Source organism: Zosterops lateralis (assembly GCF_965231275.1).
Source record: "Zosterops lateralis genome assembly, chromosome: Z".
NCBI lineage: Eukaryota > Metazoa > Chordata > Aves > Passeriformes > Zosteropidae > Zosterops > Zosterops lateralis.
The window spans coordinates 12,703,041-12,774,538 of NC_139800.1; the positions used below are offsets into that span (position 1 = coordinate 12,703,041).

At 40.4% G+C, this 71,498-nt stretch overlaps 1 protein-coding gene across 1 annotated transcript; it reads left to right on the forward strand.

The window, feature by feature from the left end:
- Positions 1-14,916: 14,916 nt before the first annotated feature.
- On the forward strand, positions 14,917-60,318 carry ANKRD55 (ankyrin repeat domain 55; the record flags this gene model as incomplete). The annotated part of the gene is given in 13 exon segments (XM_083884141.1): positions 14,917-14,956; positions 21,879-22,001; positions 23,797-23,927; positions 26,048-26,157; positions 29,445-29,505; positions 33,128-33,256; positions 37,944-37,967; positions 37,969-37,995; positions 45,529-45,713; positions 47,320-47,487; positions 49,345-50,006; positions 55,833-55,934; positions 60,065-60,318. Coding segments are annotated over 13 exon segments (2,016 nt in total).
- Positions 60,319-71,498: the final 11,180 nt, after the last annotated feature.

Sequence of the window (71,498 nt, forward strand, 5' to 3'; positions counted from 1 at the left end):
ACTGCCTGCAGAGAGCAGGCTCCTTTTCAGACTGCTTTAGGTCCAGAGATCAAGGATGTATTTCACTCGCAAATTCTTGTGTGACAAACACAGGGTGCCTAGGGTTAGCCCAACTTTTCTTTTTGGGTAAAATAGTGTCAGTGATATTATGCTGGCTTTTGGCATCTGAGGATGTGCCCTGCTCTGCTGCCACTGTTTGATCAGGAGGAATGATAAATGTATATCCCCTTGAAATAAAATCAATCTGGTGATTAACCAGCTCTATCAGCAGGACCAGAATGACATTTTGCCATTTATTAATTCCAGACATGGATCTATATTTTCCGTATGGGAGCTAGTATTGTGAGAGCATAATTCAATAGAACATTTTAATTATAATACAAGTCCAGTCCACTAAGTTGATCTTCCCTTCTGTGACTGCCTCAGAAAGAAGCTGATGTATGACTGCAGTCTCCCTCTGTGAGACACAGTCTCACATCAGGCATGTCCTCAGCAGCTATTAGAAAATAGTCACTCATCCAGGAAGAACGTTCAAGTAGGTTTCATATGTTTTAAGAGAGGGCTGTACAAATAAGGTCTTTTTATTAATGTAACTAAGGGGTTGTTTCATAATGCAGTGTTGGCACTCTTTCAGGAATGGTGGCTTGCAATGTCTTCAATATCTGCAGTCATGGAGGGAGAAGGGAAAACCTCCATGAAAAGTCTTTCAGTTTGGGAAGAGCCACAGTAGGCAGATAATGTATTTTGTTGAGATGTCAGTGTTCAGACTCTCCTTGATAAGCACACAAGAGAGATGACTCAGCTCAGGGGACAGAGTTAGTACTGCCCATGGCTGACTGTGCTGAAAGTGGTGTGTGAGTGAAGCACCAAGCCAATACTACCTCCTTGTACCACCTTGTACTGAACAGTTGTCCTCCCTCCTCCCTTCTCTCCCTCCCTCATTCCTCTGCTTCCCTCTCCATGCAAGTTCCACTGAGAAAACTGCAGAAAGGCTCGTATAAAAGCTGTGGCAGAGATAACAAGAAGTGAAGGAATCATAGCAGGTGTTGAGCATTAGAGTACCATCTGGAGCTGTCTAATACCAGCTAAAAGAGTCTCCTCCACAACTGCTCAGAAGGGTGGGATGCCACAGTTACTCGAGGTCAAGCAAGCAGAAAGAAAGGAAAGCAGAAACTCTGGCTCAAGCCTGAAGATATTTACAGGAGCCAGAAGATTGACTTATGCTATTAATTACTAGGCAGTATTAATACATGTGCCAGCTCACATTCTTTCTCTAATTACTTTCACTGATGTATTGTGACATCTTGAAATTGCCCTTGACTGACTGAGCCAGATTCCAGAAATGTAGTGCAAACCACATTAGCAAAAAGAGGAAAAGTATAGAACCTCCCTATCAAGATTAAAGTAAGCTGAAATATTTCTCACCCTCCTCAGACAAAAGCTGAAAAGACCTGAGGCCACCAGCACATACTGAAATTCAAGCACCTCTCAAAGCCTGGCACATGCAGTTAACCTCAGAGGGTTATCATCAACATTTGAAAGGTGAAGCAGTGTAATTCAGTCCAGGCTTCACATCTGCTATTTTTTTTGTCAAATATCTCCCAGTTTACTTTACTTACTTATCTGTACTCTATCAGCTGCAACTCCTGGGAAAACTTAGGGATTCTCCACTCCAAAACATGGCCACTGCTAAATGCTTCTGCAGTAATGATCAACTGAAATGCACACACTTTATGTCTGGCTATGCTATGACAGATCAACTAGGAAAACACCTGTAAATTTCTTTAACATAAGAATGCATTTAATTCTGGATCTACTCAAAGTTGGAAACGTCCTCTAAGATTACTGAGTCCAGCTGTTAATCCAGCACCACCATGTCCCCAGGTGTCACATCCACACACCTTTTCAACACTTCCAGGGTTGCTGAGTCCTCCACTTCCCTTGGCAGTCTGATGCATTACAAGAAGCATTGGCAAGGACTTGGGTGAACTTTGGGCTTACCCAGCTGCCTGAACATGGGCTGAATATTTTGTAAGACTCCACCTTATCATTGTGTCATCTTGTTCTACTGTAAATACATGGACTTTTTAATTTCTTTTACCTGCCGAGGTTATATTTAATCATCATTTCTTCTTGGTCATTCATTCTTCAAATAAATTTAACAGAATCAATTCGTTTCAGGTAAGACAAATATTCTTTTCTTTAATTACATTCTCCTCATACATGCTGATTTTTATTTTAAAAAGGATCAATTTAAAGCATTTAAGGAAATTGATGCAGTTACATGCAATACGTGTTTGATATTGCCATGTTTGTAATGCTGAGAGGGAAATTAACATTATGAGCACAAAAGCTACAAGAGTGTTATGTATGTTCATATATGTTGCATATTCAAAGTTAGCAGCTACCAGCAGGATCACAACCATCATGCAGTAGTCAGAGGCTGTATCATTCACTGTAAGCTCTTGGTTGACTCTTATGATGCTAAGACAAAAAGTGGATGTGCTATCTTGTAATGTGGAAGGCTTGTATTTTTTTTTCCTATATATTCCAAAACCACACTGAGCTTTGTGAAATTTACATGTAGGTTTGTTCAGAGGTTTTGGATTCAGTTACTGGTATCATAAAGCCAATATCCCATTATTTCTAACCATTATGACTTTTCTTACTGTAATACGTAGGAGTCAACTGCAGATGGAGCACTGCAAGAAAATCTTCTACACAGATGCGCCCTCCCAGGCAGCCCCTGCTTTTTTTAGCAGCCTGTTGATTCAACACAGTAACATCCCAGCTCGTTTTGCATTATGTCTTAGAGTTTTGAAAAGGTTGCTTTTGACATATAGTTCTTTAAACTAGATCCAAATGTCAGTGCTAGGCTCAAAACCATTTGCCTCTCTTCAGAAAAGTATGCTTTATCACAGATTATAGGCAGTAGAAAATAAATTACAGAAAAGACCTATGATATCATCTTGTCTCTCCCTCTGAGCTCAGGGCTGTTCTCTACAATATATGTCAGGCAGCTTTGTTGTTTCTAGTTTAAATGACTCTCAGGCTTTCATCAAACTCTTTTACAGTCTAATTTATCTTACTATCATGACATCTATCCAGATATTCAGGATACATTTTACTATACTGTGTTTCATCCCATAGTTTTGAATTCTTGTCCTTCATTCTAAGTAAAGAATCAGGATTTCTTTGAGTTATGTCTTCTTAGGAAGTGCAAAGAATTTTGGACTTAGGTAGACAGAAAATGTAAGTGGGTCTCAAGTGCATAAAACTGAAACTCTCTCAAACAATAAAGGTGCTCACCTAATCAAACATCTCCACCTCAGAACTATTCAGAGGAAGAAATAAGTTAGCCTTTTTCTAATAGTTTTTTTTCAAAATAAGCTTTCTCATAGCAATTTTCTGGTTTGGTTTTAACTTCAGTCTGCACACATCTTCCATTCAAATACAACAGGTACATTTGAACAACAGTTGAATAGACACAATTATATCTATCTAATTATATCTATCTATCTAATTATATCTAAGTGCATCTATTGTGGAGTTTTCCTAACAACATCTTTTTAATTGACTGTTTTAAAAGCACGTCTGTGTTAACACTCATGTTTGCACTGTCAAATGCTCTGCAGCATCCTACTTCTAATCTTGGTCTCACACAGTCACTTGTCCTCCAGAGCATTCCACTTCATGCACCCACATGTCCTTCAGAAAATATCTGGTAGGCACCCACCCTAATTAACAAGAAGTGTTATCTAACTAATCTCCTTAGAGGGCATAATCCTGATTAAAATGTCCAGGTGACCAGTATTTAATGGGATGAGTAAAAATGTGGATCTAAAGAAAATCTGTGTTTTTAATTGGTCTCAATAAAATACTGGGTTCTAATTCTGAAGGCTGATTACAAATAGCATTAACTAAAAAGAAGCAGGAAACTTCACAATAGTTTTCAGTCAACTGCACCATCAGTACGTTTTCAAATAAGCATATTAAGTATCACAGGAGACATCAATGGTACATATATATTAGGGTGGCCTCTGTATATGTGTGTGTAAATGTGTATGGGGATGATGTGGGGACTGGCTGTTGTGCTGTTGTGTTTATGGGACGCTTAGCACCCAAAAGAGAGAAGTGTAGACAGGAACAACAAATTGCAACTTTGGTACAAAGAGAAGAGCCAACACTTGAGGAGTGCTGTGCCTCATGAAACCATAGTTATCCCTATATACCTATCCCTACCTACACCTATTACTCCTCTTGTCACTCTGTCTTTACTTGGTTTGGCATTGTGCACATACACTTTCTACTACACTGTGTGTGGCCCAGTCACTCCTGAAATGGTATTTGCTCAAACTGTGATGACAACTCTTTGAAATACTGTCCTCCCTCCCTCAAAGTAAAAGGTTGCAGCAGATTGCAATAGAAATGGCCTTACTCTAAGCTAGAGTTCGCCAGTGTTTGCTAAGCTATTTTAAGTATGCTAAGCTTTCTAGCCTCTTTACAGTCTAAGTAAGAACTCTATTGTCTCTCCTCTCTTGAGCACCCTTCTACGAGAAGAAAAGCAAACCTAAGGTACTTCATAGCCTTTCTGGCATAATGAAAAATACTACTGGGAGGTATTTAGTACTATAACCTCTGCCTGCTATATTTAATTTGCTTTAGTAATTATGAGTCTAAATTAGTCACTGCCAAAAATACATTGATTCAGCAGAAGACCCCCCCTATGGCAACCTTTCCCCCAATTTTAAGTGGCTTCTGTACATACTCTGGCTCAGCTATAGATTGACAATGAAGTCCCAGAAAATACTTATAGAAATAACCTCCATCCCATTCACTCTGGGATGAGTGAGCTACACAGATATTTATTCCAGGAAAGTTTTCCATTATTTTATTCAGTTTATTTCATTTCACAGTGCTCAGTTGCAAAGATCTGACAGAGAAAATGTATCTGTTTCTACTGAAAAAAATCACCACTTTTCTTTCTTCACTGTGCCAGACATCCACCAAATTCAAAACATCTGCACTAGCTACTGGCTTCAGTAACATCTACATAAAAGGAACCAGAGACAGAACCTCAGAGGAAGTAAGTCCCTGAGCACCACTGAGAGAGTTCCTACACTTGAAAGCACCTGGTGCTCATAGTTGCTGGAGAAGATGCTATGGCAGACTCCTATTTGTCCCACAAATATTGGAGAACCTGTAGCATCTTTGAAGATAAATGTCCCCAGTGCCTCTGTCATCATGTAGCCTTGTAGAGTTTTGATGAAGTGATTTCATGTGGCCCCACCTGAGCTGAGTTATAAATTTGCCATGAATTATGCAGGGATCAGTACAGCCATGAAGTGTACTGGGGAGGCTGCACGGCTGCTCTCCTTGCATGTGACATGAAACATGTGCCACTTAGGAGAGGTAGGGACAGTCTCCTGCCCCCCTCCCCACCATCCACCAGCAAATCCTCTCCAGCATTAAGCAAGTTCAGTAAAAGGTTGTCTGTTATCTGGTTTTATTTCATGCAGATTTCCTTTTTTTTTTTTTTTTTTTTTTTTTTTTTCTGTGTCTGAGCCCTCTGCAATGCCTTTTTGATGAACTTTTATAATCTGTCTTGGCTTCTCCTTAAAGACTGCTAAAGGCCCTAGAGTGTGTTTGTGTGAAAATACAATGTGTTTGTCTGTGTCTGTGTCTGGGTGTGTGTGGGTTTGCAGATCTCAGTAGGCAAGTGACTGTAAACAATTTATTGTTTCTCTTGTTTGAAGGATCATCTACAGGCATTATGTATAATAAAATTTACATACTAAAATGCTTTCTGGAGATTGTAAAGCTCCAGCCTGGCTTGCATAAATCTATATCCCTGCACAGTCAGAATTGTCTGAAAAGATTTATGCATACTTACCTCTTCTAGATGGAAAAGAAAGCAGAAAAAAATCCTCAAAAATGAGACAATAATGGATATAATTTTATAACAACATAATAATAAAGACCAGCTAAAATGTATCCCTCATCCCTAGGGACTCATGGCATTTTCATGGTTTGCAGGCACAACTCCATAATCATGCAGCTGCCAAGACAGTTGTGGATTATAACCAACCCCACAACTCACAGTAAACCAGTTGTGAAATAGAAAAAATTATTTGCAAAGGATTTCTTTACTATTGACCCAACTTGAATGTTAGCATAAACAAATCAAGCATGCTTTTTCACATACTTAAAAATATCTTGGCCTATGCCATAACACTTGCTTTTTCTAAAAATCAAAGTTCTTATTATACTTACTTCTATGCAGCCCTATCCACCCCTAGTAATGTTGCAATGAATAGCTTAGGACTTAAAGACTGCCAAAGTAATTCTTTCCAGTTATTTTGGAAAAGAAACAAGCTATATAACAGGTAAAAGTGCTATAACTTAAAATCTAGAACAGAAACATGCTCAAGGAACTTCAAAATGCTTCTGTCTTCAATCCATTGCAGAGCAAATCACAAAACCAATTTTAGAATGTTGCTTGGTTTTTTCACGGTTGTTCAAATTGCTTTGCAAAGTGCCAGGAAGGGATGAAGGGATGGGTCTTCAGGTTGTTAATTTTAAGGGCCAGTGTTAGTGAAAAGTCAGCAATCACCACTCTTGAGAACTTCCCACTACACTTGCCTTCCTGCTGCAGAGAGGCTGGCTGGGTGAGCCCCGGCTGCCCCTGGCAGCTGCTCCCAGCAGTGAGGGCAGAGCAGTGCAGAGACCCTGGACAGGATGGGGACATCCTCTCATCCCTGTATCCCACACACCAGCCAGCAGCAAGCACAGCCAGCAGTCAGAGGAGTGAGCCAGAGCCCAAATCAAAAAGCATATAATCTGATAGGAAAAACAGAGTTAATAATGGCATGGGCAACACTTGCTTCCCTGTATATTCTCTATTGCTGTCCTGAGCTTGCTGTAGACACCTTGTCTAGGTAAAGAGCTTGGGCAGCTCAGGTGAGCCTGCCATACAAACACAGGTGATTCCATAGCTCCTTTTTACACTCAGGATGAAAGTAGGCCCAGAGGCATGGAAATTTGCTGCAAGCTGGTGGGGAGCTTGCTGGGAGCCCTGGCCAGCTGAGGAGCCCTGCTGGCCTCAGGGTGCTGTTCAGAAATGCAGCTGCTGCAGGCACAGACCCTCCCTGACACCAGACAGCTGCTGGCCTGCCTGCAGCCACCAATGTACCCCAGCCAGGCTGGACATGTGATGTCCTTGCCACTGCTGACAGCTTCTGCCATGAAAGCTCTTTTCAACCAGCTGAGACAAAGCAACATCATTTTCCCACAAGCTATGTCTCCAAAGAAGCTGTGCATGTTTCTTTAGCCTGCCCTAACCAGACTGAAAAACATCTCCCTCTTTCTGAAAAACGTCTGAACTGGAGCAATTTTGCCAGGACGGCCTGTGCTTGTGTAACCTATCGTGCCACAGAAAACCCAGAATGCATCACAGCACCATGCTGCACCCCAGGCCATGTGCCACAATGTCTTGTGTGGGTGCTGCATCTCTTTTAGCTGCAGCACCTCCTCTCATCCACTCTCATGCTCCTGTTCCTGCATCACATCTATATGTGTACTCCGTTAATTATTTCTGACCAATGCATATGGAGGTTTGTGTTACATTTGTAGCAGAAAAGTTCCTCTATGCAATTATTTTTCCCATGCACATATGTTGTATATAGTGGACACACCAAGCTGAGAAATGTAAGACTGCATGAGTATGATGCTAGGCTTGAGCTAAAAAAATCAGGCTTATCTTTGTGTCAGAGAACAAATCAAGAGAGTTTGTGCCTGTCCATCATATGCAGAATAAACACACGCAAAGTATTCAAGTGGTCCCAAAGAGCTTTTAGTTTCTTTTGCCAGTTAAAGTACCCACATATTTTAAGGCCATGCTTTGACCCACTTAGATGGTTGTGTAATCTCTGGAAAGGTCCCCTATAGTTCAAAAATTATTTTATATAAAAGCCACTTGTCAGCACCAAAATATGTTTTCTAAATTTCTGTTGCATGCTCATTCTAGATACCACAGAGAGAAATGAACAAACTTTACAACACTTTTCCCTCAAACATGCACTCAAGTATTTAAAACTACAACAGTTCTGCATACAAACCTTTTTCTATTAATAACCAATGAATATTATTAAAGTATTATTATTTCCAGTAAACTGGAACAGCAGAGCATAAGCAGACTGCAGCAAAACAGAGCAATCTCCCAATTTAGTATTTAACTACTAAGGCCACCTTGCTCCCACAGCCAGGATATCAAGTGACTGAGCACTCACCCATCGTGGCCATTTGGAAGCCCTTTGCAGTCCCAGAACTGTTAGCCAGGTGTGTGACCCTGCTGTGGCCTTCCAAGTGACCTCTATATTGTACTTGACCTTGGCCACTTTTCATAACCTTTGTATGTTCTTCTCTAGGTAGACTGGAAAATCTTGGGACCTCAAGAGTTTCAGGCTGGGTTTCAGTCCTCCATGACACCATGGGAGCACAATGCCTGCTTGGCCCTAGTTCCACCATAATTTCACCATAACCATAGAAATAATTGTGCAGGTGAAGGGGTGTCCATAAAGAGGTCTTGTAAATCTGAGACTTATCATGGCTACATCAAAGCAATAATAAATGCTGCTGCAATCTAGAGTCCTGATGGGTTGCAAATCTGATGCCCTCTGGACTGTGGTCATAGTGTGAGTCTTCTAAAGGATCAGGTTGTTTAGCCCAGTGTGCTTGGCTTTCTCCTAAACCTGCCCTTGCCTATTGAGCTGCTTAATTTCAACTTCTGACAGTGAGTGCACTACATATAGTGAGATACCAGTTAAATGTTTGCGTTTTTGTTTGAGTTTCATCAGCACAAGTTTAAATTGCCACTTCTGTGTAAGTACAATGCCAAACCACAGACTTGCATGCTCCATTACTGCTAATGCACTTGTCACCTTGCAAACCTGAAGCAAAGCTCATAATCTTGGGTAAGATATCAACAGGAGTCCCAGGTATGCAGGGAATGCAGGACTAAATCCTTGGTGTCATAATTTACAGTTTGCATGTTACAGACACCTTTTTTCTGTTTGCTTCTCATATCTGGGGCTCCAGTACACTTTGGCAGTGAAATGGAAAATATTGCAAATCAAAGACTTTAATGGACATGTACCTTTAATTAACCCAAACACAAGGAAGTAAAAACACGTTAAGCTTTTCCTGTATTTTACCAGTGCAAATCTACTATCACAAAGGTTTTAAGCAAGGCTCTCAAAGCTTACCATTCATAGATGATTAGTCATGCTCTATACTGTTATTTGATATCTGGGATGGGACTTCATTAATTTGCAGGCATTCTTAATGCACTGCGTCAGGTCAGAGATTACTGGTTTCCCACAAATGAACTTTTCTTCCTCCATTTAAAAGGATTTAATGGAAAGTAATATAAATGTTTCTACTTAAGAGCTGTTCCTGCTGGTTCGTGGAGCCAAGTGCTGATCCCAGACCACCACCTTCTGGAACTCTGCAGAATCACAGCACCGTCTTGGAGGTCTGCAGAAGAGGAAAAGGACTGGGAGACCAGGGGAGTGGTCAGAGGAAATGTCCTTCACTGCACACTTGTCCTGCAGGTTGCCAGACAACTGCTGGTGAGTGCCATTCAAACACTGGTTACCTGCCTAGGAGAACTTTTGATCTGAGCTGGAACAGACACTTTTTTTTTTTCCTTACATTATCTTGTAGAATAAACAATAACAGAATTCCTTAAAAATAAATATAAAAGTGAGGATTTGCACAGAAATTTCTCTTTACCAGTGTAACACCACAAAAGTGTCATAACCCATCTCCAGCTCCCTGGTGTCACAGACAGGGTGTGTACCCAGGATGGACACACCAGCACCGTGTCTCCCCTGACTCAGCAGGTCTCCATACCCACTCCATCTACTCCTCCACAGGCACGTCTGCCTCAAGCACTCTGACAGGCTCGTCAGACCAGCCTTACTATATGCCAGAGGCACTGAATAAAGCTTTACACCTGGAATATCGTGAGGAAGCTTTTAGAGGGTAACGAGAAAGCTAGAGAGCATGGTTAGGGTGAAAAGCTCAGTCCCTACTCCTTCTGAAGGAGTAGGGACTTAAAAAAAAGATTTAATTTGGTTTAGTTAATTGTAATAAGATTATTCTTTGGGAAAACAATATTCATAAGCCGAGTAACTGTTTAACAGTCCAGAGGTAATACTTTCAAGTGTATTGACTTATTAGTAAATTTGTTTCACTGGGTGCAACTGATATCCCAATAAGTCACACTATAAGAGAGGCCCTGGTCCCACTGAAGTCAAGGGCAAAAAGTCATATTGACTGAGCAGAGGATGTATTTGGCCTTAAAAAAAATAGGGAGCGAAGTACAGTAGGTCCTCACTTTGTCTTACATTCCATGTGGGTACCTCTAAGACACAGCTGTGACTTTATTCTCCTTTTTCTAGTCGCTGTTTATCTGCTGACATTTCAAGGGAGGTTTTGTTCCCTTACAGCAACCTAAATCAGTTCCCACCAGTGAGCAGAGCTGACTCCTTCTGCCTGGTTAATGGTCTGATTTCTCCACACCTCTGAGCTTGGTGCTAGCCTTCCAGACAGAAACAGATGGAGCTCAAAATCGTATGTGGAGTTAGTATTGTACTTTAAATAGTACACAGCATTGTATTTTAAAAGCTTAACAACCAAATTATTGCTAGTGGATTTCAAATAGAAGCTGGAAATTAAGGTTGATGGTATCCCTCTGTTAATTTTGGCTTCCGTTCTCTGGATTGCATACTTACCAAGCAATACTGAGGGCGTGAATATTAAGGCTAGTGACACACCCGTGAAGAAAGCAGGGAAGAACAATTTACTGCTGGAGCCGCTGCCTCTGCACTGCTGGCTGCTGGCAGAGCTCCGTACAGACGGGGGCACTGCTGCTCCAGGCGCTTTGCAAGGGAGGAAGCTCAAGCTTCCTCCAAAGCATTGGCTGTGTCATTGCGTCAAATGGATGCAAAACCTTTGCTCACTCGCCAGTCTCCTCCGCAGGGGCAAGAGAGGAGAGGATCTGCAAGCTGAGCCTCTGCTCGTGATGGCAACGTGGCACAGAGCAGCAGCTGTCAGCTGTAAGCACCCGTGAGCTCTCAGCCTCTGCACCGTCAGTTTTCAGCCCTGCTCTGCACCCCAGCAAATAACATTTACATAGCACTTGAATATGTGTTTCACCCACTCTCTGTGGTGTCACCACAGCGTTTGCATTCACCTAATTAACTACCGTTAGAAGGAGAGTTAACGACCCTACATACAGTAAAACACTGATGCAAATGTGGGCAAACAAACATGCAAAAAGAATGCCCGTGTTTCTGATACTCTTCATCATTTTTCTGGACCACTAAAAAACTTTCCAAAAAACCTAACTACTTCTGACAGAACAGAAAGTCAGGAATGCTTTTCCTAAATTAAAGAATAATGTAAATTAACAATACAAAAGTTACAATCTTTATCTGCTGCCTATACTAGCCTCTAGCTCTTTCGTGGCTTTGTTGTCCTTAGCCAGAGCTGCTTTCATAGGCACTACACAGGACGCCACAAGGAATTTTGAGACATTTATTTCTTCCAAAGAAGCAATACAGCAAGTCAGTTAACTCAAGCCCACCTCTCAAATCTCAGCATTTTTGGCAGCATCTGTAATATATCTATCATAGTTGAGGCACAGAACCATGTTCACCTGGTGGTCAGATCTACATAGGGAAAGGTGTTTTACTAAAGCATTGGTCTTACTTCTGATGGATGCAGAGAGGAGAAGATGCCAGCTCCCAAACACACAAGACACCATGGTTTTCAATGCACGAAACCACGGCAGCTGTGGACACCAGTCTCAGAGGAGGTGCCTGGCTTTCATGTAGCTGAAGGCCAGCTAAGCCCCAGGCAAATGTACAAAGTGCTAGAGGCAATATTGTGGCACACATGGGACACAGAAAGAATCAGCTGCCATGTGTTTCTCCCCCATATTCCCTGGCTGCACCTGCAGTGCACCTCATTCCCAGGCTAATGTACTGCAAGAGTGAGACTGAACCAATAAGCCACTGCCTTCATCTCAGGAGCAGAATGAAAGGACAGGGACCCAGTAACAGCAAATGGCCAAGTAAAACTGTGAGTATTTAACTGACTGAATTAGGTAGAGGAGGGTGGGGGATCCAGCAGCAGTGCTCAGGGCCAGAAATCATATATACACAGAGGACAAAGGGCCTCTTGTCACATGAGGAAAGCAAAGGTCACTTTTGTGGTCTTTCAAAGATCACTAGGGGTGACAGTTTGCAGGTCAAAACTCCTGACCAGAGACATGTCTCCAGTGCCTCCTCCACGAAGTCATCAGCCATGGCAGCTGTTTGAACAGAGTCAGTGCATTAGGCTAGACTAGACTGGACTTCACCTGCTGGTGCCACACCTGGAGCCACCCTCCCACCAAGGAGATCCCAGTTAGGAGCTGACCATCTGCATGAGTAATACTCTGCTCCCAGACTGCACAGACAGCACTTGGCACACAGTGGGTCCCTCCTCAGTACCACAAGGTCGGCCTGAGACAAGGCAAACCACAAAACAATCAGCAGTAGAGAAAAGAGAAACAGCCCATCTCTGGATCCTCTGTCCTATCACATGCCTTTTCACAGTTAGTCAGATCAGCAGATCATACAGCCACATTCTGGACAGTTTCAGCTCCAGTGCTTCATTTCAGGCTGTTGAGTCTGTGTTGCTTCCTGGACAATCCTTTCCCAAACACATAGTTTGAATTTCTGTTCAGAAGCAGGTGCTTGGGATGTGAAATGAGCTCCAGATACAACTTATGTTGACTATCCACATGCAGGATATGTCTCTAGGATGTGCTACAGTCATACAAATTGGTCAAAAAACAGAGCAGAATAAATACAGTAAAAAGTGTAGAGGCTTCTTAGGCTGAACAGAGGCATAGCTTTAGGGTAGGTGCTGCCTGCATTTTTGGACCCAAAATATCGTGACTTTCTTAAGTTTCATATATTACTTTGTCTTACTTAGCAAAAATGATGTGTCTCTTTCAGTGCATCAGTGCTGAGTAAACTTATTACACCCCTCCCATTCACCAGTCACTGCTGGTAATCTAGTTTTCAAAAGGTAAATTCCAAGTCACTACATTTATTATTCTTTCTTTCACAGAAATAACATAGCAAAAAGGAAAGCTCACCAGGGTCTTGTCCCCTTAAATTACAAGGTCTGAGTTCTCAACTTAAGAAGGCAGAGGCCTGATCAAAATCAAAGTGTGAAGGCAGTTTGGCAGATACGGGGTTTGAAGTTATGGACCCTGGGTCTGACATTCCCTGTTGCCATGGTTTAATCTAGGCCAGCAGCTCAGCCCCATGCAGCCCATATAGTGGGATGAGGGAGAGAATTGGAGGAGTAAAAGTGATTTAACTTACGGGATGAGTTAGAGACAGTTTAATAAGGAAAGCAAAAGCTGCGTGCACAAGCAAAGCAAAAGAAGGGATTTATTCACCGCTTTCCATGGGCAGTCAGGTGTTCAGCCGTCCCCAGGACAGCAGGGATCCAACACACCCAACTGTGACATGGGAAGACAAACCCATCACTCTGAACATGCCCTCCTTCCTCCTCCAGCTCTGTATGCTGAGCACACCACCATATGGAATGGGACACCCCCACAGTCATCTGTGGGCAGCTGCCCTGGCTGTGTCCCCTCCCAGCTCCTTGTGACCCCTCCAGCCTCCTCACTGCTGGGCTGGGGGGAGGAAAGGGCCTTGACACTGTGTGAGCACTGCTCAGAGTAACTAAAACATCCCTGTGTTACCAACACTGCTTCCAGCAAATCCACACCACAGCCACACACCGTTGCTTTGAAGAAAACAAATTCCACCCCAGCCAAAACCAGCACAGATGTGCCCCGTGTATCTCGCTAACACTGCCCGCTTCGGCCGCAGCAGTTCGCTGCCAGTTACTGTCCCTTCATTGTCCCTTAAGTGACTGTCTCTGGGTAGTAGGTAACTGAGGTAGGTAACTGAGGACCAAACTGAGGTAGGAAGGCCCTGTGAGTTCTGTTCCCTGCGCTGGTGCCTCACTCAGGTGGTGCCTGAGCGTACCATTTCCCTGGCTGTGCCCGGGCCGAGGCTGAGGGGCAGCGCGGCCTTGGGACTGTGGCGGGGCCGTGGAGGGACCGAGACTGAGGGGCCGAGACTGAGGGGCTGTGGAGGGGCCGTGGCGGGGCCGAGACTGAGGGGCCGTGGAGGGGCCGTGGCGGGGCCGAGACTGAGGGGCTGTGGAGGCGCCCTGGCGGACGGACCGTAGCGGGGCTGTGGCCGTGGCGGAGGGGCCGTGACCGGGCCGAGGCTGAGGGGCTGAGGCTGAGGGGCAGCGCGGCCGTGGCGGAGGGGCTGTGGAGCGGCTGTGGCCGTGGCGGAGGGGCCGTGGCGGGGAGTCGAGGATGAGGGGTCGAGGCGGAGGGGCCGAGGCTGAGGGGCCGTGGCGGGGCCGTGGCGAGGGGGCCGTGCCCGGGCCGTGGCGGAGGGGCCGCGGCGGGCCCGGTGACCCGCGGGCGGCGGGGCCCGCACATGCTCCGTGTGCCGGCCCGCGCTGCCCTCTGCGCTGCCACCGCTGCGGCGCCCGGAGCCGCTGGCGGGTTCTTCACGGGCTGGGGAGATGGCATTTTTCAGACCCTCAGATGAGCTGCCAGGGGCATCCTTTTAAGAGAGTCCGTAACAGAATATAATGTTTCCATCAGGCTCTTGCCTTGGCAACAACCTGCAGCCGTAAAGCGGGTTTAATTCCCTGAGAGGAAGACCGGTGACGGCTATCACCGTGTAATATGTGAGATTCTGCCCTGAAAACCCTGGAGGTGGCATTTGTCTGGTCCGGTTGTAAAAAATGAGATAGACCATGATGGATTTCAGTTCCTCGTCTGTGTTTGACCAGCACAAAGGTAAGTCATGTGCTACTAATTTCAAAATCCTCTGGTCCTCCAATGTGTCCCATGTAAATGTACTGAGGTTACTTGACAGAATCAATAACGTGAATTTTTGGGAAAGATTAGGTTTATTTTGGTTTCATGTAAAGGAATTTCTTTTATCAGTTTTAAACTGGATGGATATTTCAGTCTATTGCTAGTGATTTCTAAAAATTAATTTTCAGCAGAATAGCAACACCATTTGGCTACTCTTGTGGTTAGCACTGAGAGATGTGTATATATATTTATTTTTATATTGTATATTGGTCTTGTGGTTAGAGATATTAAAAACAGTTGCAGTACTAGCAAACAGAGCAGTTTAAAATGGAGTAAAAATTTAAGAACAGCTGATTTTCATAAGTCTACACTAAAAAACTAGAAGCTGACAAGTTAAATACTTTGCTTTAGGAAATTTATCTGTATAGGTGAGTATTGCCATAATTGCAAATTTAAGATATCACTAAAATCCCCAACATGAAGATTTTCTACATTGTAAGGTTGCTATGGAAATACAAATATCTATTTCTTGTCTATTTTGAAGTTAAATGTTAAATTGCATGTCGTTATTTGCCAATATAAGCTTTTATGTCTTATGGCTCAATCCACTTCAAGTGTAGTGGCATTCCTTTTATGTTCCCAAAGCAGGATGCTGTCTTTGCTTGATTATGCCTGTTGCAACAAATTTCTCTTTTAAGTTGGCTCACCAAACAATATGTGTGCAGTGGCCACCGTTTCCAGTGCAGACCTGCAAAACACCTGAGCTGACATGGCCACGCAGGCCCCACAGCAAAGGGACTGACTGCAGGACAAAAATGAAAGCAGGAAGAAAACAAGGCACAGCCCTTTGGGCAGCTGGGTGCTACAGGTTGTACTTTTATGCTTGCCTACACTTCTTTGGTGAACCCAAAGTGAATACAGCCCGTATAAAGTGGTGGGTTTAGGGCCGCTTTTCATCTACAGTAAAAGCCTGGGCAAGTCTTGGGAGTACTGGTCTACATCAACCCAGCTAGAACCCCCATGTAGTGGGGGAAAACTGAGTGACAAGAGAGAAGAATACCACTAACGAGTATAAAGGAGAAAGGGAGGTGCAGTGGTAGAAGGGAGATCTGTACTGCAGAGAAAGAGACAGGTATTCCTAAATCATATGTGAATGACGTAAGGAGTCTTTTTCCCAACAGGACAGAGGTGTGGGGCTGACTGAGCTTCTGCAGCTCCAAACAGCCTTTCCAACCTCTGCTGCTGCAGCACTATGAGTGGGGAGGTGGAGGTAAAACCCTGGATGCTCAGTGCCATCATGGGGATGGCTGCCAGGGAGCCAGTGGTAGTGGTACCAGCAATGAGGCTGCAATATCAGTAGGGCTGGGGAAGGCAAAGCCAAATCTCCAGATGATTTTGGGGGCAGAAAGCAATGCAGGAGACCACAAACTCAAACCAGTTTATCCAGATAGAAGGGATAGAATTGGGAGGCAACATCTGCCTATAACTCCCTGTGCTCCTAATTTGCATCTCCTCCTGCTGCCAAGCCACTCTCCTCACTGACCCATCCTAATTTCTGTCCAGCATCACCTGCAGCCTGTGTCACTCCACCTACATCAACTCCCCTGCCAGAAGGTTCCTTCACTATACATTCATCATCTCTGCTTCACAGGCGCTGCAGGAATGCTTGCTCATTAGGTGATTTGTGATTTACTGTGTGCCTTCCCTGCTAACTGCGTGGGAAGTCCATGGGGAGCAGGAGCACAAAACACACAATACTGGGATACTGAGCTCATTGGTTACATGCAAAGAACACTATTCAAAACTTATATGTATAGTGGATTTTGTCTAAATACTATCTTCATGTGTTGGCACATTATTGATTTAAGCAGGTATAATTTTTTTAGCAAGGGGAAGGGGAATGTCTTTAATTGCAGCAATTTATAACAGTGGTAGAATAAAAACTATCCTTCAAACATACTAAATTTCTCTCTGTCTGAAAAAATAATTCAGCTCTCCCCACAAACCCTTTTTTCTCCATCCCACACATCAGAAGACTCTCTCAACTATAAATAAAAATAAATCCCTGGCATTCTAAGCTTGAAAATCATACTGTCTCTTTGCAACACATCTTATGGTATTTCTCAATAATATCTTATAATACTTAAAGTAGTAACAGGAACGTGAGACTTAGAGAAGGCAATCAGCACCAGAAACACCTTCCCTCCTAAATATTGCTCGGTACCATTTAAATAAATGTGTGCTGTTCCTGATTTCAAATGTTTACTAAATAAACAGTGAAGCCAGACAAAGACCTGCACCAGGCACACACAGGGATTATTACTTTGTTAAGTGTTCTATAAAAATGCAGTAGTAGAGAGTAAGTTACAGTTTTCCAAAACTGCATTCATCCACCTCCCACTGACCCTTTACACTGACATGCTGAAAACAAATAAACTACCCAGTATTGTGTCCCGACAACAAGCTGTAGAAAATCACATATAGCCTTTGGCTAGTCATGGAGATGAGAGGGATTATGAGAGAGAGGGTAGTAAATGACATGCTTAAATATTTCTTCTTCACAATGAACATGAATTATCCTATTATTCTGTCTTCAGATTTTAATATCTTGTGATTTAGCAAGTCCAAAAACAACCATTGTCAAGACCATGTACACCAAGCTCCAGCAAATTTATTCAGAAATTAAAAATCCAATGTGCTAGAAAGCATGCACGTATGTACACCTAATGTGCACTTTGTGAAACAACACATCAGCCAACATCAAAAATCATGTATAACATGCGTTCTTCATGGTAGAGTCAGAGGAGAGTTAATGTAATGAGAATCACAATTTTGTTGCTCTGGATTCTGTGATCATTCTGTATCTCTTTTTATATGCTCCCTTTTCTGACCAAAAGAAAACTACTTTGCCTTGAAGAAATAATACATTCTCAAAACACTGCAGCTTATTTCAGATAGATTGGTGTTTAACTTTGATTGTTTCTGAGGATTTTAGCACCACCCTGTATATCATTTAGTCTTTTATTCTAGATCTTTCTACACCACTGCTGCCAGCCTACAGTTTCTCCCCTGCCTTTCTCTGTACCCAAGCACTTAAATGGATCTTCTGCCTTTCTGAATCTGACTGACACCTTCCTTTCACCACTATCACAGCAATTCTCTAAAATGTAAAATGTATTTGAAATGGGACCAGTACTTACTGGCATTTATAGAATTGCAAGATAGTAATGGGAGTAACTCTAAAACATTAGAAGATGAAGAGTCAGCATTTGGTTGTTCACAATCCCTTTCTGCCACATGGTGCTTGTGCCCCAGCCACAGCCAACCCCTCGCAGGGTAAACTCACAGAGTGGGGGATACACAAGCACTCAGTAGTACTTCACTGTTGCCTTCTGCAACATGCCCACTCTCTGAACCATTCCACTTTTGCCCAAGGAGGTATCTTGGAAAATAAATGTCCTACCAGCTTTGTGCCCATATTTCTCCATTCCTTGACAGGGTAAGCTGGAGGAAGATGAAGTGGTCATGTTGTTCACCTGGAGCCAAGTGCATCCAGCACAAATGACATCCAAGCTCTCCCAGCATTTTCTGCTTTCTTTCATGTGAAGCATCAGTAGACCATTTATCTGTCTTCCTTCTCACTCCCCATCCGCAATCATACAGGTCAAGACACCCCATTTGAAGCTGCATCACCCTACAGAAATGGAATTCGTGTCTGTCAATTTTATTCAGATCCCAACAGGAGTGTTCCAAGCTCCCAGGCAGGGGGACACCCTGGTCCACCTGCCTCTTGCTCTGGCAGCTAGGACTCGTGGATAGGGAAGTGTGAATCTTTGTGGCTTCCTGCCACATCCTTTAACAGGAATGGAGCCTGTGTTCTGCAAGAAGAGGCAAGGGCAAAACTTCATTCATTTTTCCATCCATCCATCCATCCATCCATCCATCCATCCATCCATCCATCCATCCATCCATCCATCCATCCTTTTACTCCCCCTCCTCATACAAAGGGATAATTGCTCTGGGCAGACTGAGCCCAACAGAAGCAAAGGGGAAGTATCTCGGTTTTATCTAGAGGAAAAAGGGCAGAGTTACTCAGAGACCCACCCACATGAAAGAGTGCCTGTGTGCCCTTGTCCTCATCATCCTGCCATAGCAGGTTTGCAACTGCTCTGCTCAGGAGATGGAGATTCTGTGGCTAGACTTCTCTCCTTCTGACTCACAACAGGAATACTTAATAGTACCTAGAGGCAAAACAATAGTACAAAATTCACATGTGTAATGCATCAAAGGAGGTGAGGGCACCTTTTACTCACTGTCTGCCTCAGTACATCCAGCAGTTTCTTTCCCAGTGCCAGCAGCATCTTCTCTGTACCATACCCACACAGAACTTGCACAGCTGTGCATGACAGCAGCCATGGGAGGAGCCACGTCAGTGCTGAGGGCTGGTGCCCCTGTGTACCTCCAGACATAAGAGGAGCAACACAAGCTATCAACCCCTCAGACCTGAGCTTGGTCATTAACACGTTTTTGCTGAGTGTACCAATTGTGAGAGGTATCTTCAGGTCTGATAGAATAAAGAAATATTCCTAACTGGACCAGTGGTAAAGTCACTTCTTTTCCTTCAGGTTCTAGTCACTGATGATGACTGTCTGGCAGCAATGACTCCTCATCTCTCTGGATCCCCCAGTTTCACAAGGACAAACCTTCTGAGCAAAATGAACAGTTGCCTCAGCAACAGACCCCTCCACAGAATAAAAATCAAGTCAAAAATTTTATTCACAAACTTTACAAAGTGTGTAATTTAAAATACCAGTTAAAAGAAAGAAAATAAATTAGATTCCCTTTAATTGAGGAGAAATGGAGACAGAATCTCTGGAAAAGGCAGATTAACATCAACTTTTTAATTTTCCCAAACCCACTAAGAGTTCCAGCTTTGACAGACTAACCTATTCCAGGGTAAGAGCAGATTGTGTTTCCATGGCAGCCAAATTTTGAAGTCCAGAGTGTTGATTGCACCCAGTGAGAGAAGGTCACGTGGAGAATTAGGCTAGGCTGTGAAGCCCAGCATAGGGCTCATGCAGGTTCATCTGAGACAACATCTGATAACAACGAGTAGTGTGGCTAATATTTAAAGATCTTTTACCACTCAAAAAATATAGTGAGTGTTTAAAATACCATTTCTATCAATGTGTTACGAATAATGTAATATTTGATTATGGTAACAGCTTCATAGTAACTTTTCAAAGCGGTTTAAACTGTCCCCCTTTATTCTGCACAGCTTACATAGTCATGCTATCTCCAGAAGTTTGACAGTACGGATAAGTCACCAGTCACTTAATCTGTCTTTCCTTTGATCAACTTTCTAGTGTGATTTAGGCATTTTCTCAGGCTAACAAGGTAGTGCAGTGGCTGGACAAATGATATGTTCTATAGCTCTGACCCTGTCCTGGTTTAGCCTGGAATAAGAGTTAATTTTCTTCTTAGCCAATACAGTGCTGTATTTTCCATTAAGTATGAGGCTAATGTTGAAAACACAGTGCTGTTTTAGTTGTTCCTAGTTAGTGCTCACTCTAAACCCAGGACATTTCAGTGTCCAGTGCTCTGCAGTGATCAGTGCCCAAAGGCTGGGGGAGCACTGCCAGGAGAGCTGATCCCACCTGGCCAAAGGGATATTCCAAACACAGACTGATATGGGCAGGGTGTGAACTGGGGGGAGCTGCAGCGTGACAGGCTGGCCATCAGTCAGCAGGTGGCGAGCAACTCCATTGTGCATCACTTGCCTTTCTTGGGTTTTATTAATCTCTTTCTCTCCTTCTATTACAATCATTAATCATGTTGTTGTTCTGGTGGTGGTGGTGATGACGATGATATGTTGTTTCAATTATGAAACTGCTCTTCTCTTAACTCACCAATTTTACCATTTTCTAATTCTCCTTCCTACCCCACAGGGGTCAGGGCAGTGACAGAACATTGGGGTTAAACCGCAACAGACCCTCAGCCATTCTGAACAGTACAGCTCACAGCAGCTGTACTTCCTTTTGAGTTAATAGGGGTCAGAAACGTGAGACTGTTTCTGACCAACAATACACATCTAGAGCATTGTACCATTACATCAGATTTGACCCTGCACCAAAAAATCTACTCTTTTGACTCCTAGAGTTGAGTTTAATAGTCCATGTAGAGCCAAAGGAGGTGTATGCATGTCGAGCATGGGATGACCAGTCTGAAAGGAAGTGAAAAGCAAAGAACCAAAGAGAATCATTGCTACTATTTTTTTAGAAAGAAAAGTCTGAGGAATGTTCCAGAACAGGTCCTGCAAGGCATCTGCTTTAAATAATAACTCACACTGTAGCTGCCAAACAAAATAAACCTCTCCTGGGTTCCAAGCAATAGTCCACTTTTCCTTTTTGCAGGAATTATCAACACAAACTATTGCTGCCAGAAGCTTACTCTCCCAAGACAAGAATTCCCTTGGACATTGCAGGGAAGTGAAAAGCCTCAGTCTTCTGACTGGTGCAAGGATAACACTGAAATTGAAAACACCCAAGTCCTGATTTCATCCTATCTCATAAAAGTGCAGCCAGAAATATTATGAGCTAGTTCAGTTATTACATTTTTTTTTCTCAAGTCATGTTACGTTAGTATGATTTCTTACAAGAACTGGAAACTTTCCAGAATTTTTCTTAAGTCCTTTCAGTGTCTGTTTGAAAGTTTTGGAAGAAGTTATGATGAAAAAGTAAGTTTCAGATGACTAACAAAAACCACAGTGCTGTTTAGATACACTTTGTTCCACCAAAAGTTACACAGTCATTTAAACTCAGTGAGACAAGTGTCATTAGTTTCACTGTTTGTCATTTGTACTTGCCTTCTGTTTACTCGTGGATGTGCTCCTTCTCTGCAGTTGATGCAGCAGAAGAGATCGACTTGGCTGTGGTTTACCAAGCAGCAGCTAATGGAGATGTGAACACCCTGACTGCAGTGATCCGAGAGGATCCTTCCATCCTGGAGTCTTGTGACAGAGAGGGTAAATGAAGGCCAAGCTTGTTCTCAGGAGATCTGTTGCTTCAGCTTGCAAATTGAACTTTCCAAATTTTTTATTCTGATTTTTGTGTTCAGCGAATTATATTTAGTACCAGAATATGGGAAATTTGAGTTATTCTTTGGAACAGCCACTGGAAATGCAGTTTGGATAATTCCTTCCCCCTGTAATTCTAAGATATTTTTATATGATTACAAATAAGCTGTTTTGCTATAATTAGACAGTACTTTACCATTTATTTGGTTTATCTTAGTTAGTGAGATGCTGAGAAACTGCTGACATTTCAGGGGAGGAAAAAGAATATTTTTACCAATGCCAAATGACATACATTCTGCACATCTCTAAAGCAGAGGTTGTAGTATGTGTACAGTCACAGTTTGAATGGTTTTGTCAAGTAATTTTTTGCCAAAGGATTGGTTATACAGTGTGCAATTATCTAAATGATCTGTTTTATCTGTCAGGCTGTGCTCATTTTGTGTTCAAGTCACTATTTAATGTTATTGCAATTTGTTGTACGTTGTCTGGGTTTTATATCCATGTATTTCCTAAGTGAGTAAGAACCACAGACTTCTGGAAGCTGTTCTCAAGAACAACTTTTTTTGCAAGTATTTTTGAATTGCAGTTTCTGAACACTGTCTTTCCTAATCTTAAACAGCTTTTAGCAAGCTACCCATTTTTCTTATACTTTAAACCAGGCATTCTAAGTGATATGTTTAAAACATTTACTGGTTAGTAGGGAAAATTTACTCAAGACAAAATGGTCCCTGTCTGCTCATTAAAGGGAGAAAGACTAGGTATGAATGGTGGGTGGAGATGGCTGGCAAGGAGTACTTCAGCTACGGGGCTCACTTGCCTCCCAGGCTGTCCATGCAAATGTAACTAAAGGCCAGTTTTCCAGCACAAAACTGGAAACAGCTCATATCCTGCACATTTGTCAGGCTCAGCATGACCTCAGGTTGAGTAGCACATTTCCTCAGCAATCTCATTGAGTCCAGTAAGAATAATTATTCTTCAACTATATATGAAGTTTCTAATAGTCTTATAGTTTCTAATACTCACGTTTATTCCCAGACTAGTAATTTTAAATTACTTTCTCAGATTCTGCAGGAAAATCTCTTGCTGTTTTTCAGCAGTTAACAGAATGAAAGGAAGAGGAAGTAATTAAATGATACAATACTTCACGAAGAAATTTGAGTATTAGGTTTAAATGTAAATTTCAGGGGTTTTACAAACCAGAAAATTTTTGCAGGATATTAAAAAAGTTCTTAGAAAAACAGGAAATAAAATAGCCTAGAGCAAATCCAGGCTTCAAATTAAGTTGTTCTCTGCATAAAGGACCAACTCACACTTTTATACCTTTGCAAGGGACACAGCTTGATTTTGTAAGCCTTTTGAATACACAGACAGAATGAAGCTGGGGTTTGAGAAAATTAGACAATCATCATCTGGCTACTAGTCATTCTGAAGAATGTCAGCATCCAAAATGGTGTACAAAGCCAAAAGTTCATTTTGGGATCTTACCAACAGAAAAGCATTTTTCCCTCCAGAAGGAGAGTTGATGAGGCAAAACATTTGCTAATAGTCATGCTCTTTTTAAAATCAGTGGTCAGTGACTGTCATAGAAATTACTTCCTGACTAAAAAAAGCTGGGTCCAACTATTGGACAGTTGTCAGAGAAAGGATTTGTAAACTTGCCAATGTTAACATTAGAAAATAAGAAGCTGTGTCTTATAGATATGACACAATGAAATTGTAAAATAAATTTGGCTTTCTTCCCCAGGTTGCACACCTTTGATGCATGCTGTGTCAGGACGGCAGGTTGACACAGTGAAGCTTCTGTTGAAGATGGGAGCCAATATTAATACTCAAGATGCTTGTGGACGTACCAGTTTATCTCTGGCAACTTATTTGGTACTAAGACTTGGGGGATAAGGATGGAGTGAAGGGAGTAAATGTGCAGACCAAATAGATTTCTGTTTATACTACAGGGAAAAAAAAAAAAAAAAAGAAAAAAAAAGCCGCCACAAAACATTTGGTTCTAGACAACAGTGGAAAGTTTCAATTGGCTTTGAAACTTTACCATGATGCAAAGCTGGAGCAATGATTATTACAAGAGAATCAGGACTCCTGTCAGAGATTCCTGTCAGAGTGTCCTTTCTTTTTAGGCTTACAAAATCAGTGTATGATAGTAGGATCTCACAAGAAAATCAGTTTTTTCTTTGTACACTGAAAGTCCCCTCTTGATCTTAATATGCAGATTGACTTCTCCCACTTGCATACCCAGCATTAGATATTTATGCTCAAGTTAGGGCTTTCCTATCTCAAATTCTGGTGATTGCAGGCATGTGTTCCTGCACACCACATGAACCAGGGCATTGCTGCTTTTTTCTGTACTGCTGGACTTTGGATGGCCACGTAGAGAACTGAAGTTCAGGATGCTGCAGGTGCTGGTGCTTTGGCTCAGATCATAAATAATCCAGTCCCTTGATCAACATACCTGCAAGTGACAGGAGGGACAGACATCCCATTGAGACATTTGGGAAAGGAATCATACTTCACAACAAGGATAGTCCTCTTCTCCTTAGTCTTCTGCTCCTTGCAGGAGGTAATTCAGATTTCAGAGAGAAAGTGGGGACTAAGTTAGCCAAGCAGAATGGGCTTCCATTATTAATTGGACAGAAAGAAAGGAGTGTGCAGCCATGGCTGCACAGTATGAGTTAAGCTGGATGACTGCCAGCTCATTTAAACAGACACTGTGGCAGCCTAATTAAATGACATCCCTTGCACCTAGTTTCTTCCTGAAAATTCAGGATGAAAACAATGTTCCTGCTTAGCTATGCAATATTCAGCCAGAAAATAAGTGTAGAAAATAACAGAACAGGCATCCAGTGCAAGGAGTATGCCCCACCTACTTAAGAACATTTCCTCTGCAAGATATTTTTTTTTTTAAATCCCATAGTAAGTGTCACGCTTCTTTTTTCCTTCCTCTTTTCCCGGAGGGGAAAAAATATTCTTTGGAAAAAAAGAAATTACTGGAAAAGATTTAAACCACCCAGGCTTCTAAGTTTCCATTTCTGTTTCTGTGAGGGATATAACGAGAGGTCCAGAGAGAATTTGGCAGTAATCTCTGTCCAGACAAATGAATTCAGGAGAGTTGCACAGTCAAGACTGCAAGTGGAATTTGGTGGTCTTGTACTTCCACCAAGAGCTCCAGAACAGGGGTGTTCTGATTCCACCATTCCACACATTTCCCCAGAAATGCTTGTAATGCCAATCCAAAATAGCCCATATGGGAGGGAATGGCCTTTATCAATTGCCTGCTGAGGTTTTAACAAAATCATGCTTGATTTTCTTCAGACATAAGTATATGCTGAAAGATTTATGCAGTCACAACCAGACTGTTTACTTGCTTTTATGTTGAGGTAATCAATAGAAGGTTTTAATCCAAGAACTGATTCATCCCATCTGTTTTGATGCTATTTTCAGTCTAACACTACCACTGATACAAACTTCTGCAAGAACGTTTTTAAGACCACACTCTAAGGCTTTTTACCATTGATTTGCCATCCTTGCTAAAAATCTAACAAAAAAAATCAGATTGAATGCTCATCTTCTTGTTTTAGTCTGGCATGATTGAATTCACATGCAATAATACGTGTGGCATTTGCTAGTGATACAGGAATTAGCAGGTTTTTAATCACTGTTAGTACTCGCCACAGCAGGAAAACAAACAAACAAACAACTCAAACAGACAAACAAAACCAAACAAACACAAAAACAACAACAAAACAAAACCAAAATACAGTGTAAATTAAACACCTTTTCAGAGAAATGAACAACTGAGATAGTTGGAGACCCAGACTCCAAAGGGGAACTATTGTCAGTGCTTTTTCCTCTTCTGAGGAAAAAAGGTCCAGTTCCTCTGCTGACAGAAATGGTTACAGTCACATGTGAACGCCAGCACCAACAAGGAAAGATCTGGCCTCATACTTTCTGCTTTCCTCTTTGATATGCTCCAATTTCTTTCTTAGGGCTGGCTGGAAGGCTGTGTCAGCCTGCTCAGGAACGGTGCTAAGCAGAACATACCTGACAAAAACGGGAGGTTGCCACTCCATGCTGCCACTGCAGAGCCTGATGTGAGGTATGTGCCCCACTCCCACAGCTTTTGCTGGTTTAATCTCTCAGGTAGCCAGCAACCCAAGGAGAGCCCAGAGCAGGAATAGTAGTTGTGACAGCAAGTGGGACCTGTGTCTTTGTTTAGTGGTTACTGTGAAGGGACTAGAGAGGAGGAAAAACATTTTGCAGGACCCGTGTACTAGAGCTCGATGGCCAGGTGAAGTGAGGAGCTTGTTTTAATATCACAATAACTGGAAGAGGGAAAATAATTATAAGAGAAGTTGAAACCCTGCATTTCCCCTGCCCAACTACCTTTCTGTCCTACCTACGTGAAATATTATAAGACTCCTTCTCTGGTCTTCTCTGAGTAGAATGGCAAATGTGAGAAAAGTTTTCCACAAGACAACCTCTCTGAAAATCCCCTACCATAAGGGGGAAGTTAAGGATTGGTGGTCTGGCTCATTTTTAACTACTTTTACTGAAAGCAGAGTAGCAGCTACAGAGTATCTTCGCAAGAACTCTTAAGGAAGATTCTCTTTTTCTGATTCCAGCCTGTGACAATAGGAAGGTTTAATAAATTTCAATTTGTACATTTGAATAAATTAACTCAAAAAACTCCCCTAAGTAAATCATGCCTGAAGGTATAGAAAGTGCATGAAGACATTAGAAACAGGTAAAACATTCAGTACATGCAATATGTTCATGTGGCTTAATTACTGAGTCTACAGTTTCATTGCTGTAACCATATCAGACCAGCACAGACACCTGGCCATTTCTGCTGATCTTGTTCTCCAGCCTTTTCTAATAGCTTTATTCATTTTCCACATTATCTTTGCTTTTCATGCATCACTTGGAGAGAATAATTTGATATTTCTGCTAAAAAGGTCACTATCATTAAACAAAACCAACACAAGAAAGAAGACAATGTTTGTACATCACCACACATGTTGCTAGTTGAAAGGGAATATTAATTTTCTTTAGCAGGAGCACACTAAGTCCCCTGAATGTTTTTCACATTCTCCAAGGATACAGACAGACCTTTCTTTGCTCTGCACAGTTTTCATTTTGCTCTGTCTTCCCACTTGGTTTGCCCCATGCCCAGCCACAGGCCTGGAGCACTGACAGGGAGGTTTTTACATCATGGTCATTGTCAGTCCCTTGAATCCTATGTCATTGCCAAAAGAGAGTATGCAGTGGCCAGTTGTGAAATGCTTTTCCAGCTCAATTTGAAAGCTGGCAGTCCACTGCTACAACCTCACGTGCTGGAGGCAGCATGGAAAGACAGAGACAGTTGATGTATTGATTTGATAACTGATGTCTGTGCTCCAGTGCATTCCACAGAGCCTAACAGGCAAGGTGGAAAGAGAATCCATTCCTATCTATGCCTTTAAGAGTATATGGCAGAGAAACCTCAGCTGCTTGGTTGGGTATTTACATATTAAAATAGTAGCACTTCTGTTGCCATAATGGTGTAACTGAGTCAAAGCTCAGTTGATGATGATATCATTTATTGTCATGTTGATGATAAAGATTCTAGTCAAATAATGAGATTTCTTTCACAGTGGTGTCATTGATCATATCTGGAGTTGAACCACAGAGCCCTGTATCAGATTATAAAACTATGTGATATATGGGTTTTACAAGCATACTATGGTTATCTCACTTCCTTTTTCCTCGCTAGTCAATATTTACCAAGACCTATTTTCAGACATTGAATTTCTGAGATTCTGAGTAATTTTCTAAATGACAACAGAATCTTTCTTCACTTCTACAAACTTCTACCAAACCAATCACAACAGTCCTAGTGCCATCCTTTTCAGAGTTCCTGCAGCATGACCCCATTTAGAAAAGGAGGTGTGAACATCTCTTTTCTACAAGATTTTGTATCCATATGCAAGTGGATTTGAAGTCAAAGCAAAATCCCTATAGGGATCTGCCCAATCATCACCCTTTAGGGACTCTACTTAAAAAAACCCTAAATTTGGACTTCAGCAACTGAGGAAGATGTTACCTATAGGTAAGATTTTTCACCTGCAGAATTGTCAAAATCATCCCTAAGCAACTGTATATGTCTTCTTCAGAATAATTTACATAGCTAGTTCTTTATTACTGGTAGGGAAGAACAAAATTGACACGAAACATTCTCAGCTTAATCTAATGCACACACCTGAGCACAGTTCAATCCAGAAAACACAACTAGAAGTGGTTGAAGATAAAAAGCAACAAAACATTTTCGTTCTGTCTCCTCTGCATGGGAATAAGTGCAGAATTTCACACATTTGTTTCTGTGCTATCTTTACATTTATCAGATTTCCTTCCTTTATACTTCATTGCCTTTTATTTCCCTTGCTAAACAGCATGTCGTCTTCATGTCCATGTTCCAGAGGTTTCTAGCAAATTCACACCTTCAGATGAGCCACAGGTTTGCACAATTATCCACTGAGGATACATCTTTCCTTTTGCTGGAATCCTAAAAATGGTACATCCATATTATGAGTGGCTATGTTACAGCATGTGACTGGGTAGTGTTTTTCATTTCCATGGTCCAGCCATGTACGTGATCCAAACACTTAGCATCCTGCTATAAAACACAGCCATCTTTGCCAAACCTATAGTGATTTCAGAACATCTTCACAAGATAGCAAAAGGAAAAGGAAGTGTTAAAAATATAGTGCTTGATTATATTTCATGTAACTACTTTATTGTTCCCTCCACCAGAGGGGAGTGTTTGTAATCCAATATTCTATAAAATGTGAATCTAAGCATTGCTATATTTTATGCCATAATAATGGCTCTTTTCCAGCAGACATTCTGTAAGGCCTTGTAAAAAAACCTTGGGGTTTGTGTGTGTAAACATACAGCAAGCATGCATAACACACATATGCACACAAATATGTACACTACAACACATTACTCCAAGAGTTAAATAGAGTGAAAAATCCGTATAGGAGCTGGCATCTCTATTACTTTAGGACATTATAAAATATGTTGGCAAATTGCTAAGCTACCAAAAACTGCACACATATACAGTGTTATACATTCTGATTCTAGCCTAGCACTCAGCACAAGAGTTATTCTGAGTAGATCTTCTTTTAATTCCAGAAGCTTAGAAGCTCTAAACTTCTGTTGTTACCATAAGCCATATTCCTATTTGTTTTGCTCATATGACAAAGCTCAGACCTAAGATTCTGACCTGTGCCCATCACTAATACTGATTTTTCATGAAGTTGCACATTTTGTGTTTTTAAAAACTGTCAGTTTTTCAAGTTTAGTCAGGAGTACAGCACACTGATTATATCATTGCTTCCACAGGCTTCTGAGCTTGCTTCTGCAGCAGTCAAATCTTAGTGAAATTAATCACCAGGACAATGAGGTGAGTGAGCTTGTGCTACAAGTCACAGTCCCTGGCACTGAGGGCATAGAAGCCATTCAGTTTTACAGTAAGGCTATGCACTAGTCAAAAATTTCTATCATGCTTTTGCTGAACTCTGCAAAGTATTATCTCATTCTTCCTTCTATACACTATGCACCTGTAGGCTAATGAAGTTTTTCTCTATTCAGCCGGTTGTGAGGTACCTTGAATCCATCTCTTAAATGATTTGTCAAGACAATAATTGCCCTCTGAAGTTAGACACTGGACCAAATCTTCACCTTTAACCAATCATAAGTGTTCAAGGCCAGGCTGGATAGAGCAGTGAGCAACCTGGTCTAGTGGAAGGTGTCTCTGCCCATGGCAGGAAGGTTGGAACCAGGTAATCTTTTAAGATCCCTTCCAACCAAAGCCATTGTATGATTCAATGATTCCTTGATTCCATCATTCAACTGCTGTTCTCAGGAAAAGTGTCAGAGATGGCATTACACAGAACAGTCATGGAAGCACAAAAATTTATGCTCTTGTCTTCCATGTGGAATTGTGTCCTGCAAGTATATATATTGTATATAGGAAAGAGTGAATTTCCCACGTGTTTTTTTCCAAATAGAAAAGCCAAGACACAAGAGTTTCCAAGTGTCTTTTCATATGTTTCTCTTCATTCTAACAGTTGCTCAAGGATGTGTCTCTTTTCCAGTGCTGGAATGGCCAGAGGGCTGTTAATTTTTCCTTTTCCTTACCCACTGAAAAGTTGGCAGACCCTGCTCACAGCACCCTAAACCAGACATATGCATTGTCTTGATGTAGAACTGTGTTGCTAATGAATTGCTTGGAATGGTGAATCATCGTTTCAAGCCATAATATTTTGCTGTAATGCACTGCTACATGCAATTTGGAACTTTTAGTCCATCTCACTGTCACTGGGCACTGACAATATATTTGTTTAAGTGTCAGTACTAAGCCCTGAATACTCATGTTTTCTGAAAAATGTGGATCTTCATAAATGATTACAACTAACAGAGCTGTTCTATTGGCATAAGTGAAACACTTCAGTTTTCCCATTTGACACTTGAGAAAAACACCCTGATGAATGCATGAACACGTAAACAGTAAGAAATGCATCTGGAGGTTTCACAGCTTCCACAACCGTGTCTTTCTGTGGGTTTATTAGTGAAGCCTGTGAGATGACAATGTGAAGAAACATTCCCTGTAAAAAGCCTTGAATCTGAGCAAAACATGTGTCATGCTGTATTTCTCACAGCCATTTCTTGAGGTTTGTCCTTTTATGTCCCGTATTGCTCCTCATTTTTTTATGAATGTGCAATTGTTTGGCTGTCTCACCTCTAAGATTGTATTCTGCTGGACCTTCAGCTTGGGCAGTTCTGATACCACTCTCATGCTTCTCACCAACAACAATCTGCCTACCTACCAGTGCCACTCCAAGGTGGTAGCATAAAGTACAAATGGTGTGGGGTAAGCAGCTGTTGCCCACTGCAGAAAGCCCACATGAGTGAGCTGCTGCTACAAACAGCTCAGTGCTCTTTGCTCAGCTGGGCACCCTGAAAGGACATGTGGAATGTACAAAGTATTGGAAAGGAAATGGAGAATAAGACAGGAAGCTCTCTTTGAATCCTTTGTACAGCCACGTGGCTACAAGAGTAAACTGAAAAAAAGATGCACAAGAAAAGGAACAGAAACAGGACTACAAAGATGATAATAGTTATAGAGTAGCTTCTTTATGTGGGCAGGCTAACTAGAGCAAACTAACTATAATAGGACTTTCAGATTGGCAGCTACATCAGAGGAATGACATAAATCTATGGTATTATAAATGTGTAGAAATGAAAAGGTAATTATAATTGACTGGTCTGGGTTTTTTTCATATAAAAATATGGGGACTTTATAAAAATTATCAGGCAGTAGTTTCAAAGAAAATGAAAATAAATACTTTTTTAGAAAATGCATCATCACCCTTTAGAGGGCTGGATGTTATACAAAGTCTTTAGCCTGATTACCAAATACTAGGTGGCAGTGTATTGTCAATCCTTGTTTCTTGTATTTTTGCACTAAGCATCTGCTACTGACTTCTCTGAGTTTTGTTGCTGTATTATGGAGACTTTTTAAAACTATCCACAGTTTCACACTCTAATCTTACAGCTGATTCTGCTGGCACCACAGTAGTAACAGAGAGAAAGTTGATTTTTCAAAGAACTTTTTTTGCCATATCAACACACTGAGAGAGGATGACAGAAAGACAGCATGGAAAACTGTACTTTCTCCTTCTTCAGTAATTTTCATGTTCTCTAGGACTAGTGACAAGTACTCATTTCCCAGCTGGAAATCACTTCAGTGAAGCCTCACAGATAATGTGTGTCCATCAACAGCACTAACTCTCCCATGTCTATTGACATCAGTGGCAGAGCAAAGCATTAATTTCGGTTGATGCAGGAGTTTACTCTCAATTTTGGTTTTACAAAACTGAAACCCCCATGTTTAAGCTTTGCAAACCCTAAGTAAAACCAAAACTGCTCTCATTCAACTGCTCTGTCTTGTTATCACCCATCCCTAAACCACAAGGGAACTTAAAAGTCTTATGAGATACATGATGAGTGAGAGAAATGAATCCTAAGGCATTCATGCTTTTAGTCAGAAAATCACTGCAAACAGCTTCCACTTTAGTGCACTGATAAGCTGTCTGCATCAATATAGCTCATACTTTACCTGGGTTGTTACCAACTGGCTTTATTTGGGTTCTATTTCAAGTTTTAATTTGTTTTCCACTTAAACTTTTTTTAAAAAATGCTTTTTATCCTTTTGGAAATCAGGCAAGACCCTTGAAATGCATTTTTTCTGGTAAGATAGAAAACAACACCTGTCCAAAAGAAAATGTTACCACACCTGAAAAACACTAGCAATTTGATAGAAACATAATAAATTAGTCAATTTATACAGAAGATCTTACTTATTATGTGTATAGAGCAAAATACAGGTGAGTGTAACAATGGTGAAGGTGCAAATATAGACCATGAATTCTCTGATCTATTAAGACTGACTGGATGCAGCTAAGATGGAATGAAAATGCAGTTGAATACCTTACCATTTGTTTTGTTTTGTCCCTGAAGAGTAAATACAAAATGTTTATATTGTGACTTGATTGTGGACATCACTCTGTCAGTTCTTTAGCTTCCTGACTAGTGCCAGCTGCAGTAATAGCTTATCATATTTATTTTGGATCAAAGATAAGACCAAACACAAACATCACACTGTGTAATGCTGAAGCATCAGTCTAAACCAGGCTTTGCTTGCAGGATTCAAGCTGAGCAGTGGGGAACTGTCCCCTCAGCCATCGTGGCCCTGACCACATGTTGTTTATAACAGGCTATAGGCACATATGGAGGAAGCATTTGTATTTGTCTCCATTTTCTGTAATAATTCCAAAAAGCTAATTGCTTGGTTCCCCCTTGTGACTCCACTAATTCAGAAGATGCTACTATTTCAAATCGAGATGAAGAGGGAAGAATTTGTCCACCCTGGATGTTTTCAGGGCTGCCTAGCTTATCTACAGAGACTTGAAGGGTGCTCCTGTGAGTGACAATAATTTGCCCTCTGGGTTTGTGGCTTCCAGGGAATGACTTCACTCCACTGGGCTGCATTCCACAACAGACCCCAGCACACCCAGACTCTGCTGCACAAGGGAGCAGACCCAACTCTGGTGGACAAGGACTTCAAAACAGCTCTGCACTGGGCAGTACAGGTGAGCCACGACACGGTCCCAGTGGGATGTTTATTGAACTGAGTTGGCTATTGTGGTGTACTAAATACTCCTAAGGAAATAGTTTGGACTGTGGAACAAGGAAATTGGGTGCTAAGAATGCCCACTAAGCCCCAGCATTTTGCCAGTGAGTATAGATCAAGGATCTGTCTTCTTTGGAGACCAAGGTGTACCTAATAGAGGCTTAGCCCTGTTGCCCTGAAGTTTTCATTTATCTCAGTGGGACGATGTGTATGCTTCATGTTGAACTCATGACTAATTTTTCTTCACTAAATCTGGGTTGCAGAAACCAGCAGCTTACTTGCCAAAGAAAGGCCTTTGGGAATAAAATAATGTAAACACAAGTTATAGCACATATAAAGAGCTACACTAAGAAATAATTAGCTGAAGAGTTGATATCCTGCTTCTCTGGAGACTGGAGAAGACATGGAACTAAACACATTTCCTGTTGAGTTGCATGTTCCTATCATATGCAGAAGAACATTTTCAAATACTTAGGCCATCATTAGAGAAACAAACCATAAATGTTTAATATCACATTAAAAACTGTATTATGTAAATGTCAATAAGTGATATAAAATACAGGATAATTTACTGGTTTTCCTAGTTTACTACAGAAAACTGCTCAGATGAAATTACATGTTTTTACTTGCTCTCTTGCCATAGCAAGTTCCAGTATCAATGTTCAAAACAAGTGCAAAACAGGTAAACCAAAACAGAACTCACACAAAAATCCAGCAACGTTTTTGTACAATTACCAAATATTTGCATCTTCATCTTTTGGGCTACGTTTGCTCTTCTTAAAATAAGTGTCAACAAGGAAATTTAAAAGTTTTGAAATGCCATATACTATATTTGTTACAGGGTAAGGACATCTGAACAAATAATCTATTTCTTTCAACCACAGCTTCACAAAGATGATTAACATATAATAGGCCTAACTTTTTTTTTTTTTTTTTTTTCTCAAGTAGAGGTATATTTTGACCTCTGCAACTGGTATTATTTCAACAGTTTGGTTCTTCTTTAATCCTATTTGGTCTTAAATCAGACTTGTTATTTGCCTTGGGAGATTAAAGGTGTCTACTCCACTACCTGTAGTGCATTTTTACCAGGCTTATTCCAGTTCTGGCAGCTTCCAGTGGGGAACCTCTGAATCTCATCCAAACTCCTGCATGATAGCTGGTGGTCTATATCATAGCTCTGGGGACAAACAGAAAGAGAAAAGTGAATCCACTTTATAATCTTCAGAGTTCCCTGCCACCTTTAAACTTTCCCTGATTCTGTATTTTGTACGTTTCATTATTTGATTCCACTGCTAACTCTTACCTCCACCCTTCACAAATGTGCAGAATAATTCTTGAGAAATGGGGAAGTAGAAACTGCACAAACCCCACTTGGCCTCAGGTAGAAGGAAGTCACAAATATCCTCTTTTCCTTTGAGCTGCTCCCAGAATTCAAGAAGAAGTCTGCAGAATGACACACATACACCTCCCTTTTTCCCTTATTGTGAGATTTCTGCCGTGAAACATAAAAATTCCTCCATCCACATGCTTCTCCACATTCTGGATCCAGAGGTGGCAGTTGAAATAACAGAGCAGGAAATAGATCTGTTCACATTTCCCTTACTCAAGAAAGAAAACTGTTGGCCAGGAAAACAACCACTTTCAGCCAGTGTGTTCTGCTGCCCTTTTAGGCCCAGGAGATTTGGATACTGTGGACAGGCACGACTTTCTCTGCTGTGACAGAGAACAGAACAACAGCTCTGCTGGTTGGGATCATCATTATGCCTAATAGCCTCCTCTGTGACTGCTGGAAATGGAATATTTTTCCTTTAAGAATTGTATAAATATCTTCAGAGAACAAGAAATTCACAGAGCTCAGGCAGTACAGCTGCAGGAGTTATTTTTGGCTGAATAGGGCCCTGTGTTTAATTTCTTTTTTTTTAATGCAGTAAGGGGACGACCAGACACTGCACAGAAACTTGTTTCAGAGGTTACAGGAAAGAGGCAGTTTGTGCACGCTGGGCTGAAACACACAGTAGGACCATACGAAAACCATTGCCTACCATTGAAACCCAAATTCTTGTGCATGAGGCATATTTCATGTGAAATCATTGTTCCATGCTGGCTCTTTCAAAGACTGCATGTTTGTGGCTTTGTCTTCCAGCAAACATCATGGGATGATCAGTCCCATCCATGTAACCAGACAGACCTTGCCCACACACCAAGGTCTGCTCTTTTCAAAAGTTCACATCTTAAGTACAATTGTATCAGTGTCAAAAACAGTCATCATTACTGTTTGGTGTGAGACTATCTCATGCCACATTTTTTACACATGCAATATTTCCATGTGCTGGTACAGACAGGCCTATTAGAATGTCTTAGGAGGTATTTCTCTCCTTTCACTTCAGCCAGCATTAATTACTGTAGTGAAAAGGAAACACGCCTTTTAAAAAAAAAGCTGTTAACTGATACTGGGACAAAGGGTAAAGCCATTCTAACAATTATAGATAATGACACTGAAATCCTAGTAAAATATAATATATTCCATACAGTATGCACTATCATGCTACACAGTACTATACTGTAAATGTATTAGTAGTGCCTTGGAAACAGCCTGGGAAGGTTTGGAATCTTGCTACATTGCCTTGCCAGTTGTCATCATTTTTACCAGAATTTTCTTTGTCTCATTCTCAAAGACTCTGGCTCCCAAAGTCATATGATTATGTGAAAATACCAGCTTTCAATTAAGAGTAAACAAAAAAACAGATTTATTTTTTTTAAGTGAAGAAACACAACTCTGTAGGAATAAAAAGAAAGCAACTAGAGAGAAACTATTTTAAAAATACTCTACCATGGGAAGATGTGCTTATGATTTTTTAATAGGATGATTTGGAGTGAAAAGTTTTAAAAAATTAGAAGCCAGTGTACTTGTTCCATAGCAACAGTGCAATTAGTTCATTCATCTGTTTCCAGAGAAGCGAGTGAAATACCTGTACATATAAAATACACTGTAAAAGAAATGCATAAATAAGTATTAATTTGTATTTGGCTGAACAGGCACTGCAGTTTCTCTGTAACTGCTTAAAACCCAATGAGTGTTTCTCTACTGCAGATATGTCTGTCATTAGACTGGCCAGAAAAAGTGCATTTGCTGTGTATGGTTCACTGTCTAATTGGTTTTAGGCAGATTTCTTTCCCTGCAAAATTATACTTACTTTCTCCTTGTTTCATGCAGCTTTCTAAAGATGGCTTGAAAGGAAGAGTAGTGATTTCCTTTTTTATGTCACTAAGCTTTAAAGAAAATTTTGACTGTTAAACAAGCCAAAAAGATATTAAATTTTCATTTTTAAAGTATACACTTTAAAATAATCACTTTCCTGTGTAAATATTGTCATTCCAGCCATCGTATAACTTTTACTTGTGGAGTCTGGAACATTGCATAGCAGCAGGGATCTACAGAGTGACCTGTCAAGTAACAAAACAAGATGGAAGAGAGTTTACAAATAGTTTTGAGTAAGAAATAAACTGGCTTTAATAACAACAGAAGCTTTTTCCATAAAGTACCCTAAATATTTGTGACACTGTCTGCAACAGTGAATTAAATGTTCTTGAGTCTTGGCTCTGGCACTGAGGCAAACTGTCATGGGACAACCTGTGTCCCTGCTGCTATACTCTCTTATTCTTAAACAGGATGGTCATACACAGACCACCTACTGGGAATGATCTGGCACTCATATTAGCTCCAGGAACTGGTAGGGAAAGTATTAATTGACCCGGGCCTAAACCATGCCAGGAAGGATTTTAAGAATTATTTGCTACAGACAACTAAATTCTAGTGCTGAAGGATATTCCTGAGTGCTACTTCATTTTTTTATACATCTGCAACCTATTTATTAATTTAAAGTTATCACAGAATCACAGGATAAGTTGAGCTGAAAGAGATTCACAAGGATCATAGAGTCCAACTCCTGACCCTGCACAAGACTCCCCAAGAGTCCAAACACTTCTTAACTCTGTCAGGCTGGTGCTATGACCACTTCCCTGGGGAGCCTGCACCAGTGCCCAGCCACTCTCTGGGTGAAAAACCTCATCCTAATATCCAACCTAAACCTCTCCTGACAGAACTTCAGGCCATTGCCTCAGGTCCTGTCACTGGTCTCCACAGAACAGAGATCAGTGCCTGCCCCTCCTCTTTCCCTCACAAGGAAGTTGCAGGCTGCAATGGGGTGTCCCCTCAGTGTCCTCCAGGCTGAACAGGCCAAATGACCTCAGCTGCTCCTCATACAGCTTCCTTGAAGTCGGTTCGTCATCTTCATTGCCCTCATTTGGACGCCGTCTTATAGTTTAATAACTTCATTGTCCTGTGGCACCCAAACCTGCCCCCAGCCCAGAGCAGAGGGGACAATCCCCTCCTTTGCCCGGCTAGCCGTGCTGTCCCTGATGTCCCCAGGACACTCTTGGCCCTCCTGGCTGCCAGGGCACTGCTGGCTCATGTTCAACTTGCCATGGCCCAGGAGCCCAGGGCCCTTTCCCTGGCACTGCTCTGCAGCCTCTCATTGCCCAGTCTGTCTGTACATCCAGGGCTGCCCAACCCAGGTGCAGAATTCAGCACTTTCCTTTGTTGAACTTCAAAGATTGGTGATTGCCCATCTCTCTGATTTGTCGAGGTCTTTCTGCAGAGCCTCACTGCCCTTGGAGGGTGTCAACACCTCCTCCCAAGTTTTGTATCATCTGCAAACTTGCAGTGTTGATATAAAAATTCACCAGTACAGACAGATCATCAGAAAAATTTCCATGGAAATAATAAACTGTTAGAAAGTAATCCCTTTAACATGCCATAGACAATGTAATTGTTCATGCCAATCAAACGTCTGAGGTAATCAGTTGCAGAACTCCCACTGAGCTTAGCAGGAATTTGTTTTGGGCAAAGCCTGTAGGTAAGTATGGGATAATTGCCAGACCTCTTCCCAGCACACAGTCTATGTGTAACTCCACACTGGATGCCAGAATATGAGTAATGTACATGCAACACACTTCTTGCATATCTATACATGTCCTGATCTCTTATACCTGACAAAAGGCACTTGAAGGCAAATGCTTCCATTTCTCTGATAGAATAAATCCTTATTCTTCTTCAGATTTTAAAAATTACCTTCTTTCCAAGGCATGTAAACAGCTCATTTGGAGAAACAAGTCCTTATAACAATGCAATAGTAGGGGAAAGTTGCCAAGTGATTTTAGTCATCGTCATTTACACAGTAAATCATATGCACTTAGACTCCAAGTGAAAATAAATTCTCAGAGGGACTTGGCCAGTGTTTCATGCAGTGTTATGTTTGAACAAAGAGAGGCTGAAAGAGGCAGGGACATATGATAGCCAGAATCATGCCTCCATGACTGCCTTTGTCATTTGGTACCTTTTTGCAATACATATTAAGGCTGCTAAAAGGATAAATATTTTAAAAATATCATGTCCCCTAGCTGTACCAGAGGCAGCAATGCTCTGAAGACCACAGGACAAACTTTCCTGTACAACACCACATTCCATTTCCAAGAATATCACAAAGTCAAGCCAAGCTGGGTTGCTCTGACTCTGCATAGATGCTGTCTCAGTGGGTGTGTAAAGCTGCAGCACTTGAGTTAGGAGAAGACAAATGAGATTCTCTCTGAGCTGACTGAGTCTCACCAATATAACTACACTGGTGTCAGTAGAGTTGTTAATTTGTATTGGTTTGCCATCAGAAATACACCCTGTGAAGTGCATTCAGGGAATCTCTGCCAGAGTTTCCCTGGCAGGAGGAAAGATGAAGATTGTATTATGACTTGTTTCTTTCCTCATCACAGAGACCAGTTTTCCATGTCCTCTCAGGGCAGAGAAACCACAGGGTGCTCTGAATTTTTGTTCACTTCTCCATTGCCAATTTCAGCCATCTAGCAGCCAGGAAATGACAAGCAGTCAAGGTAGAGTGAATGTATTTCCATTCCTTAGCTTTCTCCAGTCTTGGGTGCAGAGGGGGAGGTGCTGGAAGTCCCTGATGAATGGGAGAAAGCATCAATGGGTGCAAAAGTCTTCAACAAGCCAAACTGCCAATATAAGGATATTTTTCACTGCACTGTTTGCTGCAGACTAGAAGCAACATTATGCCTCTGGTTTTGAGTCTGGCATTCTCCATCGTTAAAACAGCAGACACTGCACCTACAAGAAGATAGGCATATGCTTTTCTGATACTGCCTTAATATCTGATTCCAACCTGACTTATCCTCACAGCTGATGCAGCATTTCTCTTGCTCTGATTCTAGGATGAAATTCTAAATTGTATTACAGTAAAAGTAATGATGTGATACACTGCTACAGTGCTCTGCATGTGAATATGAGGAAAATGGCACTTCAATGAAATTAATCACATGAGGGAAAAAAATGTATTGGAAAAATAATTGAGTTTTGCCAGTATAGCTGTACCTAAACATACAGGTTTTGCCAAAATAGCTTTGAGTTAAAGAGCAAGGTTTTCCAAGATCAAGTCAAGAGATTCATGTGAAAAACAATGTGGAATGGTTTCTACTTTTGGTAAATACTGAATTCCAGAATAAAGAAAAAGGCTGAAAAGTTACTTTGAAGGGAAAGATGTATTTCCAACATAATTGTTTCAACTGGAGTTATAAAGGAAAAAGTCCACAGACAAGTTATTTGTTCAAATTTTGCTATGGGTTGCTCAAAAAATACTTTAAATAGCTCATGTTTCTTTATTTCAGGAAAAGAGAAAAAGATTTTTGTTTCATTTGGCTGGTTTATTTTCCAATGGTCCTGCTGGTGTTACAGTTGATTTCAGAATAAAGTACTCTATGTGTGTCTGTTTGTGCAGGGTAAGAGGAAAGACAAAAGGGCTTGGATTCTCTAACATAAAACTCAAACAGCACCAAATGATGCACAGAGATGGTTTCCAGGAGGAAGCTGGAAGTACTTATTTAATTAATTTTGCTTTTTAATAAAAGTGAGTTACCTCCAGAGTAGTGTAATGGTAATAGCATTTGTTCGTTGCTGCAGAAAGGAGTGAAATAATGCTTAAAATCTCAAGCCACTCAGGGGTGGAGCAGAAGACATCAAAGAAAAGGTCAAAGCTTTGGGTTCATAGTTGTGGAATTGAAGATGAAAGAATGTAAAAGAGGAGGAAAACACAGGCAGACATAAAGTACAATGCTCACGATAAGAAGCAACATCAAGAGCTCCTGGTGGGGAATTTCCACTCAATAAAGATGGCTATTGATATAGGAAGGCTTTAAACTGCATGCTAATACAGACAAAGAAATATAAGATAACTAAAACAACCTAACCATATAATCTCCAGAGGCATTTACTTGGAAGAAAAATATTTTATCTGGGCTTCGTGTGAACAGTTAAGTGGTCCATAGCTTGTTCCTCTACCCCTCCCACCTCTCCATTACTGATAGCAGGCTTAGCAGACTCCTTTCATATGACTCCCCTTTGGCACCCCATTATCTACTTTACTAGAATATTCTGAAGAAAGGAAAAAAAAATAACCCTCTATACAGTGCAGTGAACAAAATAAAACATCTCAATGTTTATAACTGAAGACCTGGCAGAATAAAATGCAATGTTATGGTAGTTTCTTGTCACTTGCATAATATTTTTTCTAAATGAAATTATTGTTCTGCTTATCAGTTGGGCATAGAAAGGGTTGAATTATAAGAACCATGGCTGTAGTAACAATGAGGGTAAATGCAACTGAAAGAGCTTTCAAGCTCAAAGAAGCTGAAAATAGCTGAAAGAAGGGCCAAAACTACAAAAGTGTCCCAGAGCTTCAGGATTCTCTTCATGGTACATGATTGAATAGAGCCTTCCTGAATAATTATTTTCTTATTTGGAAAGCACTCAGACACAACTCTCAGAAGTCTGACTTCTGTTAAGCAACTAACACTTGATCACAACCAGATTTGTAATCACATGTTGGAGCTAAATACCCTGTTAATGAAATGACTGCCACTGTCTGGAGATAACACAAATCTCAGACAAAAATTTGCATAAAGCACAAAGATTTTCTTATTGGGCCTCATGTAAGACGGATGTCAGGGGATCCAGGCTTTAGAATATTTCCTCTTCATAGAAGTCCTGGTTTGGGACAAGTAAAGTCACCCTAGGACAATAAAGTATGTTTAATTGAGATGAGGGATCTAAGGAAGAAAATCTCACTGAGGAGAATCAATAACGGGTGGAAGCAGATAAAAGTGTGAGATAGGACTAAAGTGTAACAAAACCGGGGGGGGGGGTGGGGGGGGAGAAGGCTGCAAAACTATTTAAAAATATATAGAAAAAAATGACTGAATCTCTGAAAGCATTTGACTCTCTACTGAAAAGAATTTGAATACAAAAAGGGAAGATGAAGTTTAGTGATGCATACAGTAAGGTTACAAGAACACATAATTTGCTTATGGTAAATTTACCAGAGAACATCCCGGTCTAACAATAGAACTGTGGTAAATTTACCACAGGAACACTACATTTTTGGTTACCACAGCTCCAAGCTATCAATCTAAGAATAAGGCACTGTAAGCATTTTAGGGGAAATTTCAGTAAAATATAAAAGAGCCAAGATGAATTTAAAGATAAGAAGGCATTCGTAAGAAAAAAGAACTGGAAATGCACTGAGCAGTTGCCAGAAATCTCGTTCAGCAGGAGGTTCAAATACTAGGAAATATTCTTTGATTACTTAGAAAATGGAAGTAACAATTTGATTGAATTGTTAAAACAAGGCAGAATTTTTGTAGCCATCTTCAAAGCAATTATTGCTTCCTCAGATATGAAGCTATTAGGTATAGTATGTTTGAATGTCAGTTAATCAGTTCAATCTATGTAACAAAACACAAAAATTCTGGAAAAGTGACAACATTATAAAGTTCATCACATGGCACAGAAGCCTTGCTAATCATGTAGCAAATACAGTGATCATTAAAAATCTAGTTCTTCGTTCATTTCTGATTTGAGCAGTACATGCAAGTTTAATCACACTGAATGACATCAACAGCACAATTTTTACAAGCACAACCTGCTATAATAGATCCAGAATTCAGTCCAAGATGGCCCAGAGGGGAAGAATAAGGAGTGATGCCATCAGAATCAACCAGGGACTTCTATGACATGTCATATCTTCTTTATCAGCCGCATTCAAGAAACTGCAAATAATCTTTGGAGGTGAATATTTCATAGATAGTCCAACCAGGGCTGTATTGTAGGAATGTTTTTATTTGCTCCACAGTGAGGTGCCAAAATACAGAACACATACATAACCCGCAGCTAAAATTAAATTCCAGGGATGCCAAGTACTTCATGGGTGAGGATGAAATTCAGAATTATTTTGATAAATTGTAGGAATTAACTGAAATTAATAACACTGTATACAGAATTGTGAAAAATTAAAGTTTTTTGTGCAAAATTAAAAGTAATAGACCAGCAGATTACAAATGGGAGTAGGAGTTTAAGTTATGGTGTTGATATAAATCAAGCAAACATCATTCTGGGACATACTAGCAAAAGTATAGTACCTGTGGGCTACAGGAAGTAATTTTCAATGTCAGGAGAGAAGCCTCTGCTGGATAATTATGTTGTTTAGAGTGTCATGGCTGAAAAAAAAAACCCCGTAGACATACTGGAAACAGGCCAAAAGAAATCACCAAGTATGATAAGTGGGTTGGAAAATTTGACCTGCACAGGGAGGTTGAAATGGTTTGTTTAGTCTAGAAAACAGAAGATTGGTGGGAGACAGAAGATTCTGTAAAAGTATAAAATGCCAGTAAGAACAGTGGGAAGCTTCTTATGTGAATGCTAAGAGTTGTGCAAGAACATTAAGAACATTGAGGGACTGAAACCATAGCTGCAGGGTCTGAAATTTGGACTTAGCAAGACAATGCAAAACTGGAGGAAGAGTAGAGTCACTAGAACATGAATACAGAAGTAGTAAGGTGCTAATGTTAATTATTTTCTGTATCAAAACTGACTTAGAGAAGGATGGTAACAGATAGATATTTATTATGGTAGTACTAGAAGTATGTAATAGACTTCTAAATTTATTTAGCCCTGAATGTGACTAGAGATTTCACTGATGCTAATGATGAAAATATGTAACTGGGAATACTAGTATGGAGGATATTGGTACCTGGCATAGAGATTGGACAAAAAAATCAACAATTATTCATAGGACCTCAGTATGCCTGAATATGAGGATCAACATCAACATATGAGGATCTCTTCTTTTCATTAGATATTCAGACAACTGTAACTTAACAATTTGCACATGGTTAATTAGGATGTTACAAAATGCTGGTCATAGAAAATAAGCTTGGATTACATTATCAAGATTAGACTCTAAATTAAACATCTGAGTAAACAAAGTACATGTAAAACAAAATTCCTGATTTCAGGGGGAGGGACACGTTTTGATAAATTAAGGAAATTCTCAGCTGGACTGAGTAGTGAGATCAGAATGTTCCAGGGACCTGGAATCTGTCTTCTCAATGGTGCAAAATATGGCAGGAAGCTGAATCCCAAGAGCAGAGAAGAAAAGTGTACAGAAGAGGCTTGAGATAATGGATGTCTACCCAACTCTTAAAGGTATATTTGTAATAAATTGCTATCTTACAAAATAAGATACAAAGTACAAAGAAACAAAATAAATTGTGTCTTAGAATCCAGAAGACAAGAGTATGATTAAATGTTGAGTTGAAGCTGGAAGGATATTACTTTCATGAATAAGACTTGATATTACTCTTTTTTAATATTTTCATAATAACTTGGCACATAATACAAGAGCTGTCTGATAAAATCTACCAATAATAAAAAACTGAAAGACAATAACAGGATGGAATGAAGATATCATACAGGGAATATGGATCACCTTTAAATCTGGAGTAATACAAATGGGACAAAATTGAATAGGATAAAATGTATCAGTCATGCACTTGGGTGCTCATAACAGAAGGTCCTTCTCAAATCTAGAAACTCTATGCTTTGAAACAACTAAGGAAGAGAAGTACTTAGGGGTCATTCCAAAATGACTAGGACTTTCTAATGGGACACAGCTGTGAATGAGGCAAATGCTGTTCTATGACATACCAGAAGAGGTATTTCTAAGACAAATAAGGAAGAGCCTGTTGCTGTGTAAGATCTGGCAAAAACATCTTTGTATGAATAGTACAATTTTAATCGTCCCTCTCCAAGGAAACAGAACTAAAACACAAAAGGAAAAGGGTTAGTAGGTTAATGAGAGAAACAGTAAGCATATTTTTCAAAAAAAAACTTAAAAGACCATGATTGGTTAGAGCAGCAAGAGAACAATTCAAAAGAGATGTGATGATTGCCTATAAATACATCTGAAGAACAAGTACCAGTAAGAGGAAAGAAGTATTTAATCTAAATAATAATGCTGGAACAGAAACAAAAGGATATAATCAACCCTGAGTATGAATAGAAATTAGAGATACAAATCATTAAAACAAAAAAGTTCTTGAACTGTGTTCCTTTGAGAGTAATGGGGGCAAAAAAACCCTAATTGCTTTTAATGGACAAAGTAAGATTATGAGAGGGATGATGTAACATAGCTTCAAGTGATTGCAGGGATTCAATTTGATAATACAGAAAGATCTTTCCAGCCTTGTGCTTCTATTGTTATAAAAAAACAATTAATTCTTCTGCTCTATTTGCACTAAGGTAAGATATAAAATGTTCAACTTCATTTGCAGGTTAGAGAACAATGTCAATTTTCTATTAAGACACTGAAGCACACTAGCTAAGAAAGTTTTCAAGAAGCACTTGAACAAATATTTGACACGGCTTTTCTAAGTGTCCTGAGACAGACTTACAGATATGGGTTGGTTTTCTGAGGTTCCTTTCAGCCCTAAATTTCTATTGGAAAATATAAGCTTGTGTTTCTGGACTCTGGCTTAGCAAAACAGAAAAAAACACAAGTAATTTCTGTTAAGTAATTTACATTCTACAACTTCTGGAGATATTTGCAGTGGTTCATTGTTTACTATTTTTCCAGTGTTCTGAGTGTTTTAGAAAATTCACAAAGTAAGCACAGTTCCCAGGTGGAGATTGGAAGATTTTGGCTTTCATATCTGGAGATTCTGGTATAAACACAGAAGAATATCATTACTGTACTTAGCATTGTCTAGCAGAGAAAATGCAGCCTGGTCTGAGCTCCATTGTAAAACAGTTTCCTTCTCTGAACTTCCTTCCAGAGTGGCAACAGGATTCTGTGTTCCATCATTCTGGACCACTGGCAGGGACCATCAATAATAAATTATGATGATGAGAATGGCAAAACATGCATGCACATTGCTGCTGCTGCTGGCTACAGCGATATCATCAGCGAGCTGGCTAAAGTCCCAAAGTGCAACCTGCAGGCCCTTGATGTGGATGACAGGTAACCATGGAAACTCTGAAATTGCTGCTTCCTTTCTAATAACCGGAGACCAGCTCTGTTTACTATATAATCACATTTCCTGTTTCACAGGCCATGGTCTAGTAGTGCCCTGCAATCCACAGAGGACTGTGCTTGCTCAGAAACACCACAAACTAGTCCAGCTCACGTGTATCATACTTAGTATGATAACTGACTAGAAGGAATGATATTTTAGCTTTCGGTTTGTGCTAGAAAAAGAGAAGATTATTTGTGTAAAGACTTTGCCACCAAGTTTCTTTCAATCAAAACTGAACATTTTTTTCAAAACAATAGAACAGGATCCTGCAACTTGAAGCCAGGGTCCTGCTGTTATTTGTATTTAAGAAATGGCAGTGTTCTCTTGTTGTATTTAAGATGAAAATATCATATTCCTATAGGACCATAGGATGATCACCTTCCAATCTGAAAAGGCCTGTGATTCCTTCTGTGATTAAATCTCTCTTTCATAAGTACATCTTACTTATTTATGTAAGAGTAATCTTTCCTTGTTTTCACCCCACACCTACCTTCCTTGGAACTTTGCTCATAAATTTATTTAATGAAAAGAACCAGCTGACTGTTCACATCGATTATTCTGCTCAGTGAAGCAAAAGCCATGGTTTTCTTGGCTTTAGCCTTCAGGTACTTAAAATATTATCAGTCTTCATGGAAAAGTGCAATAAAATGGAACAGAAGTAAAATGAACAGGGTTCCGGAGCAATTTCTAAACATCATCAAAATGTAGTTGAGAAGATTGTGTTTCTATGGAAAGAAGAGCAAAGGGAGGAGATTTCCTACACTTTAAAGTTCATTAAGACATGGCCACCTATTCCATGTGCTCAGTTATTTCCACAGAATATATTATACTTGGAGAGGAAAAAGATAAACTTTTCACTTCAAACACATATGTAAGATTTTCATTCTATAGTGCTTCTGATTGCACCCAATCTGAAATCCCTGGGACTGAAAAGGAATAGAAAGAAAATGTCAATTTTATTTTTTTATTCTTAAACACTTTTCTTGTGGTGTTGTCTGTACTTTCAGATTTTTCACAAGAGAAAAATACTACAATCTGGAAACTGGACAAAAGTTTCCAAATACTAGATGCAAATTTTCTGCCAAACACAAAATCAGTTTGATTGTCATGCAGAGATTCAAAACAGTTATATGTGCTCTGGTCTGTGCCTATCTTCTTCTTCTCTTACTACCTTCATGGAGAGCCCTGTGCCAACCATTGCTAATTGTGGTTAGTGTAAAGATGAGAAGAGTTTCACCCTATGCAATGGACACTATGAAGATTTTTTTCAAATTATGCTCTGAAAACTTCAGGCACTTCTACTCTAGAATTCCAGCTGTGGAAGAGATGCTATTATATAACGTATAGGCATCCTGCAGCCCCATATCTTCTTTATCTGCAGCTAAATAAATGCAGCTACAATGGTGTGGATTAAGTTGGTTGGAGAATTTCTTAAAATGTATGTTATGAATCTGGACAAGTAGCATACCCTGTGCACACTTCACTATGTTATTAATGGTTTCAATTGTAAATCTACTTATCTATTTTAATGATACTCCCCCTTTCCTGTAGGACTCCTTTGCACTGGGCTGCAGCAGCAGGGAAAGCTGACTGTGTGCAGACACTGCTAGAACTGGGGATAGACAGCAGCCCTCGAGACATCAATGAAAACACTCCTCTGACATATGCAATATACTGTGGGCACACGGCATGCATCAAGCTGCTGTCTCAAGAGAGCAGGTAAAAGTAAAGTTCACTTCTTGCTGTTATTGCTGGTGACTAGAAAACAAATTTATTTCTTTTTGAACGCCGGTGAAAGGTTTGAGCCTTTGGTGGTGTTTCCTTGATTCATAGGCAATACTCATTTCATTTTCCACCAATCTTGAAACATTACAATCAGTTCTCTACTGAAGACTCTTCACTGAGGCTGCAGTACTACAACAAGCAGCAGAGGGTTCTGAGGAAAATGTACATATAACTCTTGCTCAGTCACCTTCATGTAGAAAATCTGAATAATTTCAGCCCTCAGATATATGTAACTTCCACTTCTCTGAAATCTCAGTGCATTATCTGTGTGCTCATGTAATCAGACAGACAGACTGAACATGAAAGCAGCTTTGACAGGCAATAAAATAAATCTCAGGTTTTCATTCTCAGAGTAAGGGTTTAGTAGTATTATCCTAGCCTTCTTTTGTTCTCTACCTTGATGTGGTTTTTTATTCTGAGGTTTTTGTCTGTTAAAAAGTATAACAAAAAACTTAGTGGTTACAGTCTTCCTTTCTTTGTATTCTTCCTTTTTCAGCAGATGTTACATAATTAGTTTCCATTCTTCTACTTCAAGTGTGCACTTAAATTTATCGCTCCATTTCTTTGTGCTTTCCCCTCCTTTCCAGCCAGAAGTTAGTATTATGTCCCGTGTTCCAAATGTGAGACACAGGTAATATTACCTCTCCCTTTTCTCTTGCAACCAATTAGAGAGGATCAGATATTAGCCAAAATTTCATCTCAAAACCACTATAGCAATACTGATACATGTTCACTTTTGCCTTGTTCTCTTCTCTATGTTCTCTGTATTCTTCACACATATATTTGTGGCTCTGTAGCCCGTTGTACTCGTGGCTAGTTTTCCCAGTAACTTTCCATGGCCTTTTGCTAGGCAGAAAGACAAAATAAATTCCAGAGCTCCAAGCCCCGGCGGATACAAAGCCTCTACGCTGTCTTGGTTTTTCCTGGCTGCCAAGGTTGAGAACAACTCTTCCAGATACATTCTCATGGACCAAGTACAACTAGAAGCAAGGGAGGGGCTCCAGAGAAGGAGCTTGACCTTGGTAGGGAATTCCATCATCATCCTAATTGATGCTCTTATCAATTATGCCATCTTCCTAAAACCTATGACAATCATCCTTGATTGTCAAAACCTATGACTCATCCTTGTGGTGATGGGCTTTTGTGGACATCTTTCTATAACTGCCCCTAAAGGCCTTCAATAAAAACCCACTTTTATATTACCTCCCATATTAAATTATCTTGAGTTTCATTTCTAGTTTGGAAAAGGCAACAATACCAGGGTAGATAATTATCTTGGCCAATCTGAAACTGTCCCAGACCTCTTTAGCACAAGCAAGGAAAGAGCTGGAAGGGAAAGGGCAAAGGGGAAAGAGGAAAAAGGGAAGGGGAAAGGCATAGTAGGAATGGTGAATTAGTGCCTTTTTTTACAGTACTTGCAATGTCTGGAAATACCTTTTTTGAAATATGACATAAAACAAAGACTGCCTGATTTAAAAGATCACAGCATACTCATTTTCATTAGATCTTCATATCTGGTAGATGCTGAAGCCAGAAAAATTTGTTTCTTTTTTCCCAGATAGCTCTGCTAAGTTAAGTTAAAATGATTGTAAGGCAATTCACCTGTAAGAAAGAGTGAAGTAACACAGCAGCATTTTCAGTCTTTGTTAATTGCAAATTTGGGATCCTAATTTTCTTGAACCACCCATGCAAATGTATCTGGACAGAACATTGCTTCTTTCTGGGGTAACACAGTTGGTATTTTCTCATTGTTTGGTAGTATTGAGATCACATTTTGTTTTGTATTTCCAGTAGATCTGAGTCAGTTCATCACTTTCCCTCCCAGAACAACAGACTTATAAAGAAAGAAGGACGATTCAGTATGTTGAACCAGATCTTCTCTTGCAAAAAGAAGAAAGATGATCAGAAAACAAGTCAGAAGGAGAGAAGCAGAGATCAATATCCTGGAGAAGAGACCTCAGAAGTAGATGATATCATCACCCGTTTTGATTACATTATGAATAAAAGCTGCAAAGACATTCCAGATGAGTGTAAGACCACCCCTGACTTTAAAAGAAAGAGCACAGACACTAAATACCTCATAGCAGAAAAGAAGCAATCAGTATGTCAGGGACTCCCACCCATCACCACCCCGAGCTTCCCACCAATCACTGCAGGCAATTCCTTCCTAACTGCTTCCCAGAGCAAAATGTCAAGCTTCTCCTCCAGCTCCAGTACCCACCTTTTTCCACACAAATCTCCAAAGAGTAGGAGTGAACACAACTTGCTGGACAACACAGACAGCTGCCAGGCTTTGCTGGATGATCCCTGGAACACAGACTCTAACCAAAGACTCTCTTACAAAGTCTGTACTAGGACTTCAGACAAACTGATGAATGGCTTGAACTCTGATAGATCTCACCATGAGCTTTTGTGTCCTCCCTGCCTTCCCTCACTCCCCAGTTCTCCATCAGGTAAATTTTTTTTTTCCTTCTCTATATCCTAAATTGTATGATATTTACAGATGTGGCAAGCTGAGTCAGAAGAAAGTAGGGACCGATAACATTTCTATTTTTTAAATTTTTTTCAGTTTCTCCTTTTTGTGGCCATCACAGATAGCCTGTGGGTGGAACAGTTGAAAGCTGAAGGAAGGTGCTTAGATGTGGGTAATAGGAGATTTAAATAGGGCTGATGAGCAAGCAAAAATGCAGGTATCTAGGAAGCATATAAGGCACCTGAGCAATTAGTGCCTCCAGGTCATGTATGTGCTTTGTGAACTGCACATTAACATCCACTGCCACACACCTGCTACCTTGTGTCTAGTCCTGGATGCAGATGTGCAAGGGAGCACTCTTGCCCTGAAATCTGCAACTGTGCTCAGAGCTTCTTCTGGATTGAGCCAGGTCCAGTGTCATGCTGGACAGCTTTATGCCAAGCCACTTTGCCCTTAGAGGTAAATTCTGACTCCAGGCTGCAGTGGCATCCCTTCCCACCCTGAATGCCAGCTCTTTGGTCTGATGTGCTGTTCCAAAGCTGAATTCAGGTTGCTAAATTTACAGAGATGGGACAAATGCTTTTATGCTGTGGTTTGGAAACTGTAATGCAACAGTAATGAAGCAGAGTGTTAGAATTCTGAGGTGAACTTGATACTAGGGTTTGACTGGATTAGGGATATAGTTTTTTGTTGGTTTTTTTTTACTGACATCCATGTTTAAATGAATCTGCCTGCATTCTGGAATTTACTTTAATGTATCAAATTCATCTCCTTTGGGGTTAGTCCCATGCAAAATTATACACATCTAGCATGCCTTCCAACCACTGGAATACCTATGTGAAAATGCAGCAAGCAAAAGTAAACCTCAAACTCCCCAGTATACCGTTAAAAGGAGTAAAAATTCTACAATAAGTTACATTTACCCTGAGAGACATAAACCATTACTCTTCAGTGGAAAGAGGAGTGAACAAAAACCCTAAGAAGAGCCTCCAGTTAGCTGCATGATAGTGCAAACTGTACTGAAATTAAGTGAACTATAAAAAAGCAAATCTTTGCACACACATCTGACAATTAGAGCAGAGACAGCAATTGCAGAATGACAGGCCATTATACATACATTTTGCAAATAAAGGCTGGAAATAGCTTTTTGGTGTAAAAAGGAACTATTTAAAAAGTGCCACTTCCTGAACATCAGGCCACATTCCTGAATAGAACTGCTCCATAGGTGTCACTACTTTTTTACTGTGCACTTTTCAGCTACTCACTCAACTGTACAAGCCTCAGACTCCACATGCCCAGCAATGATTGCTTCTGCATCACACCTTCTACACTAAATTCTGCAAGGTTCAGCTCACATGTGGAAGACAAGAATACCTGCAGGGCTACTTTACAACCTCACTATAACAGGCTGTGTACAGTGAGGCTAAGATATTTGAGATCATTGAACTTGACAGCAGTAGCAAGAATAAGCTCAAACTGGATAAACCAAACTGGAGGACAGCTATTTCCGGGAAGCGTTTCCTGTTGGAATTTGCTAGACTATTAATACATTTGATGTGGAAGTAACTACCATGTTATTCAAAATGTGATTATAGATTTTTCTTAATATTCTAGTATAGTACAGTACTAAGAAAATGGTTAAATCCTTGTCTGCTCTGGACAGAAGGATAGGTGGTTTTCCTAGAAAAAATATTTCTGTGAATATCCCATGACAAAAATCTAGTTGTTATAATGGGAGCCATCTTTGCATGCCCAAAGGGAAAGTAAGTAATCTTATTTCTGACAGTCTATTATCTCTCTCAGAAAATAAAAAGCCTGAGTCTTCTTTAAGGGCAGTTTTCTTTGTACCAACTCCCTTTAACAACATCTTCCAACAATAAAATTATTCCTGCAGCTAGCAAAAAGGACCTTCCTCTGACACATGTGAATTATAAACCTCTAAGGAGGAAGAGAGTGTCTGACAGGAATGCATTGCACAACACAAATATTGTCTCACATTTCTTTGTGATAAAAAGATCTGCTTATCCCTCTTCATGCCTATGTGTGTAATTTAAATCTGTCTGGCCCTATAATTAAAGCCACCTGACCTTCTGTGAATTAGAAGTGCATTTACTGTGTGAGCTCCAGGTCTTCAGTGTGCTGTGCCTGCAGGACTTACAGGGATCAGAAGCAAAGCCTGGTTCCAGCCTAGCCAGCAATGCTGTGCAGGCCGCCCTGTCTCTGAAAAAAAAAACAACTTTTGTTGGTTTGTGTTGGGGTTTTTTGTTTGGTTTGGAGTTATTTTTAATTTTGTTTGGTTGGGGCGGGGGGGGGGGGGGGGGGTTTGTGTGTTTTGTTTTGGGGGTTTTTTTGTTTGTTTGTTTAATTGATTTTCTTTCATCTTAGATGATGCCTTCCAACCACTGGAATACCTAGGAATACCTAATAACATCTGGTTTTTGAAGACACTGAAGTGTTAATACTTCATTTCTCAACTCTACTACATGTAATTTCCTAATCACTTAATATCCAGACCAGGACTATGGGTATCAATAATCTAAGGAAATTCAATTTGAAAATTATTTTCTCTGTTGACACACAGTCCTGGTTGCCACAAAAGCAGCTGGCACATATGTGCCAAAGCCTTAGGAGGTTTTTGTTCAATTTTCTGTGCTCCTGGGAACAAAAGATGAATCAATTTACTAGCTGAGCATTAGCACTACACAAAGGAGAGAGGTTGTTGTGTGTAGCAATGAGAATTACCTTACTACCATGCTATTGGTTTCTCTCAGAATTACTGCTTTCCACTGAGAAGAGCAAAGATAGTCTGTACTAAAAACTGTCAAAATTTCAAGGGTGTTTGCCAGGCACAGTACTGAGCTGGCATCAAAAATCTGGAACATTTTGTACTTATGAGCTATGCAATCCTCTCTTTTTGCAAAATGTACTGCCATCTACATTGTATGGGGAAAAAAAAGTGAAAGTAGAGAAATTCCAAGTGACATGGGTAACAGGAAGCCTGTCTCAAGTATTAACACAGCTCTGAGATGCCTATCACCCACTCATCTTTTGGGTTACTAAATTTCCTGATGTAAGATAATACTTTATTACAGCAGCCCAGTTCCTTCCATTTGCTTGAATTGGTAATGTGAAAAACAGGATATTATTAAGTTTATGATGCAGCAGCATGATGCAGTTCAACAGGAAGCATTTTTTGGCTAGCAAAGCAGAGCAAAGCTGATCAGTGTGGCTGTTGCTTTCTCAAATTTAAGAACCAATTTACTCTGAGACATTCATCATAACATTAACAACTTTTACACAAGACACACCACTATGTGGTTCATCTTTCTAAATGCAAAGAAAAATTTAAAAAACAACCTGTAAAAAACCCCAAATGCAGTCCTGCATTTTATAAGAGTGAAATTGCTTCCTTTCCATTTATTCAAAAATAACTGCAATCATAAATGTGCTCTTGGGGTCAGAAAGGATGATGTCTCAAAGAGAGAAAATATTTTTCCAGATGTTATGTGAAAAGATAGAAAGGAAAAATAGAAGAATACTTCGATTTGATGCCAAAACTTTTAGCAAGGATTCTTTTCCAAGCATTCATATCATCCTTGCAAACACGATTATGTTTTGTATTGTTATGTTGCTGACACATATCCCCGTTTACCAAATGAACATATCTCTTGATAGCAACAACAACCCCCCATCATCAAAGCCATAATGGTACATTCACAATAAGCCATTAGTTCTCAGCACAGGCATCACAGAAACCAATATAACTTGAATTGCTCTAATGAGAGCAACAAACCATTCTCTGCTATATTGGAATTAATATATTTAGTTCTTTGTGCAAAGTGGATGCAAGGTCTATAGAAGACATTTACCAACTAGACACTAGAGATGTTAAAGAGTAAAATACACGAAAAGCAAATTGAAGTCTGTTTCTATTAAACAGAGCTCAACCATACAAGACTTCTTCATGCTATAGCTTGAACATATCAGCTTAACCACAGGATCCAGCAGACTGACCCAATGTTTACCAACTGTTGTGGCTTTTGGACGAGACCCTTGTCCCATGCTGAGCTGAAGGCTGCACTGTAACACGGTGGTTTGCCTGAAAAACACCACCAGAACTCCTTTCACACAGAATCTGTTCAGTCAGCAACATAGTTACAGCATTTGTGACAGCTACTTCAGTGCACAATTAGAAAACTGCTCAACTATTTTTCTGTAACTTTATCTTGCACAGCCCAACAACACATAAGTATTTTCACATACCAGCTGCAAAGCCACAACAGCAATTAATATCATTCCATCTCTTCCTTCTGCAGGATATCCTGCTACATCTACCCAGTGTCTCTGTGCTCACAGAGCACATACCTGGCTTGTTGCAGCAGCCCTCTTGTTAGAGGGCAGTAATGAGCCAAGACACAGAGTAAAGGGTCCTGGTTTATTCCTCCTTACAGCTCAGCCATCCTGACTCCAACTACTCACTGACTGGCTGTCGCAACCTCCTACTGTAGGTTTCCCTTGCAGGCTCTGACTGCTGGTTATTTCCTGCTGAACTGTGACTGCATGTGTTAGTTTGTAGACTCTGACTGCAGCTTTTACCCAGCTAGACTGGGACTGCAGGTTCCAACAACAGGCTCTACCTGCAGACCCAGACTGACCTCACAGCAGTGATTCTCTCTCCCCAGGATCCTCCTTCTTCACAATCCTCTCATTCCCTCTTCCTCAAGGTATCGCCTTCTTCATGATTCTCCTCTCACCAGCTAACCCACTCTCTTTGATCACACTTACCTGTATTGGATATATCTGTGACTCATCAGGGGTGAGGCTGTATTGGTTAATCAACACAGCTGTTACTTATCGGGGTGAGATCACCCGTATTCTTGCCCTACACCTGCTCTTCAGTGAGCAATGTTGCAAAGCCATGCTGGATGAGCAGCTACTTGCCACGACAACTCATTACATGGCTCTTCACAGATTTGGGGATAACAAGAAAAATAATTTGAGGGACTCTAGCATCACAGAATAAGATCAGCTCAGGAAAAAAATCTGGTGAAAACATTGACTTGGTGCTTGAGATTCTATTTTTTTCAGTATTAGATGTGTCCTTTATGTGATGAAATGCATTACATCATCTAACACACTGTCTTTTTTAATAGTATTAGACCTAAGTTAACTTTAATCTTAACCAATGATGTGGTATGCCAGAATGAACCAATTAACCTTTCCTTTTCCAGTATATATTCTTCTTGGTGAAAATGATACTGCCATAAACACAGTCTAAATAAGGATCAGTATTGCCTTCTATCAGTTGTGATATGCTTTCATCTGCAACAAAACTCTCTCAAAGCTCATCTTTACTGCTAATAGCCTTTAATGTCCTTTTCCAACCAGCAGTTGAACTCTGCATTTTAATACTTACAAAAGGCCAAAACCCAACCAGGGTATTTTGCAAATTTAGGCTTCAATTCTAAAATCAAATCATCTATTCGAATAATTTTACAGGTTTAGAGTCCAAATATTCCTACAGAGACCTAGCTAATAAAATGTGTCCATTTTAAGACCTATTGCTATGTTACACAAGAGGAAGTGATAAGGGTATCCATGAAGGTTATACTAAACCAATCAGTCCTTTTTTATGAGTAAAGTGAACTAAGCAACAGCTTCTTTTTTTTCAGTCAGTGGTTTCTTGTCATTACATATTTCTGAGAAATACTAAGTAAGTTTTCTTTTCTCTTCTGGAAGCCAGACATGCACAGTGCACTACACTAGTTACAATTATTTCCATAATAATTTTCTTTTTCTTTCACAGGTAGAAGTTTTCAACGGATGTCCATAGACCAACATAAGATGAAAAATACTATGCCTGTACAGAACAGCCTAGCTCCAATACCAAACCACAGTGCCCACAAAAGTAAGCACACACAAGTGTCTGTTACAATATCACTACTTGCCTCCAGCACTGGAGTCCGAGGACTTGAGAGAGGTTTCATGTTTGTTTTTCAGCATCATAGAATGGCAGAGGTAGAAAGACACCTTTGGAGTCTATCCACCCCCCTGTCCACAGAGAAGTCACTTCCAGCACGTTGGATCACACCCAGTTTTGTTTTAAATATCTCTATGAATGAGATTGAGACTACACAGTTTCTCTGGGCATCTCTTCCAGTGTTTGACTACCCACAGAGGAAAAAGTTTATTACTTAATTGTGGCCATTGATTCTTTTCCCTCCGTAGGACTCCACTGAGAAGAGTCTGTCTCCTTCTCCATTACTGCCCATAATCAAACATTTATACATATTGATAAGGTCCTTTGAGCTACCTTCTCTTCTTGAGGTGGAACAGTCCCAGCTCTTTCAGCCTCTCCTTTAAGGCTGACACTGCAATACTTTAGTCATCTCCATTGCCCTCCATCGGACTTGCTTCAGTATGTTCCCTTCCCTCTTGTACCGAGAGTCTCAGAACTGGACTCAGACCTCCAGATGTGTTTCACCCAAGCCAAATAGAGGGGAAGAATCACCTATCACAATCTGCTGGCAATGCTCTTCCTGATGCAGCCCCAGATGCTGTTGGCTGTATTTCTGCATGGGCACATTGCTGGCTCATGTTCAGCTTGGGGAAGCAGTGGTCCCAAAGGGCAGGAGAGCTTCACCCCACTCCCAGAGTCCCAGCCGAGTGTCAAGACTGTGATCCAGGCTGGATCAAGCCAGCAGCTGAGGTGTTCTTCATACACAGGCACCCTATTCCCAGCAGCATCCTAACCTCACATTTTTGTGCTCCACAAAGCACAAATCTCCATTATATACTGGATCAGGATTTACAGTTTACTAATTGGATCAGCGAGGTCCTAAAGCATTAGTGCATCCAGACCTAAATTTAAGATTCCCTGCCACTTATAATCAGAATGTCAGTAGCATTTCTGCAATGATGACAGTATTACTAGGAATTAGGAAGAGGCAGCCTTACAAGGACCATCAGACTGGCTGGGAATGTACAGAATCCTGCACTGCTGCTGTTTTCTACATCAGACAGGAAGAAGAAAAGGTGTTGGAATTACTGAGGTGATATTTTCTGTCTGCTCAGAAGGAAGCAAATAATTTAATTGCTTTTAATTGCTTTTAAAACCCCAGGTCCAATTGTTATATTTTTTAAGCATTTCTACTCATGTTCTGTCTTCTAGTTAAATCATAGTTGTAAGCAAAATCCTTTAAAAATTCTTTCATAATAATTGTTGTTCTTGCATGAATTCATACAAATGGTCAAGAATTTCATTCTAGTCTTATGCCAAAAACTGTTTTACAAATAAGATACAATTGTCACAATTAAGAATCCTGGTTTAATTAACTGACACAGCACATTTATCCAGGTGCCATTACTGCTTGAACATTAGTTCAAGCCAGTAATGGAAAAGAAAAATTATTTGCAAAATACACTGTATTTCTTGTTAACACAAATGACATATTTGCTCCTGAAGCTTTCTAAATAACTGTTTCAGAGTCTCATCTCAGTATGAGATTTCACTCATCCTCCATCCAGGCCTAAAAGAATTAACCTTTTGGATACAGCCTTTATCCAGGCAAAGTGCTGCAGCAACAAAGACTGAGTATAAATATTTGTGTTTCTCTAGTATTTTTAATACACAAGATGTGTGTTAAAAATATGCTAATGTTGGGGGAAAAATTTTTAAAAAAATGCTACCAAGAAGCTGGAACAATAAAATGAGCAAAAACTAGAATGAGAACTGACACTACTCAGAGATCAACTGAAAGAAGAAGTGCCTCCCAAAAAAGAGGAAGGGCAAAGAAAAAAAAAGAAGGAAGAAATTAAATCTCTAAATAAAAACATTTTAAAATAAACATTAGAAAGAGGAAAGTAGGAATGAAACAGTAGCCTAGGAAGAGTATTTGAGTGACTTTAAACCATAAATTCTCACCCTTCAGATATTCCCAGGGCCAGAGATCCCTCACATGGCTTCTTGAGTAGCCTCAGCACAGACTGCATTTCCTATTCTACATGCTGCTGCTTCATCCCTCACACTCTTTCTGGCTCATCAAAGAACGCTTACAACAACTCCTGGAAAACAGACTGTTGCACAATCCTCACAAAATGCCAGAATAGTTTTTCAAACAAAGATGGGACTTCTAGAGAACTCTCTGTTCCTCTCACTTCTTTATGTAGTTAAGAAGGTCTGATCTTTTGGCCTACTTAAATCCATTATTTAAGGCTTTTATTGATGTACATAAAGTACATAAAGCTTTATGGATATTTTTCCCACAGATGTGAAGTTTGAATGTATTAACATATGACTATGTTCCAAAGAGGGACACAAGTCAGCCTCTCAACATTTGGTTTGCAAACCAAAATTTTAGTGAACTGAAAGCACTCTACCATGCACCAGAAAACAAATGGGCTCATTTATAGTATATAGCCCTCCCAGATTCACAGAAATTCAACACCAACTAAAACAAAGTATTAATGGTTTGGGGGTTTTGCATGGAAAGGAGAAGTGATTTCCTGAATTTCTGAACATGAATGAATCTTAAATATGACCCATGAATTACAGTACACTGCCAAAGGCCCAGCATTTGTAGCAAACACTGTCTGTTCACAACTTGAATACTAATTGAATTTAGCTTAAAAAGAAAAGAATCTACCAAGTTTCTAAATTATCTCTCTAAAGATCCTGCTTTGCCCTAAGTTGATACCTGGTAAGCTTTCGAAAGTACTACTCCTGAAAAATGAATAATCAATGATTAAATTAGTAAAAGGTGTATGCTACAGGGGATTATGACAAGAACTTTAGCTTCTTTTGCACCACGTGTCTAGTTAAAATAGGTAGATACAGATATAGATAGACAAATATATGCAGTGAGGGCACACTGCAGGCATTAGGGAGGTAACATTTGTTTTCAGTGGGGCAAATTAAATAAAACACAAAATTTCCAGCTAGAACACTTCAGAGGAAAGTGTTAAAGGCAGTACTTTGTGTGATTACTCTCAGATATTTCATCGTAAATATGCAGATGGAAGGAAATCACAAATGCAATGAGAATGCAAGTAAGAAAAAAATAAACCAAAAAAATTGCAAGAAGATTCTGTAGCCAAAATAGAGATGGTGTAACTCCAGAAACAACTCTTCATATGTTTAAACTGTAAAAAAATAAACTGTATACAAAGAGCTTGTGAATAAAATGGAAATAAAATGAAAAGAAGTTAATGCAGTTCACAATAAATTGATAGCACAGAAGAGTAGGTCTACAGTTAAGGCCTTTTAAAAAGTCAGGAAATTAGTGAGTGGTCTGAATGAAGGCGGATTTCAATTTAGAGAAAATACAGAACTATATTAGCTTTAAAGCACAAACAATGTTACACTAATCAGTGTGAGGTGGAAATTAAGAGTGATCTAAATCCACAGTTTCTTACAAGACAGCAAGAGAGATACATAACAGGTGCACTTCTTAGGTGTATTGGTGTGTGTCTTGGTGTCCTGTGGGGTAATGGGCAACTTTTGAGGCCTGTGAATTGCAGAGCATGTGTGGGCCTATCTTTATGATTGAATGTGCCTAAAGAAACCCAGACACAACATCCCACATTCTTCCATTTCATCTTCCTTAGATTTTGATCAGCATTCTTCAGCGATGAGCATTTTTGTTAGAAAAAATATATTCCCATTGAAACTTCTGTTACAGTCAGCCTGTGGTTTCTGATGAAAAAATATATTGTGAAAATTTCTCCAAACAGACCAAGTCTCCTCCAGACAAACGATAGGTTCTCTGCTTATCAAAAGTAAATCTGTGAACTTTTCAAGACTTACTGGTCACTAAACCAAAACTAAATCGCTTAACACTGGAGTTGTTTTCTTCAGGTGAAGATAAGCCTTGCCAGGGTTATACAATTTTTTATTAATATTTTGATCCCATTTTTCAAGTACAGGCTTGAGCACACACAGTAAGAGACAACAGTTCAAAAAAAAGCTGCAAAATCATTTGTAAAAATGCCATGCTTTTCACTTTCTGTGCACTTTCTCTTTTTTTCTATTTCCTCTAGTTCAGTTACCATCTCAGGATGCTAAGAAGTTTAAGTCCCTACGAACCAGTCCAGTTATTCTCCCACCAGCTCCAATCTCCAGATCTCCAAAAACAGGACGTTCTCAGAGCCATAGCCTCTCTCCTCTCTTGCCTGGTCTACCAAGAGAGCATCTAAAACCAAGCTGTGTCTTACCTGCTATCCCAAACCAGAAGAAGGCTAATCCTGAAGAGGAGCTTGAGAAATCACTCACCAAATCAGATGCTGAAAATTAACTCATTACACTGGCCTAAATGAGTTGTAATATGTCTAAGTGGTTGTTAAAAGATAACTATACAGTTAAATCTCATTATTTGCACTAATGGTACTCTTGTGAACTGGAGCATAACAAAAACCAAGATAAGATAGCAAATCACAAAAGCTGCACTGTGTGTGTATATGTATAGGCATTTGCATTATAGTCCTCATTTATAATGAAATTACTAAATTAATATTTAATGTCCAGTAAAATTATTTTGTGAGTGGAACTCTCGTAATGTTATTTTGTTGCAGCAATGTGCTGTTAAGCCTTCCATAGAAAAAGGGAACAAAGAGTAAAGTTTTCTGTATGACTCAAAAGTTGGAACTAAGGAAACAAATTGACAGGGCTTCTTAGTAGTATGTAAATGCAAAGGTGCTGATTCTGATGCTGTGTGCCATTAAAAATATTTTTAAGATTAAGAAAATAAATTCAAAACACAGTTTTAGCAATTGAACTCTTTTGTCTCTTTGTTTTTCACACATTTTCTAAATTGTAAGTTCATGGGGTTTGTGAATTCAACAAGTTGAAAAGGTACAACAAAACACAAATTCCTGTGGAAGACAGACCTTTAGCATGCACTGTTCAAAACTGTTCATTTCACAGACAGATTTATGTTTTATTTAATTCTTCATACTCCTCAGTGAAAAAAAATGCAATTTTTGACAAAAATGTTTTATCTTCATAAAACAAGGATTTCACAGTTGTGAGGTTTTAGGCATTGTTTCACTTTGATCACTGAACTGGAGAAAATTTAACTAGACTGCTGTACAGTCAAGAACACTTACAAGTGGTATAAGCCTTTGACTAAACATTGCACAAGACTGTCCTTTCCTAGAAACTAACAAAGACGCCAGCCTCTGCTTGCTTCAGGGTTATCTAAATCTTGATGAAATTGCTTTAGAGGCTTCTCCACTTCTGATTATAGAGGAGCTGTGGGCTGGGGGAGGTTGTCCCCTTTTGTCCCCCTTATGTATCACCAGTTCTAGTAAGCCAGTCCAAAATTAGCTCTATATCAGCAGCTCATTCAACAAGGACCTGGCACTTCTGTTTATCTCTAGATAAATGTCTTCTAAGCTGTACAAACATTTCCTTTGCTATGTCACAGTGAAAGACAAACCTGACAGGAAGAAGAAGATAATCTTCCAGTAGAAGATAATGTTCCAGTAGCTGCAGTTTCCAATTTCCTTGCACTAACGACTGTAAATAGGATGGCTGGTGGCTGTCACAGAATCCCAGAAAGAAAAAAGCAGAGCACAACAACAGCTGCTCTGATGCAACACAGGGAAGAGGGAACTTCTGCACGCAAATAAAAGAATGTTTTATTTTTAAACATCTCACCCAAATGTCAGGGTATAAAGCTCAAATTCAACAAGTGATGTAAACATCTAGCTTCTTGATGAAAAACATAACACTAAAAATCTCATGTGTCTGGACCTCACAGACAACCTGAGGCTAGATGGAAAAAACACTGCATGACAGATGTATGTGCTTTTAGAGGAAAAATGAATTCTAGCATGCTCTGTCTTTGCATCTGACTAGTCCTGTTCAGGCCAGCCTCACTGAAAAGTCCAGAATCTTTCCTGCAGTATAGCAGACTAGTATTTGCTCCACGAGGTCACTGGCTGAGCTGCTCTCTCTGCTCTACAGAGCCCCTGAGCTTCTCTGCTTGAAACTCCCCCTATGGCAAGTACCAAAATCTCTGTCCTCACTTACGCCACTTTGTACCTGTCTGTGTGGCCTCATACAATAGACAAATGGTTCATAATTTATTACCTACAAACATTAAAGTTTCCACTTAGTACGAAGAAAATGGTTTTGGTGCAGGCTGCACGGAAGATTCTAATTCCTACAGCTCTGGCATTCCAAGGAGGGTTGTCTTCTTCACAGAATGTAAGCCTAAAATAACCATTCTGGCAGAGACCAATTATCTTTAGTTCAATAAACTGCTTAGGAATGGGTACAGCATGTGAAAGAGAAGGAAGACCAAATGGCACAGGGAAATCCTAGTGAGGTCAAACATTTGTAACTCCTTTGCCACATTAGCCCTTTTCAATGGATGTGGAAACCATTGCTTTAGCATCTACTGGGATGCCTCAAAAGAAGCTGGTCACGTGATACAACTTCAGTTTATCCTGAATAGAAGGGGATCCTCATTGCTACTGCTGGATTTACGAGAGGAGGTGGATCTCTCTTATTTCTTCATTACCCTGCATGTCCAGGGTCCAGGTTACCCCAGGGAGGAGTCCTGGGCTGCCTAATGGCAACCATGAAACTGTGGTGGCACTCATTTGTTTGCCAGCTGCTGTTCTATGCTGGAGAGGAAGATAGAGCAGTCTGTATTGGCTTCCCAGAGAGGACTGAACAACTTTCAAATGTTTCCAGTATTACAGCAAGAGAGAAAGGGAGAGAAATTCCCCATTTCTGAGAATGGATACTTCTATTCCCAGAAAGGAAGCAATCAGATTTCTGGTTTTCCTGTTCAGCAGTGCTTTGTTAAGGCAGCATGGATGGATATGCTGAATAATGAACAATTTCTGATCAAAGATAACACTGTCTTTCAAATTAAATTCCTTTAAAAATGTAGAATTTCAGGTGAAGTCACTTGTTACCACATGTTGCCATTGTGTACACAATACATTTGATTGACAGAAGGCAGGTGCTAGGTGAATATCCCCTATTATTTACTCCTTTTTCCCCATCTTCTTTTAGGAATTAATGGGGGGTCTGCAACCTAAGAAAGGCTTTTTCAGGAAAGGCATGCAAATCCAATTGCCTGTTCAAAGGTAAGCATAGAATACAGTTCTTTCCTCAACAGAGACAGTCTTAGGAGCTGGTAATCTGAGTTAAGATCCAGGTCATTTTTTTTAATGTGTTTCTTCTGTAGACTGCCAATAAGGAAGTAGTTTGTGATTTACCAAATATAGATCTTTCAAAAATTAATGCTCATAGAAAGAATTAAAAATTATTCTCAGAAACATTCCCACCAGAAAGTATTCTTTTTTTTTTTTTAATTTGGTTGCCAAATTCTACAGTAAAGGAACACAACAAATTAAGGTGAAGTATTTCACCTCCAATGGAGAGCAGACTGTTGACTGCAGCACACTGCATGAAAGATAACAAATGAACCAATACCTATTTAAGCTACTCTGACCTCTTGCTCAGACCTTTCCTGGAAGATAATGGCAGGAGAGATAATAAAAGGCTAACATTGTTGATTAGCAATTGCCAAGAAATGTCTGGTCAGTAGGTCATGACAGAGATTTTTTTCCCTGTCTGTCTAGTGATTAAATAATCCTGGCACATTCTTCTCTGACACTAGCTGACTGTTTATTCATAGAGTGTGAAGTATTCAGGTGTCTGGGGAGTTCAGCTTGGCACGGAGAGCTAAGAAAATACATAGACACAAGGGATATATTTTCTGAACAAAACACAATGTATCTCCTCACTGGCATAGGCTCTACATTCCTTATACCATTCCAATGAATATAATTTCAAAATGCTTTTAAAAGCAGCCTTTATTCCAGTGGACCATTTGCTTACACATTGATAATGAATGGATTGGTCCACTGTTCCAGTAAACTGTGCAGGTGATTAGCCTTAGTCCATTATTTAAAACAGGGGAAAACATTCACATGTCAAACAAAGGATCACCCACCATTATCACGATATTTCAAAGGTTTTTCTATTGCTGAGCAGAATATCTGATGAGCAGTCTCATCAGATAATGTTCTTGTATAAATACCTACAGAGGAAGCTATATCCTCTAAAATTCAGTCCTAATAAAGCATTTTAAATACCTCTATCACTGCCAAAGGTAGAGATCTCTGTGTCCCGTCCCGCCCCCCCCCCCCAATTAATAGATTGCATTCTGTACCATCACCAAAGGATTGTCTGCACAATCCATATATTTTTCCACTGCAAAACACCAGGAACATCATAGCTACCACTTTGGGACATAAAAGCCTATCAACTTTACAAACAAACTTTTCAAATTGTAAGAGGGCTTTAAGAGCTCATGTGATCATACTGTCATCATAGCTCATCACACCTCTAATTCTGCATTGGCATCTTCATAATCATTTAGGGGAAATATTGCAAGTATATATTATTAATGTTTGTATTTTAAAGGTGGAATTCTCTTTCTCATTATTTTCATAGGGTTTTCTGAGGATTCGGAGAATCATGGGAAATTCCTTAAATTCAGAGATTTTTCTGTGCTGGCTCTATGTGTGCAAAAGATCACCATTATAACAGAGGCAGTTTAGACCAGTTTGTGCAGCCTCAGAGCCACCTCAGACCAAGGGCACAGAGGTAACTGTGTGAGGCACTTGATGTAAAGCAGTTGACACAGAGACAAAAAATTAACCCCATGCCTGTCAGGATCCTAACTCCAGCTTTTCCTCACAGACAGCCAACGACAAGGGCCTGCCTGTCACAGCTGCTACTGAGCTTAGTGAGGTCACACAATCACAGAATCACTGAATGAATGGTCAGGTTGGAAGGGACCACAGTGGGTCACACTTACAATGTACAGCATTCTGCAGTTAAATTTACATTCCCATTTCACTGTTTGTGATGCTTTAGGGTACTTGGCATCATGGTGTGACTTTCTGTGGGTCTGCAAACACTAGAAGAATATGCAGAGACAGGGCTATGTTCATACCTGTCCAAGAGTATCATTTGCCTCTACACACATGTGCCTTCCTGCACCTTTGCACAGATTTCTATGCTCAGTGTGTGGAATTCCATCCTTCGGAGGAAGAATGTGGCAGAGTTCCCTGTAGGAGCAGACTGTCTGAATGCACTAATGCACAAAAGGCTTGGTCCAGCTCTCCCAATGTGTCTCTGTAGCCATCATCACCACTACAAAAGACCCCACAGTCACAGCCTTTCCTATCAAGATTACATCCAGAAGCAGATCCCCTTCTCACATACAGTGCCACAAACTTCAGCTATACTTTCAGCTTGCCAACTGAGCATACACACTGACGGCTGTGAAAGGAGACCTTCCTATAGTGCAGGAATAGTTGGCTGCACTTAAATAATTGTATCTTATGTGAAAGATACAACAAACTTTCACATAAGAAGTTAAGAGTAAATATAATTTGAGAAAGGAAAAAAATAGAAGATATGACCAGAAATGCTGGTTATATAATACAGTTGTAAAGACTGCATTTTTGGTTTCTAAAATGCACTGATCTTGTAGTATTCTGAAGTAATTCTTGCTGTAGACTCTTAGAAGCAAGCAGAGATTTATTAGCAAGAACAGATAAACTAAACTGTTAAATAATTCTGAGAACACAGAGAGAGGCTCTGCCACATCTATCCAATAATAGCATTCAAATATGTAAGTTTTTCAGATCTAGAGGTCTGGAGTTTCTTAAGGAGTCATTCATTCTCCAGCTGATGATCCAAAGAGACATCGTGTGTAGAAACTTTATCAGAAAGGAGTTGGATGCTTCTGAAAATTCTAATACTTGAAACTCTGAAGTGCTATGACCTCTCCTGTTACAGTGCCTCGTGTTTTTTCCACAGTTCACTATGTTGTGATCTTATAAAGATTTTCCTCCCATTGCTGATTTGAGCCATTTTTCCATAATGTCCTACAAACCACAGACAGAAACCTCTGTAGTTTTAACTCTCAGCTAAAAATTTTGAAAAGATTGATTTTCCTGTAAATACATTTGCCACCTTATTTTTTGGTAGATTTCAAGACATGTCTTGGGAAAACTGCCTCTGATTTGTCACTGCTTAGGTCTCTTCATGAAACACAGAAATCATGTCCACTAAGTGGGTTCATTATAATTAATACACAGGGTAATTTCCATGTAATGACTTCTCAGTGGCATAGGCCAAGAAGAGCAATTTGTGCCCTTACTATTGCTTTCTGTTCTGCTGGGGGTTTTTATGCCAGATAAATTTACATCAGGATTTTATTGTTTTCACTACTGCATACATACCTACTGTACAGTTAATCAAATGCTGCTGCATTTATAGGCACTTTAAAAGCACAGCTAAAGCCTCTCCTATACTGTTCCTAATGCAGATCTCATACTACTTAGTTTCAGAAATGCGAAAATCAATGTGTCAGGACTTTCAGCTATATTACTCCTTTACTGGAGTAGTTCTTAATTCAGGCACCACCGTAACTGAGGTAATTGTTACACACAACAGAAAGAAATACTTTTCCAAATTCTTTTTCACAAATAAAGTTTTATTTTACTGTCAGATCTATTGACACTAGTTTTCAATGTGTTTTTTGTAAATGTAAGATCAGCACATGTCAGACAAGGGTAAAAAGAACACTGTAAAACTGGCGGGAACCAGAGTAAGTTCTTTATGCAAATAATAAAATAAGTACCAGGTTTGCATGCTTTTCTGGTTAAGGTGGCAGACAGGAAGACAGTCTGCTTTCACAGGGGTCTTATTTTCCTCTCAGCTTCTTTGTGATGATAGCAACTGTTTACTAAAATCCAGAGATCTCGCAGCCAACTGGAGGATATATTTATATGTTCTAATGAAATTTGTCACTTAACAGAAAAGTAATTATCCCATCACTGCAAGCTTCCCTGTAGGTTAGTGAATAATATTAGCCCAATGTCACATATAAAGAAACTAAGGCAGAAAGATTAGACACTAAATTTCCAGTAGTGGCTTCTTAGAACTGGCAGGTGGGGGGCTAACTTCAGTGCTCAGGTGCTAAACCTCCAAAATGTGGCTTATATATTCCCTCCTAACGGGAACTTGCTTTGAGTGTTCTGTATTTATGACAATCAGGCGGAGGAATGCAGGAAGCAATTTAAGGGCTGAAACATAAAGATGATAAATGACTCTTCTCAGGGTACAGTGCAGGGAGTCAGTCTGACAGCAGAGCCTGGCCATTGGCCTGTGCTTATTCTCCACCAAAAGCCACCTTTGCCAGCTCGGCTGCAAGGCTTCCAATGGGGAATACACTGCAGTCACAGTGCTGTCATTGGCAGACTGGAAAGCAGCATTACCCATGGCTATGGACAGTTCACTCAGGACAGTGGGAATCTTAGCCTGGAATCACAACCTCAGAGCACTAGGAAAGGACTGGAAACAGCCTGTACCTTCAGAAAAACTAAGTTGACCTTCTCTTGGCAGTAGTTTGTGTGATTACTCTCTGGGCTAGGAAAGGCACAGTGCTGCCAGCTGACACTAGCTCTTTGTCTCCTTGATCCTCCTTGTCCTCCATAATCTCCTTGATCTCCATAATCTCCTTCAATGACGGAAGAGAATAGGCAGAGGTTTTGGAGTCACAGTACCACTCTGCCCTCCCAAACTACAGAAAAGAGATTCAACTAATCCATAAAGAGCACGTTCCATCTGCTCTCCTGACACGTTTTGTGAACTTTAACTGAACCCATCACATAACACTTATCATCACAATGGATGGTTTTGTTTCACATTCCCTACCTGATCCAAATTAAAATGCTGCTGCCTTGTAGTACCGCCCATGAAGGGACACCAGACATGGTACTTGTAGTCAGCACAACCTCTCTTGGGCAGCACGCTTTGGTAAGCAACTCATTTTCAGCACAACATTTTCACTCAAAAACAGATGCTGAGTGAAGAGCACTTGAGAATGCACAGCTGTATTTACAGGTTCACTATAGCAAAGTGATAAGGACGTGATGAACTTGTCACATTCTCCATTTGTACCAAATGGAACTCTCACAATAAAATCTAAATCACAGGTTTATTTGTTCTTTAACTTGTCTTTAAGACTAAAAAGACCAGTGCTTACAACTGGCTTCTGTGACCTGAACCAAAATCATCATTTCAAACCACAGAGGCCACTGGAAAACTATAGGATGAATATGTTCTTACTGATGTTCTTACTGACACACTCTGCTTTAGGAAACAGGCTGGTCTGAAAATTTCTTGTGTTACTGTGCCAACCAAATGATATGAAATAAAATCCACATTAGCTAACTCCCATGTTTAACATTTTAACTCTGTCATTCAAGTTTACTGATGCAAATTTTGGGCTAAACTCAACAATTGGGACAGTTCAAATTAACAAGTATGAATTGCTTCAAGTGATAACAAACTATGCTAATTTAAAACATGAACTATTTGTGTCTGCACTAGATACCACTTGTTTGTGGTTTTCTTTCAATACACTCTTACACCAGTAGAAGCATTAGTTGCCTCCTGGCCCATCTTCTCAGTTCTGTCAAAACATAAATTCATATGCATTTCTGCAACATTACAATCTGCAAGAGCATGATAAATTCTGCATTCCACACAGCAGTTGGGGGGGTGTCTGTTAGTTGCTACGCATAGTCACGTATTTAACTAAGTAGCAATATTACATTGGCAGCCAACTTGATTTTTTTTATTCCGAACATTTTTCAAGAAAAAATGACATCCATCAGCTGACTGAGGCTGAGAGATGTCTGAGATTTGAATCAAAATGTTCTCTAAATAAAGAGACCTTCAAAGAAATGCCAGCACAGGTGTGAACTACTTCCTTTCAAGCATGTCTACCAACAACTTCAAACCTAGAGTTAGTCTGAAAAACTGTCTTTCAAGCTATTTTTAAATACATTTTCATAGCAGAAACATAACACGTCTCACCTCAAAAGAGAATTTTTACAGAGAAAAACATGTTAGAGAAGGGCCAAAGCTCAAAGAGAGTTTAATATGATTAGTGCCATAAAAGGCAGTAAAAAATGTTTCTTTAAATATATTAGCAACAAAAGGAGGGGTAAGAATAATCTCCATCCTTTACTGCATATGGGCAGAAACATTGTGACAAAGGAGAAGACAGATGAGGTACTTAATGCCTTATTTGTCTTTGTCTTTAATAGCAATACCAGTTTTTCTCTGGATACCTGGCCTGCTGAGCTGGAGGACAGGGATAGGGAGAAGAATGAAGTCCCCTTAATCCAAGGGGACATAGTCAATTATCTGCTACCCCACAAATTCATGGGATTAGATGAAGGGTACCTCTGAAGGGTACTAAAGGATCTGGCAAAAGATTCCAAGCTGTTTTATGTCACTTACCAGCAATCTTGGGATATGATGGTGGTTCCAGTTAACAGGAGGTTAGCAAATACGATGCCCAAATACAAGACAGGCTGGAAGGAGGATCTGGGGAACTACACGCCTGTCAACCTGATGTTGAGAAGGTCATGGAAAAGGTCATCTTAAATGCCATCACACTGCACTTGCAGGACAATCAGGAGATCAGGCCTAGCCAGTATGGACTTAAAAAAGGCAGGTCCTGCTTGACCACCTGACCTCCTGAGGAAGAAGCTGTGGATGCTGTCTACCTGACCTCTGTAAAGCTTTTGATACCATTTCCCACAATATTATCTTGGAAAACTGGCAGTCCACAGCTTGGACAGGTGCTCTGTTCACTGGGTAAAAACGTCCTGGACAGCTGAGCCCAGAGGGTGGTGGTGAGTGGAGTTATATGCAGCTGATGGCTGGTCATGGGTGGGGCTCCCCTGGGCTCAGTACCAGGGGCAGTTCTGTTTAATATCTTTATCAATGATCTGGATTACAGGATCAAGTGCACCCACAGACCTTTCACAGATGACACTAAACTGAGTGGGAATGTTGATCTGCTGGAGGGCAGGAAGGCTCTGCAGAGGGATCTGGACAGGCTGGATCATGGGCTGAGGCCAGTGGTGGGAGCTTCAACAAGGCCAAGTGCCAAGTCCTGTCCTTGGATTGCCACAGTCCCAGGCTGGGAGAAGAATAGCTGGAAAGCTGCCATGTGGAAAAGGACTGGAGTGAGAAAGCCAGGGTGTGCCCAGGTAGCCAAGAAGGCCAAGGGCATCCTGGCCTGGATCAGCAATGGTGTGGGCAGCAGGAGCAGGGCAGGGATTGTCCCCCTGTGCTGGGCACTGCTGAGGCCACACCTGGAGTGCTGTGTCCAGTTCTGGGCCCTCACTGCAAGAAAGACACTGAAGGGCTGGAGAGAGTCCAGAGAAGGGGAATGGAGCTGGGGAAGGGTCTGGAGCACCAGTCCTGTGAGGAGCAGCTGAGGGAGCTGGGGGTGTTTATCCTGGAGAAAAGGAGGCTCAGGGGTGACCTTATCACTCTCTACAACTGCCACTGAAAGGAAGCTGTGGCCAGGTGAGGGTCAGCCCCCTCTCCAAAGTAACAAGCAACAAGAGGAAACAACCTCAATTTGCACTAGGGGTGGTTTACATTGCATACTAGGAAAAAATTCTTCATGGAAGAGCTGTCAAGCATTGGCACAGATTGCCCAGGGAAGGGGTGGGTCACCATCCCTGAGGATGTTTAAAAGAAAACCTTGATGTTGTACTTCATGACGTGGTTTAGTGGTGGACTTGGTAGTTCTGGATTAACAGTTGGACTCAATCATCTTAGAGGTCTTTTCCAACCTTAACAAATTTGTGGTTGTACAACATTTTTGATTAGACAACCATTTGGATTTCTTCAACAGCCTGAATTTTGCAGGGGAGTATTCCTTTCTTCTGTTTATGTGTGATGCCTGTAGCACTGAATCTCCAGCTGTTAGCTACATGGTAGGATGAAGAGTAGTAAGCCCTCAATGCCAGCAACATAGTTGTAGGATGTACTGCTGGAAATTATAACATTAACTCAGTAAAACAACCACGTCACAACATCAAGCACCTGCAATTAGTTGCAGTAGCGTATACCACCTCACTGTAATGACATGCATTTGTTCAGGCATTATATTTCTGGACTAAAACTTTCAGTTTGCCATTTTTAAACTGATTACCCAATCCTCCTGGGCACATCTCCCAGAGTGTGTACTTTTGGCTGTACAATGACTAAGAAAACATGAATACGAATACCTGGTGATGTGTGGTAGTTGGGTGTGGTTTGGTTTTGTTTTTAAGGGTAAAGGAGTGTCAGTTGAATGCTGAAGTTCTTGGAAAACACAAACGGCTATCTCAGATCACCAGTTAATTTCTGCTGGGTACTCTGAAAATAGTCACTTTCTTTATGAAAATGGTATATCGCATTCACTTATTTTAGTGATGTGCTCAATGGATTAGTAAGATACATTAATTTAAAACCAGAACATTTCCCACCCCAACCTCTGCCAAGAGGAAATTGTAGGGCTTAGTGCAACAGACTAGAGCAGCACAGCAACAAAATGGAACTCAATGTGTTGAGGTCTAA